Below are 72,089 nucleotides of genomic sequence, written 5' to 3'. Positions count from 1 at the left end.
AATGGAGACAGGCTGAACTGGAACTTTCCACACTGAATGTCACTGTGTTATACTGGGCATGTCCACACTGAATGTAACTGTGCTCAACTGGACATGCCAAACTGAAAGTAAATGTGCTGAGATGGATCTGCGAACAATGAATGTAACCGTGATGAAGTAGACCTGTCCACACTGTATGTCACCATGTTGAGCTGGATCTGACCACACTGAATATAGTTGAGCTTAACTGACCTGTCCGCACTGAATGCCACAGTGTTGAAGTGGACCTGATCACGCTGATTCCAAATGGACTGAAATGGACATGTTCACAATGAATGTCATCGTTTTCAACTAGACCAGTCCACAACGAATATATTCGTGCTGAACTGGGCCTCTCCACAGTGAATGTAGGCATGCTAAACTGGACCTGTCCACACTGAAAATAACTGTGTTGAACTGGACCTGTCCACTTTAATTTAACTTTGCTGAACTGGACCTTTCGAAACTGAATGTCACTGTGCTGAACTGGATCTGTCCACACTGAATGTGGCCATGCTAAACTTGACCTTTCCACACTGAATGTAACCGTGCTGAATTGGACCTATCCACACTGAATGAAACTCTGCTGAACTCGACCTGCCCTCACTGAATGGAACTGTGTTGAAATGGAACTGTCCACACTGAATGTAACTTCGCTGAACTGGACCTTGCTACACTGAATGTAACCATGCTGGACTGGACCTAGCCACACTGAATGCAACTGTGTTGAACTGGACCTGTCCTCACTGAATGTAACTGGGCTGAACTGGACCTGTCCATACTGACTGCAACTGTGTTGAACTGCACCTGTCCACTCTGAATGTAACTTTGCTGAACTGGGCCTGTCCAAAACTGAATGTAGCCGTGCTAAACTAGACCTATTCACACTGAATTTTACTTCGCTGAACTGAACCTACACTCACTGAATGTAACTCTGCTGAACTGCACCTGTAAACACTGAATGTAACTGTGCTGAACTGGACCTTTACACACTGAATGTAACTGTGCTGAACTGGACGTGTCCACACTGTATATCATGTGTGGAACTGGACCTGGCCACACTGAATACAACTGTACTGAGCTGGACCTGTCCACACTGAATGTAGCTGTGCTGAACGGGACCTGTCCACACTGATTGTAACTGTACTGATAGGGACCTGTCCACTCTGAATTTAACTGTGCTGAACTTGAACTGTCCTCACTGAATGTAACTTTGTTGAACTGGACCTGTCCACACTGAAAGTATCTCTGCTGAGCTGGACCTCTCCACACTGATTGTAACCATGCTGAACTGGACATATCCACACTGAATGCAACTGTACTAAACTGGACCTGTCCTCACTGAATGTAAGTGTGCTGAGCTGGACCTGTCCACACTGAAGGCAACTGTGTTGAACTGGACCTGTCCACACTGAATGTCACAGTGTTGAACTGGACCTGATCACAGTGAATGTAAATGTGCTGAACTGGACATGTTCACACTAAATGTCACCGTTTTGAACTAGACCTTTCCACATTGAATGTAACTGTGCTGAACTGGACCTGTCCACATTTAATGTCATGGCGTTGAACTGGACCTGTCCACACTGAATGTAACTTTGCTGAACTCAAACAGTCAACACTGAATGTAACTTTGCTGAACTTGACCTGTTCATACTGAATGTAGACAGGCTGAACTGGAACTTTCCACACTAAATGTCACTGTTATACTGGGCATGTCCACACTGAATGTAACGGTGCTCTACTGGACATGTTCACACTGAAAGTAACTGTGCTGAGCTGGATCTGCGATCACTAAATGTAACCGTGATGAAGTGGACCTGTCCACACTGAATGTCATAGGGTTGAAATGGACCTGTCCACACTGAATATAACTGTGCTGAGCTGGACCTGTCCAACACTGAACATAACTGTGCTGAACTGGACCTGTCCACACTGAATGTTACAGTTTTAAAATGGACGTGATCACACTGAATGGAAATGTGCTGAACTGGACATGTTCACACTGAATGTCATCGTCTTGAACTAGACCTGACCACATAGAATATAACTATGCTGAACTGGACCTGTCCATCCTGAATGTCATGGCGTTGAACTGGGCCTGTCCACACTGAATGTAACTGTGCTGAACTGGAACAGTCAACACTGAATGTAACTGTGCTGTAGTGGATCTGTCCAAAGTGAATGTAACTCTGCTGAACTACACCTGTCCATCCTGAAAGTCACTGTGTTGATCTGGACCTTTCCACACTGAATTTAACTGTGCTGAACTGGAACAGTCATCACTGAATGTAACTATGCTGTAGTGGATCTGCCCAAAGTGAATGTAACTGTGCTAAATTGGACCTGTCCACTCTGAATGTAAATGTGTTGATATGGACCTGTCCACTCTGAATTTAACTGTGCTGAAACTGGACTAACCTCATTGAATGTAACTGTGCTGAACTGGACCTGTCCACACTGAAAGTATCGCTGCTGAGCTGGACCTCTCCACACTGAATGTAGCCATGCTAATCTTGACCTTTCCACACTGAATGTAACCGTGCTGGACTGGACCTATCCACACTGAATGTAACTGTACTGAATTGGACCTGTCCTCACTGAATGTAAGTGTGCTGAGCTGGACCTGTCCTCACTGAAGGCAACTGTGTTGAACTGGTCCTGTCCACACTGAATGTCACAGCGTTGAACTGGACCTGATCACACTGAATGTAAATGTGCTGAACTGGACATGTCCAAACTGAATGTCACCTTTTCGAACTAGACCTGTCCACATTGAATTTAACTGTGCTGAACTGGACCTGTCCACACCGAAAGTAACTTTGCTGAACTGGAACAGACAACACTGAATGTAACTGTGCTAAATTTGACCTGTGCATACAGAATGTAGACATGCTGAACTGGACTTGTCCACACTGTATGTCTCTGTGTTGAACTGGACCTGTCCACAATGAATATAACTGTGCTCAGCTGGAACTGTCCACACTGAATATAACTGTGCTGAACTGGTCCTGCCCACACTGAATGTCACAGTGTTTAAATGGACATGATCACACTGAATGTAATTGTGCTGAACTGGACCTGCCCATCCTGAATGTCATCGAGTTGAACTGGACCTGTCCACACTGAATGTAATTGTGCTGAACTGGAACAGTCAACACTGAATGCAACTGTGCTGTAGTGGATCTGTCCAAAGTGAATGTAACAGTGCCGAACAACAATTGTCCATTATGAATGTCACCGCGCTGAACAGGACCTGTCCACACTGAATGTAACTGTGCTGAACTGGACCTGTCCACACTGATTATGACTGTGCTGTAGTGGATCTGTCCAAAGGGAATGTAACTGCGCTAAACTACACCTGTCAACATTGAATTTAACTGTGCTGAGCGGGACCTGTCCACACTGAATACAACTGTGCTGAACTGGGCCAGTCCACTCTGAGTTTAAATTTGCTGAAGTGGACCAGTTCACACTGAGTATAGACTTACTGTAATGGGCCTCTCCACACTGAATGTAGTCATACTAAACTGGACCACTCTCCACTGAAAGTAACTGTGCTGAACTGGACCTGTCGACACTGAATGCAACTGTGTCAAACTGGACCGGTCCACTCTGAATTTAACTTTGCTGAACTGGACCTGTCGGAATTGAATGTAACCTTGCTGAACTGGACCTATCCACACTGAATGTAACCATGCTAAACTTGACCTTTCCACACTGAATGTAACCGTGCTGAACTGGACCTATGCACACTGAATGTAACTGTGCTGAACTGGATCTGTCCTCACTGAATGTAACTGTGTTGAACTGGACCTGTCCACAGTGAATGAAAGTGTGCTGAACTGGACCTGTCCACTCTGAATGTAACCGTGCTGAAATTGACCTTTCCACACTGAATGTAATTGTGCTAAACTGCACCTGCCCTCAATGAAAGTAACAGTGCTGAACTGGACCTGTCCACACTGAATGCAACTGTGTTAAACTGGACCGGTCCACTCTGAATTTAACTTTGCTGAACTGGACCTGTCAGAATTGATGGTAACCTTGCTGAAATGGACCTGTCCACACTGAATGTAGCCATGCTAAACTTGACCTTTCCGCACTGAATGTAATTGTGCTATACTGGACCACTCTCCACTGAAAGTAACAGTGCTGAACGGGACCTGTCCACACTGAATGCAACTGTTTTAAACTGGACCGGTCCACTCTGAATTTAACTTTGCTGAACTGGACCTGTCGGAATTGAATGTAACCTTGCTGAACTGGACCTGTCCACACTGAATGTAACCGTGCTGAACTTGACCTATGCACACAGAATGTAACTGTGCTGAACTAGACCTGTCCCCACTGAATACAACTGTGTTGAACTGAACCTGTCCACAGTGAATGTAAGTGTGCTGAACTGGACCTGTCCACTCTGAATGTAACCGTGCTGAACTGGACCTGCCCACACTGAAGGAAACTGTGCAGAACTGCACCTGTAAACACTGAATGTACCTGTGCTGAACTGGAACTGTGCACACTGAATGTAACTGTGCTGAGCTGGACCTTTCCACACTGAATGTAGCCGTGCTGAATTTATCCTGTCCACACTGAATGTAACTGTGCTGAATTGGACCTGTCAACGCTGAATACACAGACCGTTGGTTAAATGGCTGTACACTCTCAGAGGATTTTGGATACAGCTGCTCGTGACCCGTGCTTACCTGGACTGGAGCTGCATACTGCGCAGCAGTGAGATCTTGGCCACGTTTTTCGGCTTCAGGACCAGAGTTTCGCTGGTCATTTATAGATTCTGCTGAGATCTGTTCACACAGCACTTATAGGTTTAATCCGTGAATTCCTCCTGTACAATGTTCACTTTCACCTTGGCAAATACATTTTTAGCATTTAGTTGGCCCAGTAATTCGGGCCCCAACACGTGAGTAAGCAACGTGTACTCACGCGTGGGCCCGATGGAAGCGCCGGTTTTCAGCATGCACAGCGCATGCACGGAAAACCGGCATTTCCTGTCCTCTGAACCAAGGGGTTCAGAGGTGGAACGTGTGTGCACAGGAGTCTGCGCATGCGCGCTGAAATTCTTTTTTTTTTACAGGGTTGCCCATGCGATAAGGGCTCCAGTTTTTACGTGAGAAAAAAGCAGACGTAAGTACTTACTTTTAAAAGGTAAGTGGTCTATCAATTAAAGTTAGAATTTTTTTCCCACAGGTTTATTATTTTTAAAGACTTTGCAGTAAGGTAAGTGTATTTTTAGACCCGATTTGTTAAAAAAACTATTTTTTTCAAAAATTTGAATAATTGTTTAAATTTATTTTTTTACAGTTATTAATAGTTCATTTAATTAGTGGGATGTTTTTCTAATTTTTATTTGAAGTGTAAGTACTGTTTTGGGCACCCGGAGTTTTCATGAGTTTGACAGTTCTTACTATCAAACTCACGAATGAACTTTTGCAATCTCCGATAGGTTGCCCAGTGCTCATGTGATCCCAGCCGGCTCATCTAATTAACTACGCCGCTGGATCATGCAAGCACAGCGCGCCGGGAGCTGAACTGGGCCACTGACAGGAAATCCACGCAGGGCCAGGCTTCAACTGTCGGCACGCGATGTAAGTGTAGGTTGGGGGCTTGCACCCGCGAGAAGCCCCTGACACTAATTTCTGGGCCATTATATTTTATGAAGAAATCTAATCGGTTCATACTGTAAATCTGAGTATTTCACTTCAGAGCCGGGCCAGAGTTATTTAAAGACATTCCATTCCATCAAAACATAAACACCATCCTGGCAGCGGCTGCACTAATCTGCTTGTTTCAATTAGTATGATTAATATAAAAGATCAAGCCATCTGATTATCTCCCTGGGGCCTGTCATCAGGTATAAATGTGACAATCTGTGAGTGTAGAGCAGAGCTTATGAAAGAAATGCACGGGATACCAAAAGGTCTGGCGTTTGCCATTTACTATCCCGTCATTGCAGCTATCGGGGTTCCAGGCAAAGTATTGGAGTTAGTTACTAGTTATGGGAATCATTGTTTAACTGTATCACTGTTCCTATTTACCGGGAACGCTTCTCCCCTTTAACTGTGTCATTTCCGCCGTTTTACAGTATATTTTATCCCCTTTAATGGAATCATTTCTCCTCGTTGATGGTATAATTCCTCCCCATTTACCGCGAGCATTTCTCCCCTTTAACGGAATCACTATCCATTTTGAGGACCTGGTTCTCCATTATTTGGTTTAGTGTTTTTTCCACAGAGCCGCCGTTTCAGCGTAACCTGTCTATTTGCTCCCAGTGATGTTTTATTGAAATTAAATAGTAGATGTCGCTGCACTGTGAGTGAAATTATCACAATATTTTAACTGTGTGCATATATTTCTTATTGTGTTATTGGTATTTCACTCAGTGGTATTATCACACAATTATAACTGTTTACATATATTTCCTATTGTGCTACTGGTATTTAAACGTGAGTGGTATTATCAAACTATTATACCTGTGTTCATAAATTTCCTATTGTGTTTTTGGAATTTCACAATGAGTGGTATTATCACACTACTATAACTGTGTGCATATATTTCCTATTATGTTATTGGTATTTCATTGTGAGTTTTATTATCACACTATTATAACTGTTGTACATATATATCCTATTGTGTCATTGGTATTTCAAGTGAGTGGTATTGCACTATTATAACTGTGCACATATATTTCATATTTTTATACTGGTATTTCACTGTGAGTGGTGTTATCACTCTATTGTAACTGTGTACATATATTTCCTATTGTGTTATTAGTATTTCACTGTGAGTTGTATTATCACACTATTATAACTGTGCACATATATTTCCTCCTGTGTTATTGGTATTTCACTGTGAGTGGCATCGCACTATTATAACTGTGTACATATATTTCATATTGCTATACTGGTATTTCACTGTGAGTGGTGTTATCACTCTATTATAACCATGTACATATATTTCCTATTGTGTTATTGGTTTTGCACTGTGAGTTGTATTATCGCACTATTATAACTGTGTACATATATCTCCAATTCGATTAGGCACTTTACAGCCTTCCAGACTAAATATTGAGTTCAAAAATTTCAGATCATAACCGTTGCTCCCATTTATTCAGGCAGCAGGTGTTGGTCATGACTCTGTTGTTGCCATTTACACCTCTTCTCGCATCATCTTGGTATTCTTTATTTGTCCCATTACCACCCCCTTTTGCCTTGCCCATCATCCCTTTTTTCATTTAATCAGTCCTTCCTTCCACCCATTCACAGAACTTCTCTTTTGATATTACCTCCCCTCCCACTTTCCCAGCACCTATACTTGCTTGAAAACAGTTAAATCTCTAACGTTATCCAGTTCTGATGAAAAGTCCATCGACCTGAATCGTTAACTCTGTTTCTCTCTCCACTGATGCTGCCTGACCTGCTGAGTATTTCCAGAATTTTCACATTTTATTTCAGATTTTCAGCACTTGCCCTATTTTGTTTTCGCGCAAATATTTCCTATTGTGCTATTGACATTTCACTGTTAGTGGTATTTTCACACTATTTTAACTGTGTTTATATATTTCCTGTTGAGTTACTGGTATTTCACTGTGAGTGGTATTATCACACTATTCTAACTGTGCACATATATTTCCTATTGTGCTGTTGGTATTTCACTGTGAGTGGTATTATCACACTATTATAACTGTTTCCATATATTTCCTATTGTGTTATTGGTATTTCACTGTGAGTGGTATTATCACACTATTATAACTGTGTTCATGTATTTCCTATTGTGTTACTGGTATTTCACTGTGAGTGGTATCACACTATTATAACTGTGTACATAAATTTCTTATTGTGCTGTTGGTATTTCACTGTGAGTGGTATTATCACACTATTATATCTGTTTCCATATATTTCCTATTGTGCTGTTGGTATTTCACTGTGAGTGGTATTATCACACTATTCTAACTGTGTTCATATATTTCCTATTGTATTACTGGTATTTCACTGTGAGTGGTATTATCACACTATTATAACTGTATACATGTATTTCCTATTGTGCTGTTGGTATTTCACTGTGAGTGCTATAATCACACTATTATAACTGTTTCCATATAATTCCTATTGTGTTTTTGGTATATCAGTTTGAGTGGTATTATCACACAATAACTATGCACAAATATTTCTTATTGTGTTAATGTGTGCTGTACTTTGAGTGGTATTACCACACTATTATAACTGTGTGCACATATTTCCTTTTGTGTTATTGGTGCTCTACTGTGAGTGCTATTATCATACTATTATGTCGGGATACATATATTATCGATTCTTTTATTGGTATTGCACTGAGTCGTTTTTTCACACTATTAGAACTTTGTACATATACTTCCTCTGGTATTACTGGTGCTGTGCTGTGAGCCGTATTTTCAACAACAACAACGTTCATTTGTATAGCGCCTTTAAATTAGTAATGTCTTTACAGGAACGTTATCAAACAAACTTTCACACCGAGCCACAAACGGAGATATTACCACAGCAATATCTTGGTTAAGTAGGTAGGTTTTAAGGAGCATCTTAAAGGTTGAGATAGAGTCAAAGCCCTCGCAATGATGTAGGGTTGGGAAACGGGGGGAGCGAAGCTATGTAGGGATGTGAAATGAAGGATGATAATTTTTAAATGGAGACTTTGCTTAGCTGGGAGCCAATGTAGTTCAGCGAGCACAGGGGTGCTGGGCGAACGGGACTCGGTGCGAGGTAGGATGTGGGAGGCAGAGTTTTGGATGAGCTCAAGTTAATGGAGGGTGGAAGGTGGGAGGGCAGCCAGGAGAGCAATGGAATAGTCAAGTTTGGAGGAAACAAGGGCATGGTAAGGGTTTCAACAGCTGATGAGCTGAGGCAGGGGCAGAGACGGGCGATGTTACGGAGGTGGAATTCAGCGGTTTGCTGGTGGAGCCAATATATGGTTGGAAGCTCATTTTAGCGTCAAATAGGAGGCCTACTTTGCGAACTGTCTGGTTCAGCCTCAGAGAGTTGCCAGACAGAGGGCTGGAGGCACTGACTAGGGAATAGAATTTGTGGTGGGGACCGAAGTCAATAACTTCAGTCTAAACAATATTTAGTAGGAGCAAAGTTCTGCTTATCTGGCACTCGATGTCGGACAAGCAGCGTGAACAATCGGAGACAGTGCAGTCGAGAGAGGTCAAGGTGAGGTAGAGATGACTGTCGTCAGCATAGATGTGGAACCTAATGCTGTGTTTTCGGATGCTGTTGTCGAGGGGCAGCATGCAGATGAGAAATAGGAGGGGGGTAAAGATAGATCCATCAGGGATTCCAGAGATAACGGTGTGCAGCGGGAAGAGAAGGAAATGCTGGTGATTCTCTGGCTATGTGGGCAGTCCCACTGAGCTGGACGACGGAGGAGAGGCGTTGGAGGAGGATGGAGTGGTCAACCGTGTCAAAGGCTGCAGACATTTCGAGAAGGACGAGTAAGAATAGTTTACCACAGTCACAATATCATAAGGTGTCATTTGTGAAATTGTTAAGAGCTGTTTCAGCGCCATTATATTTGTGTGCATATATTTTCTTTTGTATTATTGTTATTTTACTGTGGGTGAATTATCACACTGTTATCACTGTGTACTTGGTGTTCCATTGTGTTATTACACTGTCACTGTGGGTGAATTATCACACTGTTATCACTGTGTACATAGTGTTTATTGTGTTACTGACACTGTCACTGTGGGGGAATTATCACACTGTTATCACTGTGTACATGGGGTTCTATTGTGTTACTGACACTGTCACTGAGTGAATTATCACACTGTTATCACTGTGTAAATAGGGTTCTATGCTGTTACTGACAATGTCACTGTGGGTAAATTATCACTTTGTTATCACAGTGTATATGGAGTTCTATTGTTTTACTGACACTGCCACTGTGGGTGAATTATCACACTGTTATCACAGTGTACATGGAGTTCTATTGTTTTACTGACACTGTCACTGTGGGTGAATTATCACACTGTTATCACTGTGTACATGGAGTTCTATTCTGTTATTTACACTGTCACGTTGGGTGAATTATCACACCGTTATCACTGTGTACATGGAGTTCTATTGTGTTATTGACACTGTCATTTTGGGTGAATTATCACGCTCTTATCACTGTGTGCAGGTAGTTTTATTGTGTTATTGACACTGTCACTTTGGGTGAATTATCATGCTCTTATCACTGTGTGCAGGTAGTTTTATTGGCCTGTATCATCTGCTGCCAATGGGTGCTTATGAGTTGTTTACATCACCGTAGGCACATCAGGAATGCCGGTGTCAGTCATGCGAAGCGCATGCGCTAAAAACCGGCATTGCCGACCTGTCAAGAATACTCTTGACAGATCGGACGCCTGCCCTGGAGAAGGGCCTCAGTGGGTGGAGAGTTTTGCTTACTGCAGAACCTCCGCCCACTGTAACTCTCTAGAAATCATACACCTGGTAAAAGCAGGCTTAAAGCCTGTTTTTATGAGCATAAGGTTTTCAAATAGTAATTTTTAAAAACTAATTTATAACTTAAAAGTACCTTTAAAGCAGGTAAGTTTATTTTTAGCCCCGTTAAAAACCTAAATTATATTTTTCAAAAAAATTAATTGTTGTTAAATTATTTAATTTAATGTAATTTTAGCTCCTTTTAAAATCGTGATGGTTTTTTTAAATGTATTTAATGTTTTAGTGTATTTTTTCAGTGATCCCCATTCATACTTTTGACAGGTCTATCTGTCAAATTTATGAATGGGGATTCTTTTCTTTCATTGTCTCACCTGGCCCACGCAGGAAGCCTCCCACCGGAAATTACGGGCCATTGTGTTACTAACAGTGACTGACTAAGTTCCACAAATGATTTGTTGATTGAGATTATTCGCCGATTAAATAATTCCCGCCTGAATTTAATGAATTAATTTAGTGTAATGACATTATTAGGCAGTGAGTTGTCAGAGATACTAGCAAGGTAATAAGTGGCCGTTTTATGAATGAATCTGTATTTTCCCCAAACTCACAAAGCTCAGTGTTTCTGTTTTCAGACTCTGACTCCCCATGGTTCAGCCCGGCTCCCTCTTCCACATTCGCTGTGGCTGACAGTTCTACAGTGACCGCCGCTGAGCCTGGGGTTTCCTTCAGCTCCTGACACCAGGTTTATATTCCAGACTGTCCCCATCTTCACTCTTTTCTCCACGTTGAGTGAGGCTGCATAACTGGTGGCATGTCACGTATCTGAGTCACAAAGTTTTAAATTCATACCTACTCTAACACTAGGCCGATCATTTATCCGGGCAGCGTTGTGCAGTACTGAGCAAGTGCTGCATTGTAAGAGGTGCCTTTCGCCGACTGAGACCGCATCCTCTGCCAGTTCCGGTGGTACCGATGGACACTGAAGATCCCAGGTGATTATCAGAAGAAGAGCTCGGAGTTTTCACTGTGTCCTCGCAACATCCCCTCCGCAAAGACAGAAACGCCAATTTTCCATCCGCCTCTCACTTTTTGCGAATCTTTTGGCACAAGTTCGCTGCAGAATTCTCCAAAAGTGAATAATTTTACACAAATTCATTAGATGAGGGCGTTTTTGGTCCTCCGCAGGAACTAATCTGTTTTAAATGCATTTTTCCTATTGTTTTGCTACTTTCCCCTTCCATTGTCAGGTTTATTATTTACCCTCTCAAATATCTTCTCTACTGCGTTACTGATATGTTTTTCTGTCTGTGTGATGCTCCCACATTGGTTGGAGGTATTTCCGATGTTGTCTTGTTCTCACTGAGAATTCATTACAGTATTTTACATTCCGATGTCATTGGCCTGTCATATTTTTAATCTCGATGATTATTTTAAACAGAGAAGCAGGTGCCCACAGCGTAAGCGATCTGTTTTCAACTTAGGATCACTTGTCAAAGCTATAGAATTCACACTGACTCCTGTCAAACGGATGCATTTGCTGGGAGTTGGACCAGTAATCTTCCTGATCTCGCTCTCACACAAATTCACTCTCTCTCGCTATCTCTCACACTCATTCACTCTCTCTCACACACATTCATTGTCTCTCCCTCTCTCTCACACACATTAACACTCTCGCACACATTCACTCTCTCTCCCTCTTTCTCACACACATTCAATCTCTCTCACACACTTTCACTGTCTCTCCCTCTTTCTCACACACATTAAATCTCTCTCACACACTTTCACTGTCTCTCCCTCTCTCTCACACATTCGCTCTCTCTCACACACATTCACTGTCTCTCCCTCTCTCTCACACATTCGCACTCTCTCACACACATTCACTGTCTCTCCCTCTCTCACACTCATACACTCTCACACAAATTCATTCTCTCTCTCCCTCTCTCTCACACACAATCACTCTCTTTCCCTCCATCTCACACACATTCACTCTTTCTCCCTCCCTCTCACACACATTCACTCTCTTTGCCTCGCTCACACACATTCACTTTCTCTCCCTCTCAGTCTCTCTCTCTCTCTCGCTCTGTTACAGCTAACTTGGCAGTGATTGTGATCCTGTCCCGAGGAAGGTGCGGTCTCTCCAGAGGTGTCACTTGGTACCTGGTGTCCGTGGCAGTGGCGGATCTCCTGGTCATTATCACCGCTGTGATATTAAACCGGATTGCCGTTATTTATTTCCCGTTCAGTTTCCTGTCCATCACAACGGTCTGTAGTCTCAAACTTACGCTACTTTATGGAGTTATGGACAGTTCTGTCTGGTTAACAGTCGCTTTCACCTTTGATCGATTTGTGGCCATTTGTTGCCAGAAGCTGAAAACAAAATATTGCACCGAAAAAATGGTGGCAATGGTTATAGGAACGGTCTGTGCCGTGAGCTGTTTAAAAAGTATCTTATTGTATTTTGTATATGAACCTTTGTACACAATTAACAACATACCCTGGTTCTGCAGAGTAAAATTAATATTTTATACCTCACATGCATGGGCCGCATTTGACTGGGTTGGTCGCATTTTAACCCCGTGTCTCCCATTCATTCTGATTTTGCTGCTCAATGCTGTGACCGTTAGACACATTCTTGCGGCCAGCAGAGCCCGCAGGAGACTCCGGGCCCACAGCAATGGAGAGAATCAGAGTGACGCAGAGATGTAGAAGCGGAGAAATTCCATCGTTTTTCTATTCACCATCTCGGGAGGTTTTATCCTGTTATATTTGTTGTATCTTTTAACTTTCCTCTATGTCCGGATTGCGAGTGTTACTTACTTCTCAGGTTCAAATTATACGAAATCAATTTTATTCTGGAGGAAAGCGGATTTATGCTTCAGCTTTTGAGTTCCTGCATCAGCCCGTTTATATATGCAGGGACCAAGAGAAAATTCGGAGAGGAGTTAAAGAATGGGGTGATATATCCTCTGAGTCTAATAGCTAAATTATTTTAACGATGGAAATAGTAAAGTATAGCATGAATTGTACCTTATATTCCATGCTGTGATCTTTTTGTTCTTGTCAGACAAGGTCTCCCCTTCCAGATACACAGTCACTCACTCTAAGGTTCTTACCCAATGTGAATTTAAGAATGTGTGAGGAAAACTGCATCAGCGCACAATTCAATGTTGTAACCCGTTCTTAGTTAGTTTCCAGCTCTCTTGTCGGCGCTGACTCAGGCCTGGTACATTCCCACCAGCCCCAAGAGCCCTGGATTATCTCTACATTCATGTGGAGCCCGGCCTCTGATCGGTGATTGGATATCAAGTTTAACTGTTCAAATATCCCTCCTGGGAATGGTTTAGATCTTGAGGGTCGGATACGCTCTAAAATGGGAGCAGGCACTGTCCCCACGCATTGTTCTCTGCTCACTGGGCACCGGCCCACATCCGCACTCCTGTGTCCATAAACAGAGGAACAGAGGATCTGCTGGAGGATAAAGACAGACGACCATCCAGATCACTTTGTACTCTTTCCACTGGCCAATTGGGACGATACCCCCAGTGTCATTAAACAAACTAAAATTAACTGTGTTTGAAATGGGGCACACATAATAATCATCAAAATCATACAAATTGGAAAGTTATCAAATTAAGTGAGAATATTAACTTCACTATTCTTTATGCACTCCAGTCTAGTTCGCTTTTTACTATCCTGGTAGTCGGCCGATACAATGATACTGGAATTGTTGCCTAGCCTTAAAAATCCATCTCTATCGATTAGTCTACAACAGACCCAAGCATTAGGTAAGGGAAACCCCAGTGGTGGAGAGTCTTAGGAAACATAGGACCAAATTCACCTGTTCCTCCCAAGCACACTGCACTTACCACGTCATGTCTCAAATTACTCACATTCTATGTCCCAATATGTTATTCTAGGAATTAAATATCTCTAGTTTGCACTTGAATGAATCGGCACGAACTGCTTCTACCGTCTCCCTAGGCAGCCTGTCCATAGATTGACCACTCACTCACTGAAATACCGTTTCAGCAGATTGGTTTTGAATTGACCCCCTTCAAGCGCAGGCCGTGTCCTCTGGTTCTACTGACTGGACAAGGTGAAATAACTTGTCCTGCTCTACATTATCTGGTCCCTTTAGAATCCTACAAATAGCACACTGCGAGTCAGGAATGTATAGGGACCCAGGATGTAGTGATGGAGAAGCCTCAGCCCTGGAACTTGTCCAACAGGTACGAGGTAATTTCTACCTGTATGGATGAGGAAAGGCACTGCAAGGAGGATGGGCAAATGGACCACGGCACTGTGGTAGAAGGGGCCATCCAAGAGGGGGGTGAAGGAAAGAACGTGGTAGTAGTAGGGTACAGTATAGTCAAGACGATACATTCTGTTCTCTGCAGCCGCGAAAGAGAGTCCCGAAGGCTGTGTTGCCTGCCCGGTGGCAGAGTTAAGGATATCTCCTCATGGCTGGAGAATAACTTGGAATGGGAGGGGGAGGATCCATATGTCGTGGTTCATGTAGCAACAAACTGTTCAGCACCATTCGAGACTCGTCAGATACTGACGCAGTCCGTGTCCACATGCAGCAAGACCTGGACAACATTCAGACTTGGGCTGACAAGTGGCAAGTAACATTCGCACCACACAAGTGCCAGGCCATGACCATCGACAACGAGCGAGACTCTAACCATCTCCCCTTGCTATTCAATGGCATTACCATCGCTGAGTCCCCCTATATCAGCATCCTGGGGGTTACCATTGATCAGAAACTGAACTGGACCAGCCATATAAATACTGTGGCTACAAGAGCAGGCCAGAGGCTGGGAATTCTGCGGTGAGTGTCTCACCGCCTGACTCCACAAATCCTTTCCACCATCTACAAGGCACAAGTCAGGAGTGTGATGGAATACTCTCCAATTGCCTGGATGAATGCAGCTCCAACAACACTCAAGGAGCTCGACACCATTCAGGATAAAGCATAAGAACATAAGAACATAAGAAATAGGAGCAGGAGTAGGCCAATCGGCTCCTCGAGCCTGCTCTGCCATTCAATAAGATCATGGCTGACCTGATCCTAACCGCCAATCCACTATCACAGAACCATCTCCTGAATCTAAAAGAATTAGACACACAAAATAGGAGCAGGATCAGGCTACACAGCCCCTGGGCCCACTCCGCTACCCACAGGGCCATGACCGATCCGAACCTAGACTCATGTCCAAATTCCTGCCCGCTCCCCGTAACCCTTAATCAGCCCGCTTGATTGGCAATCCATCCACCTTCAACATTCACTCCCTCCACCACCAGCACACTGTGGCTGCAGTGTGCACCATCTACAAGATGCACTGTAGCAACTCGCCAAAACTCCTTCAACAGCACCTTCCAAACCCGTGACCTCTACCACTCAGGAGGACAAGGGCAGCAGACGCATGGGAACTTCAACACCTACAAGTTCCCCTCCAAGCCACACACCATCCTGACTTGGACGTGTATCGCCGTTCCTTCGCTGTCGCTGGGCCAAAATCCTGGAACTACCTTCTTAGCAGCATTGTGGGTGTACCTACACCATATTGACTGCAGCGGTTGAAGAAGGCGGCTCACCACCATCTTCTCAAGGGCAATTAGGGATGGGCACTAATTGCAGGCCTAGCCAGCCAGCGACGCCCACATCCCATCAATGAATAAAAAAAAAACGACATAGGTAGAACTTAGAATGAGGTTCTGCTGAGTGAGTATAAGGAGCTAGGGTAAAATTAATAAGCAGAAGCACAAGGGTAATAATCTCTGGAGTACTACCTGAGCCACGCACACATTGGCATAGGGTCAAGCAGATCAGAGAGTTAAATGTGTGGCTCATAGCGTGGCGTGGGAAACACGGGTTTCAATTCATGGGCACTGGCACTAGTACTGGGGAAAGAGGGTGTCAGGGTTGGGGAGCCACGGGGCCGTGTAGATACGGGGCCGTGCTCTCCGGGCAAGGTAGGTTCTGGGCCCAAGTGCAGAAACCAGGCTAGAGACAGGTATACAATCTTAAGGAACAGTACTTTATTCATTACTTAACTAGATTCACACATAACTAGATTCATACAAGGAACACAACAGCATACGTAAGAACTCGAGACAGGAACACCACATCATACATAGAACTCGAGAGAAGAACAATATACATAGAACTCGAGACAAGTGACAAAACGGCTAGTCAAGAATAGGAACTCTGGACAGCTTCCATGAATTGGGTAAGATTGATTGGGTGGTGTTTCTGGGGGGATTGCCAGTGGATAGACAATGGCAAGCATTCAAAGATAGAATGGAAGAATTCCAGAACATGTTTATACCGGTTTGGCATAAAAATAAACCTAAAAAGGTGACTCAACCGTGGATAACGAGGGAAATTAGGGACAGCATAAAATCAAAAAAAAGGGCATATCAACTGGCAAAAAAAAGCACCAGACCGGAAGATTGGGGGCAGTACAGGATACAGCAAAAGAGGACAAAGGGATTAATCAGGAAGGGGAAAATAGAATACGAAAGTAAACTTGCAGCAAACATAAAGAAAGACTGCAAAAGCTTTTATCGGTATATCAGGAGGAAAAGACTGGTAAAATCCCAAGTCGGTCCCTTGCAGTCCGATTCGGGAGAATATATAATGGAGAATAAGGAAATGGCAGACCAATTAAACTCATACTTTGGTTCTGTATTCACAAAGGAGGACACAAATAACCTCCCAGGAATATCGACAAACATAGGGACTAATGAGAGGGAGGAGCTGACAGAAATTAGTATCTCTAGGGATATGGTGTTGGGTAAGTTGAGGGGACTGAAGGCCGACAAATCCCCGGGGCCTGATAAACTACATCCTAGGGTACTTAAGGAGGTGGCCCTGGAGATAGCAGATGCTCTAAGGATCATCTTCCGGAACTCCATTAACTCGGGAACAGTACCCGTGGATTGGAGGGTAGCTAATGTTACCCCAATATTTAAAAAGGGGGGTAGAGAGAAAGCAGGGAATTATAGACCAGTAAGCCTTACATCGGTTGTGGGCAAAATGCTAGAGTCCATTATTAAGGATAAAATAGCGGAGCACTTGACAAATGGGGAAAGGATCGGACAGAGTCAACATGGATTTGCAAAGGGTAAATCGTGTTTGACTAATCTGCTGGAATTTTTTGAGGAAGTAACTGGTAAAATAGATGGGGGAGAGCCAGTGGATGTGGTGTACCTTGACTTCCAGAAAGCCTTCGATAAGGTTCCACACAAAAGATTATCATGCAAAATTAAGGCTCATGGGATTGGGGGCAAAGTATTAACGTGGATAGAGAACTGGCTGGCGGATAGAAAACAGAGAGTTGGAATAAACGGCTCGTTTTCGGAGTGGCAGGCAGTGACCAGCGGGGTGCCGCAAGGATCTGTCCTGGGACCCCAGCTGTTCACAATATATATAAATGATCTGGATCAGGGAATTGGATGCAATATTTCCAAATTCGCTGACGACACTAAACTAGGAGGAGGGTTGGGCTCTGCTGAGGATGTCAGGAGGCTACAATGCGATTTGGACAGGTTGGGGGAATGGGCGGATACGTGGCAGATGCACTATAATGTGGATAAATGCGAGGTCATCCACTTTGGGGGTAAAAACAGGAGGGTGGATTATTATCTAAATGGCAATAGATTGGGAGATGGGGAAGTGCAGAGGGACCTGGGTGTTCTTGTGCACCAGTCACTGAAGGAGAGCATGCAGGTGCAACAGGCGATTAAGAAGGCAAATGGTATGTTGGCCTTCATATCAAGGGGGTTCGAGTATAGGAATAGGGATACCTTACTACAGCTGTACAAGGTGCTGGTGAGACCGCATCTGGAGTATTGTGTACAGTTTTGGTCGCCCCATCTGCGGAAGGATGTTCTTGCCATGGAAAGAGTGCAGCGGCGATTCACCAGGCTGATACCTGGAATGGCGGGAATGACCTACGAGGAGAGATTGAATAGTTTGGGCTTGTACTCACTGGAGTTTAGAAGATTGAGAGGGGATCTCATCGAAACATATAAAATTATGGCAGGCCTGGACAGGCTGAATTCAGAGAGAATGTTTCCAATGGCAGGGGAGCACAGAACCAGGGGCCACAGTCTAAAAATAGCGGGCAAATCATTTAAAACAGAGATGAGGAAGAATTTCTTCACTCAAAGAGTGGTGAGCCTATGGAATTCCCTGCCACAGAGGGCTGTGAAGGCTAATTCAATAAATATTTTCAAGAGAGAATTGGATATATTTCTGAAGGCTAAGGGGATTAAGGGTTACGGAGAAAAGGCGGGGACGGGGTACTGAACTGGTAAGATCAGCTATGATCTCAGACGAAGATCAGCCATGATCTCATTGAATGGCGGAGCAGGCTCGAAGGGCCGAATGGCCTACTCCTGTTCCTATCTCTATGTTTCTATGTTTCTATGAGGCAACATACTTGTCCCTACTGAGCTGGGATAAGCTTACCACAAGCGCAGCCAGCTTGCCGAGACGAAACTCGAGACAAGCTATCACGAGGGGCTGCCGCAGGGGTAACAGGCTTCTCAAGAGCTCAAGACAAGCGCCAGCATGGCAACACGCCAGTCCAGACCTTATCAAGACTAAGAACAACAAAAACACAGAGTTAGTTACATCTTAAATACAGAACTCGAGAGAACCATGGCACCCAGCTAGTTAAAGCCAGGAGCCACAGAGCGAAGGCTAGTCCCCCCGGTTACCCGGTTAGGACTGAGCAAGGAATGAAGCAACCACAGAACTTATATACCAAGAAAGCCAAGTGCAACCCATGAACAGCTAACAGGCCGCTAAGCATTAACACAGGAGGCGAGGAACAATTAACAAAAAACTAGAAAACAAACAAGTGAAGGTGCCATCTAGAGGTTACAGAAGGAACTGATTGGCAGCCTCACAGGACCCCCCCCCTAGGAACGGCTCCTGATGTTCCCAACAGGAGGGCTCGAGAGACACGGGGGGGTCGAGAGACACAGGGGGGCTCGAGAGACACAGGGGGGCTCTAGAGACACAGGGGGGCTCGAAAATACACAGGGCTCGAAAAGACACAGGGCTCGAAAATACACTGGGCTCGAAATACACTGGGCTCGAAAATACACTGGGCTCGAAAATACACTGGGCTCGAAAATACACTGGGCTCGAAAATACACTGGGCTCGAAAATACACTGGGCTCGAAAATACACTGGGCTCGAAAATACACTGGGCTCGAAAATACACTGGGCTCGAAAATACACTGGGCTCGAAAATACACTGGGCTCGAAAATACACTGGGCTCGAAAATACACAGGCTCGAAAATACACTGGGCTCGAAACACACTGGGCTCGAAACACACTGGGCTCGAAACACACTGGGCTCGAAACACACTGGGCTCGATACACACTGGGCTCGAAACACACTGGGCTCGAAATACACTGGGCTCGAAATACACTGGGCGCTAATACACAGGGCGCTAATACACAGGGCGCTAATACACAGGGTGCTAATACACAGGGCGTTCTTCTTAGCTTTTCAAGCGATGATATTCCCCATTCCAACTGTTCACAAACTGCAGATGTTCTGAAATCTCAAGACAGAATCATCCTCTTCATCCACTAGCGGCAGAGACATGTCGTGGCGATCATCTGACCAAAATCTTGGTAAGCAACGGAGCCATTGTATCTCCAGAGTTAGCACGCTCAATGGACTATATTCCGAAGGGATGCAAGAAGGGCGAAGACTCGAGAATTTAACTTGTCCAGGAGTGCTTGAGAATTTAATTGTCCAGGAGAACTCAAGAATGTCTTATCCAGTAGAGCTCGAAAGTTTCATTTCTCCAGAAAACTCGAAAGTATGTTATCCAGGAGAACTCGAAAGTTTAACTTGTCCAGGAGAATAGCAAAACACAGCGGGGTTCTTTTTCCTAGGGAACTCGAGAATTAAACACAGAAACACAGGGGGGAGTCATTTGCCCCAGATAACTTGAAAACTTGATTTGCCCAAGAGAACTTGAAAACCTAACTTTTCTAGGAGAACTTGAAATCTTAATTTGCCCAGGAGAACTTGAAACTTAATTTGCCCAAGAGAACTTGAAAACCTAACTCTTCTAGGAGAACTTGAAAGCTTAATTTGCCCAGGAGACTTGAGAATTTACTTGGGGGTCTAACAGTAGAGGCCCAAGAAGCTTGAGAGTTTGACTTGAAAATATAACACAACAAAGGCCCAGGAAAGTTGAAAGTTCACTCGAAAATTTAACACTATGAAGGCCCAGGAGACTCGAAAGTTTAACTTGAAATTTTAACAAAAGAGACTTAAAAATTCACTTAAACATTTGACACTGAAGGCTTGAAAATTCACTCGAAAATTTAACACAAGACTTGAAAGTACACTCGAAAACTTAACACAGTGGGGGTCTCCTTCCTAGGAGAACCGAATATTTGCCCAAGAGAACTCGAAAATTAACTCGAGAGTTTCAAACCTTAGCCGGTTGGTTTCTACTGGGTCCATGTATGGCTCAGTCCTACTCTCAGGGTTGGGGAGCCACGGGGCCGTGTAGATACGGGGCCGTGCTCTCCGGGCAAGGTAGGTCCTGGGCCCAAGTGCAGAAACCAGGCTAGAGGCAGGTATACAATCTTAAGGAACAGTACTTTATTCATTACTTAACTAGATTCACACATAACTAGATTCATACAAGGAACACAACAGCATACGTAAGAACTCGAGACAGGAACACCACATTATACATAGACCTCGAGAGAAGAACAATATACATAGAACTCGAGACAAGTGACAAAACGGCTAGTCAAGAATAGGAACTCAGGACAGCTTCCATGAGGCAACATACTTGTCCCTACTGAGCTGGGATAAGCTTACCACAAGCGCAACCAGCTTGCTGAGACGAAACTCGAGACAAGCTGTCACGAGGGGCTGCCACAGGGGTAACAGGCTTCTCAATACAAAGCTCAAGACAAGCGCCAGCATGGCAACACGCCAGTCCAGACCTTATCAAGACTAAGAACAACAAAAACACAGAGTTAGTTACATCTTAAATACAGAACTCGAGAGAACCATGGCACCCAGCTAGTTAAAGCCAGGAGCCACAGAGCGAAGGCTAGTCCCCCCGGTTACCCGATTAGGACTGAGCAAGGACTGAAGCAACCACAGAACTTATATACCAAGAAAACCAGGTGCAACCCATGAACAGCTAACAGGCCGTTAAGCATTAACACAGGAGGCTAGGAACAATTAACAAAGGACTAGAAAACAAACAAGTGAAGGTGCCATCTAGAGGTTACAGAAGGAACTGACTGGCACCCTCACAGGAGTTCATTTGAGAACTTGCTTTCAGAGGAGCAGGTTGTGCTGCTGAGCTGCTGTTCCTGCTGCTGCTGTGAGCAACCCACAACCAGGTGCTGCTGAGCTGCTGTTCCTGCTGCTGCTGTGAGCAACCAACATTCAACCATCTACAGAGGTGCCTGGAGAGGGAGGAGTAGAGGACAGAGGAGGAGGCCAGCTTTACAACCACAAGAGGCCTTCCATCATTGCCTCCGAATTTGGCCTCCAGCCCAGGAGAGAGAGAGAGGGGAGAGAATACCACTCCACTACAACTTGGAAGGAGGGGAGGAGCTGCTGCATCTTCAACATCTGCAGGTGGGTGTCTTTGTGCATTCCCCCTAAAGACTTTGCATTCTAGGTGGGGGGAGGAAAGAAGACTTACCGGAAAGCCTGGCCTGGGTTGGCTGGAGCCTGCCCAGGTGAAGCTTGTTTCCTTCACATCGAGAAGACCTGGTGTGGGCTGAGCCTGGGCTTTTTTCCAGCCTACTCAGGCGAAGACATCTTCTCCCCCTGCCCGAAGAACATCTTAAGACTTTGTTTTCCATCGGGGGAGTGCACCCTGCCGACACCCACCCACCGAATAACAGCTTGAGTGGGGACCCTGCCATTGCGGCCCCCCCTCCTTCCCACCCCCCCTCTCTCTCTCTCCTTGTCCTCTCTCTGCCTCTCCAAAAGGCACCTCCTTTTTATTTACTAATTACCCATTGAGCAGAGGGAAGAAGGGGCCCCCTCCCAATTAATACCATCAAGGGGAGAGGCGGGCCAGTTAATTTACACTCCCTCTGCTCAGGGGAAGGCACCTACACCAAGGCCATTAACACTTTCAGGCCTGTGACTTTGGGGTGTGTGTAGCTCTTGTAAGATCCACCCCACTATGGCGTCCACATCTGCGGCGGTGGCGGGGCCAGCGAGAACGTATGCGGCAGTGGCGACTAAAGCCACGGCTGCTCCCGCTTCTGGTGCTGCCCCGTCGCCGTTCCGCCTGATCACAAAGAAGCTTGGGGTGAAGAGCTACACCCACCCCAACATGACCATCAAGGCGTGCGTTAAGGCTATGGCTGGGGTTGTCGGCCCTTCGGCCATAGTCGCCGCCTCGAAAATGTATGGGAAGGCTGTGTTCTTCCTGGAGTCCGAGCGGGCGGTGGCCCTGGCCATCGCCCAGGGGTTCACCATGGGCAGGACCTTCCTGCCGGTGGATCCTCTTGAGGCCACCGCGCAGAGGGTTGTACTATCAAACGTCCCGCCCTTAATCTCCGGTGAGCTCCTCCTCCCCCACTTGCTCCAACTTGGGGAGGTGAGGTCGGGGATTTTGCCGATCCCGCTCGTGTTCCGGGAGGCCAGCCTTCGCCATGTCTTCTCCTTCCAGCGCCAGGCTTTTGTCCAGCTGGCATAGGAGGGGGAGACGGACGGGGCCTTTACAGTCCTCCACGAGGGGACCCCATACCGCGTCTTCTGGATGACGGACGGCGTGAGGTGCCACGCCTGTAAGGAGGTGGGGCACGTACGGATAAACTGCCCCGCCTCCAAGGCCGCCAGGGCGACTGGCGTGGCCGAGGCTGGCGCCGCCGCCGCTCCTCCCCCCGGGTCTAGCCGTGCCCCCCCCAAACAAATGCTACCGGGGTACGGTCGTCGTCGGAGGTCAACGCCATCCAGGCCTCCGGCGGGGGGGAGGAGGGGCGTCCGGTCGGGAAGAAGGCGCGGTTGAAAACCAAAAACCGTAGGGCAGGTCCCCCCGTGGAGGGCGTGCCCCATAATATGGAGCCCCTGACGCCCGAGAGCGTCGCTGCATTAATCGCGGAGTGCGGCGGCAGGGGGGACCTCATGCCTGAGCCTGTGGCCGTGACCGCCGAGGCGGTAGCACCAGAACCTGCGGCCGGGCTTGGGCCCGAGGGACCCGAAGAACCCGCTCCACCGGAGGGAGCGGGGGAGGCCTCTGCAGAAATGGAGGTCTCCCTCTACCCCTCTGCACTTAAAAGAAGGCACGACCCTCTGGATGAGGAGGAGGACTGGGAGGAGGAAGGTCCCTGCAGTCGGGGGGAGTCGTCGCCCGCCGCGGGTACTGCGCCCCACCCCACCGCTAACACCATCACGGGCGAACGGCAGGGGTCGCCTGTCCCTAGGGAGGCTGAGGCAGAGGTGTCTGCCCAGCTCGTGCCTCCCGGGAATGGGGACGAGACCCTGCCCGTGGGGGGGGTCGCGGAACAAACCGCGGCGGAGATAGATCCTTTATCGGTGCCGTTACCCCTCGACGGGTCGGGCGGCCAGGGGACCGGGTCGGGCGGATCGTCTGAAGATGAGCTCGCCCAAAGCGACCCGGTCGTTTCCCAGGTGCTGCTCGACCTTGTCGAGGGTTTAAGTGAAATTACCCCATCTGCTGGGTCGGAGGCCGGTGGCGCGGAAGAGGGGGGCCCTCTGTCTGCGTCGCCGGCGCCGGGTGACTTGGAGGAGTACGTTTTTACGTTCTCTCCGATCTCTCCGGTCGTTCCGGCACCTGGGGCGGAGGGGGTCTCCGAACCGCCGCCGTCTTCTGGCCCGGCCCCCCTAGAGGAGCCCGGGGGGAATCCTCCGCTACCGATCCTGGGGGTGGGATCCGGGCGGAGGCGGGGCCGGCCGTCGCGGCTGAGCCGCTCGCTGCGCATTGCGTGGCGGATGGGTCGGCCGCCGGTGCCGACCCCCCGGAGGAGGACGGGGACTCGGTGGTGGGGGCGGAGGAGGACCTGGATTCCATCGCCGATGAGGCGATGGATGACCTCGCGCCCCTCGCCGGGACCCCCCTCATTCTCATTCCCAGTAGGGAACTCCGGGACTTTGTGGCCACGTGCCAGGCTCGCCACAGCACCCGGCGGGCCCTCGACAGATGGTCGGGGCTGGCGCTGCTCATCGGGTCGGCCCGCGTCGCCTTCAAAACCATGGGCGTGGACGCGGGCGTGAGCCCGCCCGAGCTGCGTCAGTTCCCTCTATTCCTCACTGGGCTGCTAAGGGAGTGGCGGTCGACTAGCGGCCGCCCTCCCTTCCCCCGTTAGTCATAAGTAGGGGTTGGTTTATGCTTCTGAAATGAAGATAACCATAGCCAGCCTCAACATCAACGGCAGCAGGGAAGCTAGCCGGAGTTTTAATAACTTTTCGGTCCTTCGGGACGGGAAGTATGCGGTGTGCTTCCTGCAAGAAACCCACACCGTTCCGGGAGACGAGGCCACGTGGCTCCTGGAGTGGCAAGGAGGGGTCAGCATGAGTCACCTCTCCAGTGTTTCCAGTGGGGTGGCTATCTTGCTGGCCCCGCATTTTCAGCCGGAGAACTTGGGGGTCAAGGAGCTCGTGCCGGGCCGCTTGCTCCAGGTCACTGTTCGCCTAGGGGGCGTGCCGCTCCATCTAGTGAACGTGTACGCCGCTGGGGCTGGTGCGCAGCAGGCGCACTTCTTTGAAGAAGTGTCCACTCTTTTGGGCTCCATCGACGCGGGCGAGTGCGTTATCCTCAGGGGGATTTTAATTTTACCCTCGAGGCGAGGGACCGTATGGGCCCCCTGCCATGCCCGGCGGCGACGGGGAAGTTGAGGGACCTGGTCAGGTCCCTCGACTTGGTGGACGTCTGGCGAAAGCTCCATCCCGACTCCAGCGCCTTCACTTGTGTGAGGTCTGGGGGAGGAGCGTCCAGGATCGACTGCCTCTACATTTCCCGGGCATACGTCTCCTGCGTTCCGGCGGCTTCTATGCGGCCGGTGCCGTGCACGGACCACCACCTGGTGTGGGCGGAGCTCGTTCTGCTGCGCACACGGGGGGGTTCCACGTATTGGCACTTTAACAAACTGCTGCTGGAGGACGCACGGTTCCGGGATTCGTTCAGTTGGTTCTGGGCCGGCTGGAGAAGGAAGCGGGGGGGCTTCCCCTCCTTGAGGCTATGGTGGGATGTGGGCAAGGCTCACATTCGTCTCTTCTGTCAGGAGTACGCGAAGGGGTCGACCAAGAGGCGGGAGGCCCGGGTCGAGCAGTTGCAGAAGGAGGTGCTCGACCTGGAGTCCCGTCTCAGTCAAGTCGGCGAGGACCCGGCCCTGCGGCTGGTGTACGAAGAGAAGAAGGGCACGCTGAAGGACCTGCAGCTCGTCGGGTCCCGAGGCACGTACGTGAGGTCGCGGATCCAGTTCCTGCGGGACCTGGACCGCGGCTCCCCCTTCTTCTACTCGCTGGAAAAAAGACGGGGGGTCCGTAAGCAGCTCTTGGAGCTGCTGGCCGACGACGGATCTCTGGTCTCAGATCCGGAGGGAATCCGCGCGGAGACCCGTGCCTATTACAGGGCTCTGTTCTCTCTGGATCCATCCAGCGAGGCTGCGCGCAGAGTTTTGTGGGAGGACCTGCCAAAGTTCGGCCTGGAGGGCGCCGAAAAATTGGACGCTCCTCTGAGTTTGGAGGAGCTGTCCGGCGCCCTCCGCCAGCTCTCTAGGTGGAAGTCCCCGGGGCTGGACGGGCTGACCGTGGAGTTCCACATGGCGTTCTGGGGCGTCCTGGTGGGCGACTACGTGCGGGTCCTGGGGGAATGTTTGGCGACCGGGGAGATGCCCCTCTCTTGGCGCAGGGCGGTGATTGTCCTGCTGCCTAAGAGGGGTGATCTCCGCCTCCTTAAGAACTGGCACCCGGTCTCCCTCCTCAGCACGGATTACAAAATCTTTGCCAGGGCCATGTCTGTTCGCCTTGGCACCGTGCTGGCCCACATGATCCACCCCGACCAGTCCTACACGGTCCCGGGCCGGACCATCCATGATAACATCCATCTGGTCCGGGACCTGGTTCACCATTCCCAGAGGGCTGGTCTGTCGGTCGCCTTCCTTTCGCTGGATCAGGAGAAGGCGTTCGACAGGGTGGATCACGAGTATCTTTTAGGGACTCTGCGTGCATTCGGGTTCAGGACGCATTTTGTCGCCCAGATCCGACTTCTGTACGCTGCCGCAGAGTGTCTGATTAGAGTTAACGGGTCCTTGACGGCGCCCCTTCGCTTCGGGAGGGGGGTGCGTCAGGGATGCCCCATGTCCGGCCAGTTATATGCCATTTGCGTAGAGCCTTTCCTGCGCCTCTTGCGGAAGAGGCTGGCGGGACTGGCTCTGCAAGGGCCGGGCGTGGAGGTTGTCCTCTTGGCTTACGCCGATGACGTGCTCCTCATGGTCACGGATCCCGTTGACTTGCGGAGGATGCGGGAATGTCAGCAGATTTACTCGGACGCATCCTCCGCCAGGATCAACTGGGAGAAATGTTCCGGCATCCTGGTGGGTCAGTGGTGGGTGGGCTCCCTGCCGGAGGAGTTCAGGCCCTTTGCCTGGAGCACTACGCACCTCCTCTACTTGGGAGTCTACCTCTGCCCTGCCGAGGACGCCTGGCCGGCGAACTGGCAAGAGTTGGAGGCCAAAGTCACCGCACGCTTAGGATGCTGGACAGGATTGCTCCGAGTGTTGTCCTACAGGGGTCGAGCGATGGTCATAAACCAGCTGGTGGCCGTCATGTTGTGGTACCGGTTCGTCACTTTGATCCCTCCCCCTGCGTTTGTCGCCAAGATACAGAAGAAGCTCGTCGACTTCTTCTGGGACAAAAGGAAGCACTGGGTCTCTGCCGCGGTTCTGAGTCTCCCGCTTAGGGAGTGCGGTCAGGCGCTGGTGTGCCTCCGCACCCAGGCTGTGACTTTCCATCTTCAGACGCTGCAGAGATACCTGTACGTCGAGAATCCTCCGAGATGGTGTGCGCTGGCGACGTATTTTTTCCGCCAGCTGCACGGCCTCAATTACGACATGCAGCTCCTGTTTTTGGAAGTGAGCGGCAGGCGTGAGAGCCTGCGAGAGCTGCCTGTCTTCTACCAGGAACTACTATGGGTTTGGAACTACGTCGCCTCCAGGTGGAGCTCTCCCCCATCAGGAATGGCGTCTGTCCTCCGGGAGCCGCTGTTCAGGAATCCGCACCTCCACGTCCGCGAGTTCAGGTGGCTGGCGGAACGCAGGGCTGTGCCTGGCAGGGTGACTAGAGTCGGGGACCTACTCGATGGCGGAAGAGCGGGCTGGATGGCGCCAGAGGAGTTGGCGCGACGCATGTCCTGGGACAATGTCCAGCTCACGGTCGATGTCATCGGGGCGGTGAAAGCGATGCTGCCCCCCGGCGCCACGAGGTGTATCGAGGTGGCTCGGGCGCGTGGGGCGATCCCGTCCGAGCTTACCCCCGTCCAGACGGAATTCCTTATCGGCGCCCTGCCCCGAAACTCCCCTCGGGGATCGGCGCCTCACAACTTGAGCCGTCTCGAGGAAATACCCTCCATGCCATTTCATTCCGCACGGAGGGGTTTCCTGTACGGGCTGCTCCTGCACACCTTCCACTTTGCCATCTTCGCCTGCCGTCCGGACACGCCGTGGCATGCCGTTTTACCTTCCGACGGAGGCGGAGGTCCCCAATGGGGGGCTCTCTATGCGGGAGTCCTCCCTTGTTCTTTTGGGGACTTGGCCTGGAGGGTGTTGCACAGGGCAGTCCCGTGTAATAGATTCTTAAATAGGTTTACGGACTCCCAGACTGCCTGTTTGTTTTGTGGTCTGGAGGAGTCCGTATATCATGTATATGTTGAGTGTGAGAGGTTGCAGCCCCTCTTCCATTATTTGAAGGGGCTGCTCCTCAAGTTTTGGTTGCACTTCAGTCCCACGCTCCTGATCTACGGTCACCCGGTGCGGAGGGGAGCGGGCAGGTTGGAGGACCTCCTCGTGGGTCTGCTCCTGGGCCTGGCAAAAAAAACCATTAATTGGTCCAGGCAGCGGGCGATCGACGGGGTCGTCCAGCCAGATTGCCTCCCTCGCTTCCGCGGCCATGTTCGCGCCCGGGTGGCCCTGGAGATGGAGCACGCGGTGTCCGCCAGCACGCTCGAGCAATTTCGTGACCGGTGGGTGCCGTGGGGACTGGGGTGCATAATCGGTTTAAATGACCAAATTTTAATTTGATTGTTGAATTTTTATTTAAAACTTTTCTAGACTTTTGGATACAGTTTTCTTGTTTCACTTGTTTTTTGGTCTTACTAAAAGAGAAAACAAACAAGTGAAGGTGCCATCTAGAGGTTACAGAAGGAACTGACTGGCACCCTCACAGAGGGAGCTGTTCCGTCGGGACGGGTTCCACTTAAACAGGGCTGGGACCCTTCCCCTGGCTAATCGAATAACCAGGGGTGTAGATAGGGCTTTACACGAGAAAAGTGTGGGGGGTGTTGTTAGGTGAGTGGAATTTAGAAATCTAAAGAGAAAGGTCAAGGCAATAGAGCAGTGTAGTGATTTGGGTAAAAATAAGCAGAGTGTGACCAGAAGGGCAGGGAGTGCAGCAGAGAAAAAGGTCAAAGTAGGGAATGATGGTAAAAGAAGTAAATTAAAGACTCTTTATCTGAAAGCACGAAGCATTCCTAACAAGATAGTCAAACTAATGGCACAAATAGAGATAAATGGGTCTGATTTATTAGCAATTACACAGACATGGTTGCAAGGTGGCCAAGGTTGGAAACTAAATGTTCCAGGGTACTTTACGTTTTTAAAAGACAGGGAGAATGGTAAAGTAGGTGGTGTAGGACTGAAAATAAAGGAGGACATAAGGGCAGTAGTAAGAAAGGATCTCGGCTCGGGAGATCAGGACGTAGAATCAGTATGGGTGGAGATATCAATAACAAGGGGCAGAAAATACTGGCAGGAGTAGTATATAGGCCCCCTAACATTAGCTATACCGTTGGACAGAATATTACTCAAGAAGTAGTAGGAACTTGCAAAAAAGGTAATGTAATAATCTTGGGGGACTTTAATCTTCATATAGACTGGACAAATCAATTTGGCAAAGGTAATCTGGAGGACGAGTCCCTGGAATGCATGCGGGACAGTTTTCTAGAACAATGTCATGAAACCAACCAGGGAACATGCGATTTTAGATCTTGTATTGTGTAATGAGACATGGTTTATTAACAAGCTCATAGTAAAGGATCCTCTGGGGTAGAGTGATCATGATATGATAGAATTTCACGTTAGGCTTGAGAGTGACTTGCCTAAGTCCGAAACTAGAGTATTAAACTTAAATAAAGCCAATTATATATGTATGAGGGGCGAATTGGCTAAGGCAGATTTGAAAAATAGATTAAATGGTATGGCAGTGGATAAGCAGTGGCTAGCATTTAAATAAATATTTAATAATATTCAGCAAAAATACATTCCATTAAAAAACAATACCTCCACGGGAAAAGTGATCCAGCCGTGGCTAACTAAAGAAGTTAAGGATAACATTAGATTGAAAGAAGAAGCTTATAATGTTGCAAAGAATAATAGTACGCCTGAGGAATGGGAGAGTTGCAGAAACCAGCAAAGGTTGTCCAAAAAATTTGGTAGAAATGGAAAAAATAGAATATGATAGAAAACTAGCATGAAATATAAAAGCAGACTGTAAGAATTTCTACAAGAATGTAAAAAGGAAAAGAGCAGCAAAAGTAAACGTTGGTCCCTTAGAGGCGGAGACAGGAGAAATTATTATGGGAAATAAGGAAATGGCAGAAACGTTAAACAAATATTTTGTATCTGTCTTCACAGTAGAAGAAACAAAAAGCACACCAAATAAGATGAGGATCCAAGGGACTAATGAGGGTGAGGATCTTAAAGTAATTTATATAAGTATGGAGAAAGTACTAGAGAAACTAATGGGTCTAAAAGCCAAAAAATCCCCTGGACCTGACGGCTTACATTCTATGGTTCTAAAAGAGGCGGCTCAAGAGATAGTGGATACATTGGTTTTGATCTTCCAAAATTCGCTAGATTCTAGTATGGTCCCAGTGGATTGGAAGGTCGCAACTGTAACACCAGCAGTCAAGAAAGGAGGGAGAGAAACAACAGGGAGCTTCAGGCCAGTTAACCTGACACCAGTCGTCGGGAAAATGCTGGAATCCATTGTTAAGGAAGTGGTATCAAGTCACTTAAAAAATCACAACATGATTAGGCAGAGTGCACATGGTTTAATGAAAGGGAAATCGTGTGTGACAAATTTATTGGAGTTTTGTGAGGATGTAACTAGCAGGGCAAATAAAGGGGAATCAGTGGAAGTAGTATATTTGTATTTCCAAAAGGCATTCGAGAGGTACCACATAAAAGGTTATTGCAAAAGATTAGGGGTCATGGGATGGGGTAATATATTAGCATAAATAGGGAATAGGTTAATGGGCAGAAAAAGGAGAGCAGCGATAAACGAATCTGTTTCAAGTTGGCAGGCTGTAACTAGTGGGGTGCTGCAAGGATCAATGTTGGGGCCTAAGCTGTTTACAATCTATATTAATGAACTAGATAAAGGGACCGAGCATAATGTTTGTTGATGATACAAACTAGGTGGGACTGTAATGTGTGAGGAGAACACAAAGCGTCTGCAAAGGGATAGAGATAGACTAAGTGCGTGAACAGTAAGGTGGCACATGGAGTATAATGTAGGGAAATGTGAGGTTATTCACTTTGGTAGAAAGAATAAAAAACAGAATATTTTTGTTAAATGGTGAGAAACTTTCAAATATTGGTGTTCAGAGAGATTTATGTGCCCTCACGCAAGAAACACAGAAAGCTAGCATGCAGGTACAGCAAGCAATAAGGAAGTCAAATGGCATGTTGGCCTTTATTGCAAGGTGATTGGAGTATAAGAGTAAGGAAGTCCTGCTACAATTGTACAGGGCCTTGGTGAGACCACACCTGGAGAACTGCGCACAGTTTTGGTCTCTTTTTCTAAGGAAGTATGTACTTGCCTTGGAGGTGGTGCAACAAAGGTTCACTAGATTGATTCCTGGGATGATAGGGCTGTCCTATGATGAGAGATTGTTTAGACAAATGAGAGGTGATCTCATTGAAACATACAAGATTCTGAAGGGAATTGACAGGGTAGACGCTGAGAGGTTGTCTCCGCTGGCTGGAGCATAGTGAACTAGGGGGCACAGTCTCAGGATAAGGGGTGGGCCACTTAAGACTGAAATGAGGAGGAATTTCTTCACTCAGGGGTTTGTGAATCTTTGGAATTCTCTGCCCCAGATGATTGTGAATGCTGTGTCTTTGAGGCTGAGATAGATAGATGTTGAACTCAAGGGGAAACAAGGGATATGAAGATCGGGCAGGAAAGTGGAGTTGAGGTCGATGATTAGCCATTATCTTACTGAATGGCGGAGCAGGCTCGAGGAGCCTACTGCTGCTCTTATTTCTTATGTTCTTATGTTGTTACATCTGGTACACTCTCTAGTTACCGTTTCCAGTTCAAATAAATTATCTGACCCGTCTTTTGTAAACATTGAGGCAAACAATGTATTTAGCCCTTTGCAGTCTGTGTAGAATCAGTTATCATGTGAATGTAGTATCAGTTATTAGGGCCTCACCAGATCACACTTCTGCTGCCTCCACTTCGTCCATCGTTTAATTTTCTCTCTTAAATGAAATAAAAAACAAACAAATAATTGACCTTCCCTTTTGTTGCTACATTCAACTCGAATTTTTTCTTTGCCATCTTTATGCACGTTTCACATTCCAGGCATGCATTTAGTATTGAATCCATCTACACTTCTTACTGTACCATCTAACAATGTCGTCAGTGATCTTGGATATACGGTTCTCTAGTCCTTCATCTCCAGGGATGCCTTTTGTTACTGAATCCACCTTAATTCTGTGCTATTTTTTCATGACTTTAAATGCTTTATTTCTTTCGTTGTACTCATGGCTGCATAGCTTTCAGTGTCAGGTTAGCACGCAATCCCTGCCAGCACATCAAGGTACAGTCACTAGGGAGGTGTGTATATTTGTTGGTGGAAACACAAATTCATTAATAACACAGGACAATTATGTAATTGAATTAAATGAGTTGTCAACCACTCATTGACTTATTCTTATATTAAATGCTTATATTACATTCAGACAGTATGTGATTGGTTTGAATCTGTCTTCACGAAAGAGGAGAAATCTGCCAATATCATGGTAAAGGAAGAGGGTGGAGCAATTGGATAGGATTAAAATAGGTGAATAGGATGGCGGCGATCAAAGTAGAAAAGTCACCTGGTCCGGATAGGATGCATCCCAGCTTGTTGAGGGTAGTAAGCGTGAAGATAGTGTAGGCCCTGACCGTAATTTTTCATCCTTCCTTGGATACAGGATAGTTGCCAGAAGGCTGGCGGGTTCCAAATGTTACACTCTGTTCAAAACAGGGGAGAGGGATAAATTCGGTATCAACAGGCCAGTCAGCCTAACATCGGTGGCAGGAAAAGTTCTAGTGAGCAAAATGTGGGACATGAATTGTCACTTGGAAGATCATGGGTTAATAAATGACAGCCAACGTGGATTTGTAAAAGGCAAATCGTATCTGACAAACTTGATTGACTACTTCGATTAAATAACAGAGGGTTGATGGAGGTAGTGAGGTTAATGTGTATATGGACTTTCAAAAGGTGTTTAATAAAGTGCCATGTAATAGACTTGTGAGCAAAATGGAAGTCCATGGGATTAATGAGGCAGTGCCAGCTTGAATACAACATCTGTAAGGGACAGAAAGCAGAGAGTAGTGATGAACGGGTTTGTTCAGATTAGAGGAAAGTATTCAATGGTGTCCCGCAGGGGTCCACTGCTCTTTTGGATATATATTAATGACCTGTACCTAGGAGCCATAATTTCAAAATGTGCAGATGAAACAAAACTTCGAAATGTCGTAAAAAATGTGTAGGATTGTACGGAGTTCCAGATTTTCACTACCATTTGTGTAAAGAAGTGGATTCTGGCATCAACCCTGAACAACCAAATTCTAATTCTAATTTAAGCCCAGTTGCCATGGAATCCACAACCAGATGAAATACTTTCTCGCTATCGACCCTATCAAATTCTTCAATCGTCTGTGATGGGGCTCAGTTCCACGCTCAATGGTTCCCCTCCCTCTCCTCCCCTGAAGGTGCTGACTCTGGCTGGGTTCAGTTCTACGCTCAATGGTTCCCCTCCCTCGCCTCCCCTGAAGGTGCTGACTCTGGCTGGGTTCAGTTCTACGCTCAATCGTTCCCCTCCCTCTCCACCCCTGAAGGTGCTGACACCGGCTGTGTTCAGTTCTACACTCACTTGTACCGCTCTCTCTCCTCCCCTGAAGGTGCTGACTCTGGCTGGGTTCTGTTCTACACTCACGCATTCCCCTCTCTCTCCTCCTGTAAAGCTGCTTACTCTGGCTGGGTTCAGTTCTACACTCACTGGTTCCCCTCCATCTCCTCCCCTGAAGTTGCTGATTCTGGCTGGGTTCAGTTCTACACTCATTGATTCCCCTCCCTCTCCTGCCCCGATGGTGCTGACTCTGGCAGTGTTCAGTTCTACACTCACTGTTTCCCCTCCCTCTCCTCCACTGAAGGTGCTGACTCTGGCTGGGTTCCGTTCTACACTCACTTGTTCCCCTCCCTCTGCTCCCCTGAAGGTGCTGACTCTGTCTGGGTTCAGTTCTACACTCACTGGTTCCCCTCCATCTCCTCGCCTGAAGGTGTTGACTCTAGCTGGGTTCAGTTCTACACTCATTGGTTCCCTTCTCTCTCCTCCCCTGAAGGTGCTGACTCTGGCTGGGTTCAGTTCTACACTCACTGGTTCCCCTTCCTCTCCTCGCCTGAAGGTGCTGACTCTGGCTGGGTTCAGTTCTACACTCGGCAGTTTCTCTGCACTTTGTGCCCCATGTGCCCAAGCTACACGTGTGACCCTCGACAGTGTAAGATTTGAATCACAGGTCACGCAATGATTGCCTATAGCATCTTAGGAGTTGTAAAGTTTTTTATTTGTGAGCTAAGTTTAAGCCTAATGATATACTATATGCGATTGAAATAGATATAGTAGACCTACAACCCATGACAGATGAGATCCCCGCAATGGAACAGAGTGAATGAAACTATCGGACGGATGGACGGACGTCGGATGGACGGCGGACAGATGGACGTTGATGAATGTTGATGGATGTCTTTATCTGCAACAACGGTCATATCTGTTGGATCTCTTCTCGTGCTGTTGGAGGTGTTAGGCTGTCAGCCAGCATGGCACCACCTCAGAGGTCGAGCCTGATCATAGTGTTAAGCCGAAGCTAGCATTCACCCCCTCCGAGGAACCCCTGCCCCTAACAGCTAGCTTCTCTCTCTTCTGTTGCCAATTTTTATATCTTATTTCTGTGAGCTGGGATCACAGGTGTCCATCATTTTTAATCCACCTCATGACATTTTTTCCCAGGGCAAAGGTACCCCCTGACCATCTTGTACCCTCAGCTGGAGCTCAGTTACTTCTTATCTTTCTGTTAAATGTTTTATTATGGTTAAGAATGATTTGCTCAATCGGCTGGCTGGTTCCCTGCTGTCTCCCTTATCAGTCTCGCTATGTCTGTTTGGGAGGCCTGCTTGTACCTGTGTTGACCTCATCTGATGTGATTGGAATTCTTTCTGGCTGATCAGTCAGCCTTACTTGCTAGGTTAGCAGATCTATTTCCTATGGGATCATTAATCACCTTATAACTTGCAACTTTTTTTGGGATTGAATGTTTCTCACAACAGAGAAATTCTGAGCACTATTCCACTTTCCTCACCTGAGGCTTCACATGTGCCCTTTCCAGCCGGGTCACTGGACCCTTCTCCCAATGGCTCAGTGGCTAGTGGCACCGCTACTGAGTCATAGGAACAGGAGGAGGTCATTCAGCTCCTCCAGTCGATTCCATCTTTCAATTAGATGAGGGTCGATCTGTAGCTCAAGTCCAATTAGTAAACTTTGCTCAATATCCCTAGATAACCTTACCGAATCACATGTCAGCTGTGGCTCAGTGGGTAGCACACTCGCCTCTGAGTGAGAAGGTTAGGGGTTGAAGTCACACTCCAGAGACTTAAGCACATAAGCCTAGGCTGACACTCCAGTGCAGGACTGAGGGATTGCTGCACTGTCGGAGGTGCGGTCTCTCAGATGAGAGGCCCCATCTGCTCTCTTCTGTTGATGGAAAAGATCCCATGGCACTATTTTGAAGAGTAGCAGGGGAATTATCCCTGGTACGATTGCAAAATACTGCAGATGTTGGAAATCCGAAATAACAACAGAAAATGCTGGAAAAACTCAGCAAGTCAGGCAACATCCGTGGAGAGAAATTTGAGTTGACGTTTCGGGTTTGACCCTTCTTCAAAATTCTTCAGAATTATCCCTGGTGTTCTGGCCAATATTTTTACCTCAATCAACCTCACTAAGAAAAGATTATCTGGCCATTATCAAATTGCTGTGTGTGCGATCTTGCTCTGCGCAAATTGCCTGCCGCGTTACCTACATTTCAACAGTCACTACTCTTCAAAAGTACTTCATTGTCTTAAAGTGCTTTGAGACATCCTGATGTTCTGACGTCCTACTGACGTCCTGATGTCCTGAGGTCCTGATGTCCTGATGTCCTGACGTTCTGACGTCCTGACGTCCTGACGTTCTGACGTCCTGACGTCCTGACGTCCTGATGTTCTGATGTTCTGATGTACTGATGTCCTGAGGTCTGGATGTCCTGATGTTCTGATGTCCTGATGTCCTGATGTCCTGATGTCCTGATGTACTGATGTACTGATGTCCTGAGGTCCTGATGTCCTGATGTCCTGATGTTCTGATGTCCTGATGTTCTGATGTCCTGATGTTCTGATGTTCTGACGTCCTGACGTACTGACGTCCTGACGTCCTGACGTTCTGACGTCCTGACGTCCTGACGTTCTGACGTCCTGACGTCCTGACGTTCTGACGTTCTGATGTACTGATGTCCTGATGTCCGGATGTCCTGATGTTCTGATGTCCTGATGTCCTGATGTTCTGATGTCCTGATGTCCTGATGTCCTGTTGTCCTGATGTTCTGATGTACTGATGTCCTGATGTCCTGATGTCCTGATGTTCTGATGTACTGATGTACTGATGTACTGATGTCCTGAGGTCCTGATGTCCTGATGTTCTGATGTCCTGATGTCCTGATGTCCTGATGTTCTGATGTCCTGATGTCCTGATGTTCTGATGTTCTGACGTCCTGACGTACTGACGTCCTGACGTCCTGACGTTCTGACGTCCTGATGTTCTGATGTCCTGACACCCTGATGTTCTGACGTCCTGACGTCCTGACGTCCTGACGTCCTGATGTCCTGATGTTCTGATGTCCTGATGTCCTGAGGTCCTGATGTCCTGACGTCCTGATGTTCTGATGTCCTGACGTCCTGACGTTCTGACGTCCTGACGTCCTGACGTTCTGATGCCCTGACGTCCTGACGTTCTGACGTCCTGACGTCCTGACGTTCTGATGTCCTGATGTCCTGATGTCCTGCTGTCCTGATGTCCTGATGTTCTGATGTTCTGATGTCCTGATGTCCTGATGTCCTGATGTCCTGATGTTCTGATGTACTGATGTACTGATGTACTGAGGTCCTGATGTCCTGATGTCCTGATGTCCTGATGTCTTGATGTTCTGATGTCCTGATGTCCTGATGTCCTGCTGTCCTGATGTTCTGATGTCCTGATGACCTGATGTCCTGATGATCTGATGCTCTGATGCTCTGATGTTCTGATGTCCTGATGTTCTGATGTCCTGATGTCCCGATGTCCCGATGTCCTGATGTCCTGATGTCCTGATGTCCTGATGTTCTGATGTCCTGATGTCCTGATGATCTGATGCTCTGATGCTCTGATGTTCTGATGTCCTGATGTCCAGATGTCCTGATGTCCTGATGTTCTGATGTCCTGATGTTCTGATGTTCTGATGTCCTGATGACCTGATGTCCTGATGTTCTGATGGTCTGATGGTCTGATGTCCTGATGTCCTGATGTCCTGATGTCCTGACGTTCTGACGTCCTGACGTCCTTACGTTCTGACGTCCTGACGTCCTGACGTTCTGATGTTCTGATGTACTGATGTCCTGAGGTCTGGATGTCCTGATGTTCTGATGTCCTGATGTCCTGATGTCCTGATGTTCTGATGTCCTGATGTCCTGATGTCCTGATGTTCTGATGTACTGATGTCCTGAGGTCCTGATGTCCTGATGTTCTGATGTCCTGATGTCCTGATGTCCTGATGTTCTGATGTCCTGATGTCCTGATGTTCTGATGTTCTGACGTCCTGACGTACTGACGTCCTGACGTCCTGACGTTCTGACGTCCTGACGTCCTGACGTTCTGACGTCCTGACGTCCTGACGTTCTGACGTTCTGATGTACTGATGTCCTGATGTCCGGATGTCCTGATGTTCTGATGTCCTGATGTCCTGATGTTCTGATGTCCTGATGTCCTGTTGTCCTGATGTTCTGATGTACTGATGTCCTGATGTCCTGATGTCCTGATGTTCTGATGTACTGATGTACTGATGTACTGATGTCCTGAGGTCCTGATGTCCTGATGTTCTGATGTCCTGATGTCCTGATGTCCTGATGTTCTGATGTCCTGATGTCCTGATGTTCTGATGTTCTGACGTCCTGACGTACTGACGTCCTGACGTCCTGACGTTCTGACGTCCTGATGTTCTGATGTCCTGACACCCTGATGTTCTGACGTCCTGACGTCCTGACGTCCTGATGTCCTGATGTCCTGAGGTCCTGATGTCCTGACGTCCTGATGTTCTGATGTCCTGACGTCCTGACGTTCTGACGTCCTGACGTCCTGACGTTCTGATGCCCTGACGTCCTGACGTTCTGACGTCCTGACGTCCTGACGTTCTGATGTCCTGATGTCCTGATGTCCTGCTGTCCTGATGTTCTGATGTTCTGATGTCCTGATGTCCTGATGTCCTGATGTCCTGATGTTCTGATGTACTGATGTACTGATGTACTGAGGTCCTGATGTCCTGATGTCCTGATGTCCTGATGTCTTGATGTTCTGATGTCCTGATGTCCTGATGTCCTGCTGTCCTGATGTTCTGATGTCCTGATGACCTGATGTCCTGATGATCTGATGCTCTGATGCTCTGATGTTCTGATGTCCTGATGTTCTGATGTCCTGATGTCCCGATGTCCCGATGTCCTGATGTCCTGATGTCCTGATGTCCTGATGTTCTGATGTCCTGATGACCTGATGTCCTGATGATCTGATGCTCTGATGCTCTGATGTTCTGATGTCCTGATGTCCAGATGTCCTGATGTCCTGATGTTCTGATGTCCTGATGTTCTGATGTTCTGATGTCCTGATGACCTGATGTCCTGATGTTCTGATGGTCTGATGGTCTGATGTCCTGATGTCCTGATGTCCTGATGTCCTGACGTTCTGACGTCCTGACGTCCTTACGTTCTGACGTCCTGACGTCCTGACGTTCTGATGTTCTGATGTACTGATGTCCTGAGGTCTGGATGTCCTGATGTTCTGATGTCCTGATGTCCTGATGTCCTGATGTTCTGATGTCCTGATGTCCTGATGTCCTGATGTTCTGATGTACTGATGTCCTGAGGTCCTGATGTCCTGATGTTCTGATGTCCTGATGTCCTGATGTCCTGATGTTCTGATGTCCTGATGTCCTGATGTTCTGATGTTCTGACGTCCTGACGTACTGACGTCCTGACGTCCTGACGTTCTGACGTCCTGACGTCCTGATGTTCTGATGTCCTGACATCCTGAAGTTCTGACGTCCTGACGTTCTGACGTCCTGACGTCCTGACGTCCTGATGTTCTGATGTTCTGATGTACTGATGTACTGATGTCCTGATGTCCGGATGTCCTGATGTTCTGATGTCCTGATGTCCTGATGTTCTGATGTACTGATGTCCTGATGTCCTGATGTCCTGATGTCCTGATGTCCTGATGTTCTGATGTACTGATGTACTGATGTACTGATGTCCTGAGGTCCTGATGTCCTGATGTCCTGATGTTCTGATGTCCTGATGTCCTGATGTCCTGATGTCCTGATGTTCTGATGTCCTGATGTTCTGATGTTCTGACGTCCTGACGTACTGACGTCCTGACGCCCTGACGTCCTGATGTTCTGACGTCCTGACGTCCTGATGTTCTGATGTCCTGACACCCTGATGTTCTGACGTCCTGACGTCCTGATGTCCTGATGTTCTGATGTCCTGATGTACTGATGTACTGATGTCCTGACGTTCTGACGTCCTGACGTTCTGATGTCCTGACGTCCTGACGTTCTGACGTCCTGACGTCCTGACGTTCTGATGTCCTGATGTCCTGCTGTCCTGATGTCCTGATGTTCTGATGTTCTGATGTCCTGATGTCCTGATGTCCTGATGTCCTGATGTTCTGATGTACTGATGTACTGATGTACTGAGGTCCTGATGTCCTGATGTCCTGATGTCCTGATGTCCTGATGTACTGATGTCTTGATGTTCTGATGTCCTGATGTCCTGATGTCCTGCTGTCCTGATGTTCTGATGTCCTTATGACCTGATGTCCTGATGATCTGATGCTCTGATGCTCTGATGTTCTGATGTCCTGATGTCCTGATGTCCTGATGTTCTGATGTCCTGATGTCCTGATGTCCTGATGTCCTGATGTTCTGATGTCCTGATGTCCTGATGTTCTGATGTCCTGATGACCTGATGTCCTGATGATCTGATGCTCTGATGCTCTGATGTTCTGATGTCCTGATGTCCAGATGTCCTGATGTCCTGATGTCCTGATGTTCTGATGTCCTGATGTTCTGATGTTCTGATGTCCTGATGACCTGATGTCCTGGTGTTCTGATATTCTGATGTCCTGATGTCCTGATGTCCTGATGTTCTGATGGTCTGATGGTCTGATGTCCTGATGTCCTGATGTCCTGATGATCTGATGTTCTGATGTTCTGGTGTCCTGATGTCCTGATCTCCTGATCTCCTGATCTCCTGATCTCCAGATCTCCTGATGTTCTGATGTCCTGATGTCCTGATGTCCTGATGTTCTGATGTCCTGATGTCCTGATGTTCTGATGTCCTGATGTCCTGAGATCCTGATGTCCTGATGTCCTGATGTCCTGATGTTCTGATGTCCTGATGTCTTAATGTTCTGATGACCTGATGTCCTGATGTCCTGATGTTCTGATGTTCTGATGTCCTGATGTCCTGATGTCCTGATCTCCTGATCTCCTGATCTCCTGATCTCCAGATCTCCTGATGTTCTGATGTCCTGATGTCCTGATGTCCTGATGTTCTGATGTCCTGATGTCCTGATGTTCTGATGTCCTGATGTCCTGAGATCCTGATGTCCTGATGTCCTGATGTCCTGATGTTCTGATGTCCTGATGTCTTAATGTTCTGATGACCTGATGTCCTGATGTCCTGATGTTCTGATGTTCTGATGTTCTGGTGTCCTGATGTCCTGATCTCCTGATCTCCTGATCTCCTGATCTCCAGATCTCCTGATGTTCTGATGTCCTGATGTCCTGATGTCCTGATGTTCTGATGTCCTGATGTCCTGATGTTCTGATGTCCTGATGTCCTGAGATCCTGATGTCCTGATGTCCTGATGTCCTGATGTTCTGATGTCCTGATGTCTTAATGTTCTGATGACCTGATGTCCTGATGTCCTGATGTTCTGATGTTCTGATGTCCTGATGTCCTGATGTCCTGATGTCCTGATGTCCTGATGTTCTGATGTCCTGATGTCCTGATGTCCTGATGTTCTGATGTCCTGATGTCCTGATGTCCTGATGTTCTGATGTCCTGATGATCTGATGTCCTGATGTTCTGATGTCCTGATGACCTGATGTCCTGAAGTTCTGATGTTCTGATGCCCTGATGTCCTGATGTCCTGATGTTCTAATCTCCTGATATCCTGATGTCCTGATGTCCTGATGTTCTGATGTCCTGATGTCCCGATGTCCTGATGTCCTGATGATCTGATGTTCTGATGTTCTGATGTCCTGATCTCCTGATCTCCAGATCTCCTGATGTTCTGATGTCCTGATGTCCTGATGTTCTGATGTCCTGATGTCCTGATGTCCTGATGTCCTGATGTTCTGATGTTCTGATGTCCTGATGACCTGATGTCCTGAATTTCTGATGTTCTGATGTCCTGATGTCCTGATGTTCTAATCTCCTGATATCCTGATGTCCTGATGTCCTGATGTTCTGATGTCCTGATATCCTGATGTTCTGATGTCCTGATGTCCCGATGTCCCGATGAACTGATGTTCTGATGTTCTGATGTCCTGATCTCCTGATCTCCTGATCTCCAGATCTCCTGATGTTCTGATGTCCTGATGTCCTGATCTCCTGATGGTCTGATGTTCTGATGTCCTGATGTCCTGAAGTTCTGATGTCCTGATATCCTGGTGTCCTGATGTCCTGATGTTCTGATGCCCTGATGTTCTGATGTCCTGATTTTCTGATATCCTGATGTCCTGATGTCCTGATGTTCTGATGCCCTGATGTTCTGATGTCCTGATTTTCTGATGTCCTCATGTCCTGATTTTCTGATGTCCTGATGTCCTGATGTCCTGATCTCCTGATGTTCTGATGTCCTGATGTTCTGATGTCCTGATGTCTTGACTTCCTGATGTCCTGATGTTCTGAAAGGCTCCTTAGAAATGCCAGTCTTTCTCTCTTTAATAAAACAGTGTCGCGCTCAGTTCTGAAAGTTTCAATTCTCTCCCAGCATCCACAGCGTTTTGGGGCTGTAAGTTCCAGATTTCCAATACGCTTTGTGTGAAAAGTGTTTCCTGATTTCACTCCTGACCGGCCTAGATCTTATTTTAATACTTTGTCTCCTTGTTATGGATTCCTCCATCAGATGAAGTAGTTTCTCCGCATCTATCCTATCAAATTCCTTTATTAATGTAAACATTGGTTAAATGCTCACTGATTTATATTCAGTCCTGGAGTCGCACTCGGTGTTTATAAAACCTGTGAACCTTGTGGTTTATTAACCCGCTCGCTCCAGACCTCCATTGGTGTAGAGAGGGAGAAATCTGCTGCCCCATATATTCTGGGCATGGTAAGACGCTATTGGAGCTCCGACCATAGAATCAGAGAATGATTCAGCCCAGGGTGAGACCATTCTTAAATGATGCTTTTATATATCAGCAGCCTGTAATGGAGACAATATCATAGGTCAAAGGTGAATGGAACGGCAGAAGCACTGAGAGGCGCATTTGGACCAGGAAGTGAGTGGAGGAGATAATATTAAAAATGACGAGGTTGTTGACACGCCGCCCTTCTGTGCTCATGATGATGTCACGGTCAATATTGAGACAGTAGCAGGTTAGTGATTAATTTATAGTTTACGGTTAGGGTTTAGTTTAGGTTAACGGTTGCGGGTAGGTTGTTATGGTTAGAATGTTACAGTTCGGGTGGGGTTATGGGGTTAGGGTTACAGGTTGGGTGTTAGCGGTTGGGGTTAGGGTGTTATGGTTAGGATGGTAGATTTAGGAGTGGGGTTACAGTGTCAGGGTTACGGTTTGGGGATCAAGGATTGGGGTTAGGGTGTTATGGTTCGGATGTTACCGTTAGGGATTGGGTTATGGGGTTAGGGTTACAGTTTAGGGTTTGGGTTTGGGATTAACATGTTCGATTTAGAGGTTGTGTTTTGGGATACAAAGTTTAGTAGAGGCACTCTGGAACGTATGGGGAGCTTAGACCCATAGTATTATTTCCATTACACGCTGTAGATAAATTAACAACAGCCAATCAACTCTTCAGAAACTCAATGGTGCTTATACTTACAATGAATGCTCTGCGTTATAGAATACACCCTATCTAAAATAGTGCACCGACGCAATAGTTACTCATTCCTGGACAGTTTCTGTCCTGAGGATGTGCAGTGCCGGCCGCCAGCTGCTCTCTGGAGGAAGACAGCAGGAGTGACAGAGCAAGGTGGAGGGGGACAGGTAGGACAGGACAGGGTGCATTGGGGTAATAAAAATCCGAGGCAGATTTTATAAACAGGGTTTGTGGCCTCAGGACAGAATAAAAGTCCCCGGAGCAGTGATATCCAGTGGGGCCGCAGCTACGGGGCTATTTCTCCGGTGACAGACCCGGGTTATCGAGGTGCCAAATGCTCAACTCAGGGTCAAATTGAACGCCGAGTTTGTGAAATTACTGGTTCGGCCTCAGACAGTGGCCAGTGTGGGAGTCGATGTTCAGGTTAGGCAGCTTTACTCTGAATCTAACCCGTGCTGTACCTGCCCTGGGAGTGTTTGATGGGACAGTGTAGATGTAGCTTTACTCTGTATCTAACCCGTGCTGCAGCTGCCCTGGTAGTGTTTGAAGGGACAGTGTAGATGGTGCTTTAGTCTGTTTCTAACCCGTGCTGTACCTGCCCTGGGAGTGTTTGATGGGACAGTGTAGAGAGAGCTTTACTCTGTATCTAACACGTGCTGTACCTGCCCTGGGAGTGTTCGATGGGAGAGTGTAGAGGGAGCTTTACTCTGTATCTAACCTGTGCTGTACTTGCCCTGGGAGTGTTTGATGGGACAGTGTAGAAGGAGCTTTACTCTGTATGTAACCCGTGCTGTACTTGCCCTGGGAGTGTTTGATGGGACAGTGTGGAGGGAGCTTTACTCTATATGTAACCCATGCTGCACCTGCCCTGGGAATCTTTGTTGGGCAGTGTAGAGGGAGCTTTACTCGGTGTCTATCTTGTGCTGTACCTGGCTGGAGAATGCATCAAGCAGACAAAAAGTGCACAGAATGCCCCATTTATTTACTGCACGAAAACACTTTATGATTTGATTACCTCTATTATGTTTCCCCTTAACATGCTGTGCTGTAAGGAGTGCAACCCTAGCTTTTCTTTGTCTCTCTAAGTATCTAAAGTCACTCATCCCTGGTTCGAAAATTTACTTTGTACCGTCTCCAAGTCCTTGACATCCTTACTAAAGTCTGGTGCCCAGAACGGAACACAATGCCCCAGAAATTCGGGTCGGGGGCTTCCCGTGGGTGTAAGCCCCCGACCTGCACTTACCTTGCGCGCCGGCAGTTGATCTGTGCTTGCGTGTCCCAGGGACATAGTTAATGCGATGCATCCCCTGGGATCACGTGAGCCCTGGGCAGCCAATCGGAGGAGGGAAAAGCCCATTCAAAAGATTGACAGGAAGTCCTGTCAAAACTTATAAATACTACGGGCCCCAAGGTAGCAGTAAACGTTCCAATATTTTTTTTAAATATCACACTTTTTAAATAAACTATAAATTACATTAAATAACTATTTTAAACAGTAATTTAAATTTTTGAAAAAAATAATTTTATATTCTAACGGGGCTAAAAATAAACTTACCTTGCTTTAATATATTTAGAAATAATAAACCTGTGGAAAAAATGTTTTAATTTTAATTAATTGACCAATTACCTTGCAAAAAGCAGGCCTTAATCCTGCTTTTTAAATGTGTAAATCCAGCAGGCTTACCCTCCCGGGAAGACGTGTAAATAAAACAAAGTTCAAAGCACATGTGCAGCCACCCCTGCGGGTGCGTTCGGCCTCTGAACCCCTTCGTTCAGAGGATCGGAAGTGCCGGTTTCCTGCGCCTGCACAGTGCATGCAGGAAACCGACACTTCCATTTGGCCAACGGGTGAGTACCCTATGCATACTCACCCGTGGAGACCCGAATTTCTGAGCCAATACTGCAGCTGAGGCCTAACCAGTGATTTATAAACTTTTAGGATAATTTCTTTGCTTCCATCCACTATGTCTCTACTTATAAAGCCAAAGATCCCATCTGCTTTAGTAACAGAATTCTCAACTTGTCCTCCCACTTTTAAAGGTTTATGTATCTGAACCCCTTGTAGGTTTTAGAGATATTAACATCATGGCTAAAATATATTGGGCCGGAAATTCGTGACCAAATGCGTGAGCACGGTCTGGGTACTCACGCATCTGGCCGTTGGAAATGCCGGCGTTCAGCATGCACAGCGCATGCGGGGAACGCCGGCATTTCCAGTCCTCAGAACGAAGGGGTTCATAGGAACAGCACGTGCGACTGCACAGGCAGTGCTTGCGCAGTGAACTTCGTCGATTTCATTCATGGATTCAGTGAGGGTAAGTCCTTACAAGTTACACTTGAAAAATGCATGTGTAAAGTTGTTCCAAGGCTGCGGAGGAAGATATATTTTATCGTGGAGCTTCTGAAAGGCAATATTTTTGTTTGGTAAAGGGAGGGAAGTTATTTTAAGAAATTTTAAGTAAGTTTTAAAGTTTAACTTTTTTTTTTTAAACGGGTTTTCAGAACGGTAGGTACAAGGAACAATTGTGGCTGTGTGAATTGAATGTGAAAATGAGTGTTCTAAAATGAGTAATGTAACATTTCCAGCACTTTTAAGAAAGAAACATTTAATCAGTAATAAGTAATTATGTATGTATGTCCGCATATATTCCTTTACGTATATGTATGTTTTATATTCCTTTACTTATGTGTATGAATGTATGTTTTTAATTATGATTTTCCAATAAGTTACTTTCTCTGAAAGTCATAATTAAATAATACATTCATACACATAAGTAAAGGAATATATACATAACACGTAAAGGAATATATACAGACATACATACTTTCAGAAGCTCCACGATAAGAAATATCTTCCTCCGCAGCCTCTGGAGCAAATGTACCCATGCTTTTTTCATGTGTAAGTTGTAAGGACTTGACCTCACTGAAAGCATGAATGAAAGCGGCGAATTTTACTGCGCACGCGTTCTGCCTCTGAACCCCTTTGTTCAGAGGACAGGAAATGCCGGTTTCCCCCGCATGCGCTGTGCATGCTGAAAACCAGCATTTCCTCCGGCCAGATGCGTAAGTACCCCGACCGTACTCCCGCATTTGGAAGGGAATTACTGGGCCAACATTTTACATGTCAATAAAATGAAAAATTTAACAATTGCACGATTTGCCCCCTCGCATCTGCGACTGAGGGTCCAAGAAGGTGCATTGCGCAAGAGGTCATCGTCATACGTATCCCACACTGTTCCCTTTTGGGAACTGTATGAAGTGGTGGAAGGATTTATGGCCGTGATTAACGCTCATTCCGTGACCATAACCATCTTTGAACCAGCCATTAGGGTGGTTAGTCCTATGGCGTGAGGGTTTTACGGGCTCCCACAACCCATCTGAGGGGGGGGGCCACCCGCACCCACAGACGCAAGTATCCTGCTGGATGTCCACCCAGAATTTATAGTTGGAGCTCCGACTCCACATGCCGGGACTGTCTGGAGTGGGGTTCGAAACCCTACTCCTTCTGGCCCAGCGACGGGGATGCTTACTGCTACGCAAAAGGCCCACTCTGCACAAAAGGTGACACCCATACATTTCCTGCGCCTTTTCCCTCCCCGTGACTGGAGCCCTATGCTGCCACTTGAAAGACCAAGCTATCATCTGCCCTTTTTGCGGCGCCTTTGACTTCTCATTACCAATGATGAGCAGGCGCTGCGCCTCCACCTCCTTGAGGAGATTGCTGAGCTCATCATCAGTTCAATTGTGAGTTCTTTTAATGCCGTGAATTATGCTCATTCCAGCCATTTCACGTTGCTAATCGGATTGGGCCTTTGTCATAGCGGTAGGATCCCTGCCACTGGGCCAGATCACGGTAGGGTTTCGAACTCCTGCCCCAGACAGTCCCGGCAAGTGGAGTCGGAGCTCCGGCTCTAAATGCTGGGTTGACGTCCAGTGGGATATTTACGTCCGTGGGTGTGGGTGGCCCCCCCTCCTTGTATAGCTTGTGGGAGCCCGTAAAACCCTCCCGCCATAGGATCTAACCGCCCTAATGGCTGGTTCAAAGCTGGTTACGGTCACGGAATGAGCGTTAATCACGGCCATAAATCCTTCCACCACTTCATACAGTTCCCCAAAGGGAACAGTGTGAAGACACGTATGACGACGACATTGCTAAATAAATAAATGGAATTAAAAAAATTCTTTTAGGGCTTTTAAAAGTCTTTAAATTGCTTTAATTCTGTTTAAAACTACTTCAGATTCGTCAAAATAATGTAAACGTTTTTAAAAATTTATAAAAGTTACCAAAAGCTTCAAAAAACTTCCAAAACCCTATTTAAACTGCTGCTTTGCATGTAAAAATGCTTAGCAGCTTGGCAGAAACATTGGAGGCGTGTCCTGTTAAACTGAGACCTCAAGGGGCGTGTCTCAGTTTGCACAGCGCGCTACAGGCTTCGCGCTGGCTGCACTCCTGGGCAGCGTGACGTCAGACGCTGCCCGGGAGTCAACATTTTAAAACAGCAATTCCAGGCGTCCCTGAAGCTCAACGGCCGGCGCGTCGGGTAAGTGCAGATCGGGGGCTTACACGCGCGGCAAGCCCCCGACTCGAATTTCTGGGCCATTGAATTAAATGTCTCACAGAATGTGTATTATGGCAAAGAGAAGTTTCGTCTGAGTTAGAAACTCAAATAGGCACTTCGCTGCAGACGGATCGCCATCGCAACATTCCAATGAATCCACGGTTTGGAAACTCTAATGAGATAGGAGGAAAGATCAGCGTGTGTCTGTTATTAACCACAACATAAGCTTAATCCAGAATGTGTAATAGAATAGATTAGATTATAATGGCCCAGTAATTCCGTTCCAAGCGCCTGAGTACGGTCGGGGTACTCACGCGTCTGGCTGGAGGAAATGCCGGTTTTCAGCATGCACAGCGCATGCGGGGAAAACCGGCATTTCCTGTCCTCTGAACGAAGGGGTTCAGAGGCACAGCGCGTGTGACTGCACAGGCAGCGCGTGCGCAGTGAACTTCGTCGATTTCATTCATGGATTCAGTGAGGTTACGTCCTTACAACTTACACGTGAAAAAAGCATGTGAAAAGTTGCTCCAGAGGCTGCGGAGGAAGATATAATTTATCGTGAAGCTTCTGAAAGGCAATATTTTTGTTTGGGAAAGGGAGGAAAGTTATTTTAAGAAATGATGTGTGAATTGAATTTGCTGTGTTTATTAAATGTGAAAATGACTGTTCTAAAATGAGTAATGTAACATTTCCAACATTTTTAAGAAAGAAACTTTTCATCAGTAATAGATTCTTTTAAGTAATTATGTATGTATGTCCATATATATTCCTTTACATATATGTATATATTCCGTTACTTAAGTGTATGAATGTATGTATTTAATTATGATTTTCCAATAAGTTACTTTCTCTGAAAGTCATAATTAAATACATACATTCATACACATAAGTAAAGGAATATATACATACATATACGCAAAGGAATAAATACAGACATACATACATAATTACTTAAAAGAATATATTACTGAGGAAAAGCTTCTTTCTTAAAAATGTTGGAGTCATTTTCACATTTAATAAACACAGCAAATTCAATTCACATAGTCACAATTGCTCCGTCTACCTACAGTACTGAAAACCCGTTTTAAAAAACAAAAATAAACTTTAAAACTTACCTCAGCATTTCTTAAAATAACTTTCCTCCCTTTCCCAAACAAAGATATTGCCTTTCAGAAGCTCCACGATAAAATATATCTTCCTCCGCAGCCTCTGGAGTAACTGTATGCATGCTTTTTTCATGTGTAAGTTGTAAGGACTTAACCTCACTGAAAGCATGAATGAAACCGGCGAATTTTACTGTGCACGCACTGCCTGTGCAGTCGCACGTGCTCTTCCTCTGAACCCCTTCGTTCAGAGGACAGGAAACGCCGGTTTTCCCCGCATGCGCTGTGCATGCTGAAAACTGGCATTTCCTCTGGTCAGAAGCGTGAGTACTCCGACCGTACTCACGCGTTTGGAACGGAATTACTGGGCCAAAATTTTACATATCAATAAAATGAAAAATTTAACAATTGCACGATTTGCCCCCTCGCATCTGCGGCTGAGGGTCCAAGGAGGTGCATTGCACAAGAGGTCATCGTCGTACGTATCCTCACACTGTTCCCTTTTGGTAACTGTATGAAGTGGTGGAAGGATTTCTAGCCACGTTAACGCTCCTTCCATGACCATAACCATCTTCATACCAGCCATTAGGGTGGTTAGTCCTATGGCTTGAGGGTTTTACGGGCTCCCACAACCCATCTGAGGGGGGGGCACCTTTGGCGTATGTGCCTTTAAGAGCCCCAGGTGTGCGTAATGCCTGTAATTGCCACTTGGGCTATATAAGCCTGTGTATTGTGTATATCCATTAGAAACCCCCCCCCAGACTTTGCTTAGTAAATACCTATGAACCAACTCCTGTCTTCAGTGTCTTTATCAACACACGGACACTTCAGTGGCGACAAAGTGCAAACGGACTTACCTGCAATTCGGCAGCACCTCAAGGACATCGATTCCTCCAGCGTCCAGAAGAATCAAGGAAGTGAGAAAAGCTGTGGTTCACCAGCTGGCCAAGCTGGTGGCAGGCACTGTGTTAATCCTTCCTGGGCGTCAGGCTGGGGCTTCAGCGGCGGGCTCTACAGCTGAGACAGGCAGCGAAATCGGAGGCAAGCAATAACGGACTGGGAGGGAGTACTCGGGAGACGGCCGGTGCGGCAAGCAGGTCAGTGTTCAGACCTCCGGCGGGAACAAGTCTCCAGCAGTAAATTAAAAAAAAAGAATAAAGAAAAAAAAAGCAGCATGGTGGCATAGTGGTTAGCACTGTTGCCTCACAGCGCCAGGGACCCGGGTTCAAATCCGGCCTCGGGCAACTGTCTGTGTGGAGTTTGCACATTCTCCCCGTGTTTGCGTGGGTTTACTCCGGGTGCTCCGGTTTCCTCCCACAGTCCAAAGATGTGCAGGTTAGGTTGATTGGCTATGATAAATTGACCCTTAGTGTTAGGGGGATTAAATACGTGGGGTTACGGGGATAGGGTGGGATATGTGTTGGTGTGGGGGTTACGGGGATTGGGTGGGATATGTGTCAGTGCAGGCTCGATGGGCCGACATGGCCTCTATCTGCACTGTGGGGTTTCTGTGATTTCTGTGAGAACGGAAACCGCAGTAAACAAAGTTGTTATCGGCAGCAGCGGCGGGAAAGCACGGGAAGCGCCATATCTTTGCGACAGAAAAGAAAAAGAAGCGCGGGAAGCACCATATCTTTTCTGAAATGCCTAAGTCTGGCAATATTGATGCTTTTGATAGCGAAAGAGAGCCTAATTTTGGCAATATTGATGTTTTTGATAACGAGATAGAGGATTGGACCACATGTGGAAAGAATGGAGGTAGATTGCACCGCAAATGGAATAGAAGATGAAAAAAAAGCTTCAGTGCTTCTGGATCTAATGGGCGCAAAGACATACAAGCTGTTACGAAACTTAATCACTCCAGCCAAACCGATCGACAAGAATTTTGAGGAGATTGTTGATACCCTACACTGCCAATTCGAGGCAGGACTGGCAGATTCTCTGCGAGACAAATTCATCTGCGATCCCCTAAGTGTAGAAATACAAAAAAAGGTATCTTCTGAGAAAGATTTAACACTGGACAAGGCTTTCAGTGCAATAGGAGCTGCAAAGATACAGCAAAGGCCACAGGACTTCGGCACCCATGAAATGACACGGGGTTTTGAGAGATGTTATCGCTGCGGCAGATCCACCCATGACCAGAGGGACTGCTGGTTCAAGGAAAAAGCATGCAGGCGATGCGGAAAGATGGGACACATTCCACGTGTGTGCCGATCTGGAAATAAAAATCCACTAACGGGAAAAGAATCAATAAGGAATAGCACAGAAAGGTACAAATGATGATGGACAGTAGCTCCGAAGACCAGAAGAGCGATAGCGACTCCGGGAACAGAAGACTAAGCTCTCTCAAATTACATAATGTAATTGCCAAAGAAGATTACCAGACCATTTGGTTACCCTCACAATAGCAGGGTCCCCAGTTAAAATGGAGCTAGATACAGGATCAGCTCTGACCATCATAAATCGACGGGATTACGAGCGGCTATTTCCGCATATACCTTTAAAAGACACATCCATTATCCTGAAAACATATAAGGGGCAGAAAGTATACCCCAAAGGAAAAATAAGGGTGCCCGTTGTATACAACGGCAAGGAAATACAGAAGTTGTATTTATACGTTCTACAATATGGTGGTCCACCGCTTTTGGGACGTAAATGGATCAGAAAAATACGTTTAGACTGGCACTCCACTCAGGCACTGACGGTGACCAGAAAGGAAAAAAATGATGATGACGTCATACGTGAACGATTAAAAGGCATCTTGGCCAACGCCTAGGAAGTGTTTCAAGAGAAACTAGGAACCTTGAAAGGCATCACCGCCTCAATAAAAGTGGAAGATGCAGCAATTCCCAAGTTTTTTAAGGCAAGACCAGTGCCATACGCAATTCGCCCAGCAGTCGAAGCAGAGCTGGAGAATTTGGAAAAGGCAGGCGTATTATCTAAAATAGATTGGAGCGAGTGGGCAACACCCATCATCCCAGTCATGAAGAAAGCATTGAAGGGTGATGGATCTGAAGAACAGAAAAAAATTAGCATCTGTGGAGACTTCAAGGTGACTGTAAACCCGGTCCTTCACACGGTACAGTATCCTCTTCCAAGGATAGAAGATATTTTCGCCTCACTATCCGGAGGGAAACGTTTCACCAAAATTGACTTGGCACAGGCATACCTACAGATGGAGGTTGAAGAGGCCTCTAAAAAATATCTCACGATAAATACACATGAAGGTCTGTACCAGTACAATCGACTGGCTTTCGGAGTAGCATCCGCTCCAGCTATCTGGCAACGAGCTATGGAGCAAGTCCTCCACGGGATTCCGGGGACTCAATGCTACCTAGACGACATCCTTGTAACAGGAGAAAGCGACAACGAGCACCTTGCCTATTTAGAGAAGGTGCTCACTAGACTGAGAGAACGGGGCCTACGAGCAAATCTCCCCAAGTGCGAATTTTTCCGAAATCAAATATCATATTGTGGCCACATAATAAATAAGGAAGGGTTGCATAAGTCACCTGAAAAAATTGAGGCGGTCATAAAAGCCCCAGCACCTGAAAATGTTTTGCAATTAAGGTCGTTCCTGGGATTAATAAATTACTATCATAAATTTTTACCGAACTTATCAACTCTTCTACACACACTTAATGAACTGCTACAAACAGGAGTAATTTGGAAATGGAACGAAGACTGCAAAAATGCCTTCCATAAATGCAAAGACTTAATCACATCCAAAGAAGTTTTGGCTCATTACAACCCATCACGGCATAGGAGCAGTATTCTCGCATAAATTCCCTGATGGCTCGGAACGGCCGATAGCTTTTGCGTCACGCTCATTGAACTCAGCTGAGCGTAACTATGCCCGAATCGACAGGGAAGCACTCAGCCTGGTATGGGGAGTAAAGAAATTCAACCATTACCTACACGGACAAAAATTTACCTTGTTGACTGACCATCAACCCCTCATCTCCATATTCAACCCTAAAAAGGGTGTTCCCATTATGACAGCACAAAGGCAACAGCGGTGGTCCCTTTTTCTAGGGGCACACCACTACAACATAGAATACAAAGGATCAAAACAGCATGGGAATGCTGACGGTTTATCGCGCCTACCGTTGCCAACGGTAGAAGAGGCACCTACAGTAGACCCAATGGAGATGTTCCACTCTACCATAGTGGAATGTCTACCAGTAACAAATTCTGCCATCGAAAGGGAAACGAGAAATGACCCGACTCTTTCACGGGTCTACGATATAACAGTGAAGGGATGGCCAGCACATGGCAAACCACTGTTGCCAGCATTCTCGCAAAGAAGATAACAGCTGTCAGTGTGCTGAGGAAGCTTGATGTGTGGATCCAGAGTGGTGATTCCACCCAAGCTCGAGGATAAAGTGCTAAAGGAGCTTCATGAGGGGCGTCTGGGTGGAGTGAAAATGAAGAACCTAGCCAGGGCGTTTGTATGGTGGCCAGGTATCGATGGAGACATCGAGAAATGACCAAGAGCTGCCTAGGATGCCAGAAGGTCCAAAACGCTCCACCACAAGCCCCTCTACATCCATGGGAGTGGCCCTCATCTCCCTGGCAAAGGGTACACATCGACTTTGCTGGTCCATTCATGGACTCAATGTTCTTAATCGCGGTTGATGCACACTCCAAGTGGCCAGAGGTAATAAAGATGTCCTCCACCACCACGGAAAAAACCATCACAGTATTAAGGACCATATTTGCCAGGAATGGGCTACCAGAACAGATCTGTTCTGATAATGGACCGCAATTTGTGTCCAAAGAATTCAGAAAGTTCTTAAAGAACAATGGGGTTAAGCACTACACGTCCGCCCCATACCATCCCGCCACCAATGGATTGGCTGAAAGGTTTGTCCAGACCTTCAAGAAGGCCATAAATGTCATGGGTAATGAAGACATAAAACTTCAGCACAAGGTGGATAACTTCTTATTCGCATACAGGAATGCAACACATATGGCTACCAACCAAACTCCCGCCATGATGTTCTTCAATAGAAACCTAAGATGCCGGCTGGATTTGGTCAAGCCCAACATCAGAAGGGACGTGGAGAACCGGCAGTTTCAAGGCATGAATGAAAGGCCCACTAGAACCTTCCAGATAGGTCAACAAGTTTTGGCCCGGGACTACCGTACCGAGAAATGGCAGCCTGGAACTATCTGCACAGGACTAGGACCACTGATGTATACCGTGGACATCGGAGAAAGCATAATAAGGCGCCATGCTGACCAAATCATAAAGTCATCCGAAAAGGGACAACCTACACCACCACTCTATACATCTAACGATGAAGTAGAGATACCCATATCTACCTCCGATCCGGTGATACTGGATCACGATGAGCCCGACACTGGCATTCAAGCCGAATCAGCCTTGCCCGAAGAACCTACTGCACCACAGGAAACTACTACACCCCCGAGGCTTTATCCGGACCGAGTCAGGAAGCCTCCTGAGAGACTAACTTATAATTAATTAATTACAGCAATGTATATTATTTTGCATATAACATGTAATTAATAATTACTTAAAATATGATGTACTAGTTAGCTTAAAAGGGAGGAATTGTGGTGTATGTGCCTTCAAGAGCCCCAGGTGTGCGTAATGCCTGTAATTGCCACTTGGGCTATATAAGCCTGTGTATTGTGTATATCCTTTAGAACCCCCCCCCAGACTTTGCTTAGTAAATGCCTATGAACCAACTCCTGTCTTCAGTGTCTTTATCAACACACGGACACTACACCACCCGCGGACGCAAGTATCCCGCTGGATGTCCACCCAGAATTTATATCTGGAGCTCTGACTCCACTTGCCGGGACTGTCTGGAGCGGGGTTCGAAACCCTACTCCTTCTGGCCCAGCGGCGGGGATGCTTACCGCTATGCAAAAGGCCCACTCCGCGCAAAAGGTGACACCCATACATTTCCTGCACCCTTTCCCTCCCCGTGACTGGAGCCCTATGCTGCCACTTGAAAGACCAAGCTATCATCTGTCCTTTTTGCGGCACCTTTGACTTCTCATTACCAATGATGAGCAGGCGCTGCGCCTCCACCTCCTTGAGGAGATTGCTGAGGTCATCATCAGTTCAATTGTGAGTTCTTTTAATGCCGTGAATTGTGCTCATTCCAGCCATTTCACATTGTTAATCAGATTGGGCCTTTGGCGTAGCGGTAGGATCCCCGCCACTGGCCCAAATGGGGTAGAGTTTCAAACCCCGCTTCAGACAGTCCTGGCAAGTGGAGTCGGAGCTCCGGCTCTAAATTCTGGGTTGACATCCAGTGGGATATTTGCATGTGTGGGTGCCCCTCCCCCTCCTCGTATAGCTTGTGGGAGCCCGTAAAACCCTCCCGCCTTAGAACTAACCACCCTAATGGCTAGTTCAAAGATGGTTACGGTCACGGAATGAGCATTAATCACGGCCATAAATCCTTCCACCACTTCATACAGTTCCCCAAAGGGAGCAGTGTGAAGACACGTATGATGACGACGTTGTATAAATAAAAAAATGGAGTGAAAAAAATTCTTTCAGGGCTTCAAAAATCTTTAAATTGCTTTAATTCTGTTTAAAACTACTTCAGATTCTTCAAAATAATGTAAAAGTTTATAAAAGTTACCAAAAGCTTCATAAAAATACCAAAAACCTATTTAAAATGCTGCTCTGCATGTAAAATTGCTTTTCAGCTTGTGAGAAACATTGGGGGCGTGTCCTATTAAACTGAGACCTCAAGGGGCGTGTCTCAATTTCACTGCGCGCTCCAGGCTTCGCGCTGGCTGCACTCCTGGGCGGCGTGACGTCAGACGCTGCCCGGGATTCTTCTGTTTCAAAAAGGAATTCCAGGCGTCTCTGGAGGTGAACGGCAGGCGCGTCGGGTAAGTGCAGATCGGGGGCTTGCACGCGCGGCAAGCCCCCGACCCGAATTTCTGCCCCAATATGTCATCTTTACACCTATAATATTTAAACTATAAGAATGACATAATAAATTGTAGGCAGGGTAGTATCGGGATAATGAGAACATTACTGAAGAATATTGACTGCCAGGAACCAGGGAAAGTGTCCTTGTAAATCACAGATTAGAGAAGTTCCAAGCTGTCTTTCACTCGCTTCCTGCCAAAACCCAGCAGAGAAGACAAAGAAGAGTCAGGTGCCAGAGATGGATCACTACAGGGTTTAACAGGGGATCCTGATGTAAGGGGGCAGTCGGGACTGGAGACACCGGAGATCAAGCTCAGGGCACCCGAGGTTACATCCAGTGGGCTGACCTCGTGTAAGTTACTGTGGACACGCGGGCCTTTCAAGTTTACTCTGATTGATGGATCAATGTGAGGTACGGTAGAGGGCAGTGAATCTGCTGATCTCAGATTTCAAAATATAATATTAAAGTTGCTGACACTGGGCTCTCGATCCTGCCAATTAATAAGACAAGGCATCAGTTAGGGTCTTATACATCTAAGTCTTTTTGCTCCTCTACTCCTTTTAAAGGTTTAGCATTTAGTGTACATTATATCCACCTTTGCTTCATCCCAAAAGATATCTCCTCACATTTCTCCTCGATAAATTTTCATCTATCATCTACCCACCCCAATAACCAACCTGTGGATTCAATCTGAAGTCATTTACAGTCAGCTTCAGAATTCCCACGCTCCCTATTTTGGTCTCATCTGGAGATTTTGATCTTGTGCCCCACATACCCGAGCCCATTTCTCCATATTTCCTCTGCAGGGCTGGCTGGGGATTGTTGTAACATCCACAGTCCCACTGTAACTAGACTGCAGATTCTCCTGTCAGATCACATAATGTTATATTCTTGCCATGTATTTACACACTGAATTACCAGAGTTTTCTACGGATAAGGTGGATCGAAGAAGAATTAGTAACTGGTCCAGTACTTGATAAATTCCACAATGTACATATGTCCCAGTGTTTTATTTTATTCAGGGCTTTACCCAACTGTCTCTCTCATGGAGGGCTGAGTGTTCGTGATGGTGTTTAATGATGCCAAGCGCTGGAGTTTCAGGCAATGTTATTATCCTGGCTCCAAACGCATTCTACCTGCTTGTAATTTATTTTCTGTTCGAAGTTTCTCACTGTTATCACTCTGTACATGGAGTTCAACATTGTGAGTGTAGAACTGAACCCAGCCAGAGTCAGCACCTTCAGGGGAGGAGAGGGAGGGGAACCAGTGAGTGTAGAACTGAACCCAGCCAGAGTCAGCACCTTCAGGGGTGGGAAGCGAGAGGGGAACCAGTGAGTGTAGAACTGAACCCAGCCAGAGTCAGCACCTTCAGGGGAGGAGAGGGAGGGGAACCAGTGAGTGTAGAACTGAACCCAGCCAGAGTCAGCACCTTCAGGGGTGGGAAGCGAGAGGGGAACCAGTGAGTTTAGAACTGAACGCAGCCAGAGTCAGCACTTTCAGGGGAGGAGAACCAGTGATCATCCTCACATTTTACTCTATTTCCAAGTTCTTTCATCTGCAAACTTTGAAATTATGGCTCCTACACCTAAGTACAGGTTATTAATATATATATCAGAAAGAACAGTAACCCTAATACAGACCACTGGGGGACACCGCCATATACTTTCCTCCAATCTGAAAAATAACCGTTCACCACCACTCTCTGCTTTCTGTCTCTGAGCCAAGCCTGTCTCCATTCTGCCGCTGCCTCTTTAATCCCATGGGCTTGCATTTTGCTAAAAATGCTATTACCTGGCATTTTCAAACACCTTTTGTAAGTCCATTTCCACATCAACAGCACTTCCTTCATCAACTCTCTCGGTTTATCATAAAACTACTCAAGCAAGTGTGCTTGACACGATATGCCATTAACAAATCTACGTATAACCCATGGTCTTCCAAGTGACAATTAATGTTGTCCCGGATTTTGCTCACTAGAACTTTTCCTGCCACCGATATTAGGCTGACTGGCCTGCAGTTAACGGATGAATCCAATCCCCTGTTTTGAGCAGCGGTGCAACATTTGCAAACCTCCCATTTTCTGGCACCACTCCTGTAACCAAGCAAGGTTGAAAAATTGTGGCCAGGGCCTCTGCTATTTCCAACCTTCCGCCCCTCAACAACCTAGGATGCATTCCATCCGGACCGAATGACTTTTCTACTTCAGTCACTGCCAAACTATTAACCTATTTTTATCCTGTAAAATTGCTCCACCCTCCTCCTTTACAGTGACATTGGCAGATTTCTCCTCTTTTGTGAAGACAGATTCAAATCAATTACATATTGTCTTAATTGAATTTAATGGGCCAGAAATTCGTGAACGGGGCTTGCCGCGCGTGCAAGGTCCCGATTTGCACTTACCCGACGCGCCTGCCGATCACCTCCAGGGACGCCTGGAATTCCATTTTGAATCTGAAGAATCCCGGGCAGCGTTTGACGTCACGCCGCCCAGGAGTGCAGCCAGCGCGAAGCCTGGAGCGCGCTGTGCAACTGAGACACGCCCCTTGAGGTCTCAGTTTAACAGGACACGCCCCCAATGTTTCTGCCAAGCTGCTAAGCATTTTTACATGCAAAGCAGCAGTTTAAATAGGTTTTTGGAAGTTTTTTGAAGCTTTTGGTAACTTTTATAAGCGTTTACATTATTTTGAAGAATCTGAAGTAGTTTTAAACAGAATTAAAGCAATTTAAAGACTTTTAAAGCCCTAAAAGATTTTTTTTAATTCCATTTATGTATTTAGCAATGTCGTCGTCATACGTGTCTTCACACTGTTCCCTTTGGGGAACTGTCTGAAGTGGTGGAAGGATTTATGGCCATGATTAACGCTCATTCAGTGACCGTAACCAGCTTTGAACCAGCCATTAGTCCTATGGCAGGAGGGTTTTACAGGCTCCCACAAGCTATACAAGGAGGGGGGCCACCCACACCCACGGACGCAAATATCCCACTGGATGTCAACCCAGAATTTAGCGCCGGAGCTCCGACTCCACTTGCCAGGACTGTCTGGAGGGGGGTCCGAAACTCTCCCCTCATCTAAGCCCAGCAGCGGGTATCCTACCGCTATGCCAAAGGCCCAATCCGATTAGCAACGTGAAATGGCTGGAATGAGCACAATTCACGGCATTAAAAAACTCACAATTGAACTGATGATGACCTCAGCAATCTCCTCAAGGAGGTGGAGGTGCAGCGCCTGCTCATCATTGGTAATGAGAAGTCAAAGGCGCCGCAAAAAGGGCAGATGATAGCTTGGTCTTTCAAGTGGCAGCATAGGGCTCCAGTCACGGGGAGGGAAAAGGCGCAGGAAACGTATGGGTGTCACCTTTTGTGCGGAGTGGGCCTTTTGCATAGCAGTAAGCATCCCCGCCGCTGGGCCAGAAGGAGTAGGGTTTCGAACCCCACTCCAGACAGTCCCAGCAAGTGGAGTCGGAGCTCCAATTATAAATTCTGGGTGGACATCCAGCGGGATACTTGCGTCCGTGGGTGTGGGTGCCCCCCCCCCTCAGATGGGTTGTGGGAGCCCATAAAACCCTCACGCCATAGGACTAACCACCCTAATGGCTGGTTCAAAGATGGTTATGGTCACGGAATGAGCGTTAATCACGGCCATAAATCCTTCCACCACTTCATACAGTTCCCGAAAGGGAACAGTGTGAGGATACGTACGACGATGACCTCTTGCGCAATGCACCTCCTTGGACCCTCAGTCGCAGATGCGAGGGGGCAAATTGTGCAATTGTTAAATTTTTCATTTTATTGACATGTAAAATGTTGGCCCAGTAATTCCCTTCCAAATGCGCGAGTACGGTCGGGGTACTTACGTGTCTGTCCGGAGGAAATGCCGGTTTTCAGCATGCACAGTGCATGTGGGGAAACCCGGCATTTCCTGTCCTCTGAACGAAGGGGTTCAGAGGCAGAACACGTGCAACTGCACAGGCAGCGCGTGCGCAGTAAAATTCGCTGCTTTCATTCATGCTTTCAGTGAGGTCAAGTCCTTACAACTTACACATGAAAAAAGCATGGGTACAGTTGCTCCAGAGGCTGCGGAGGAAGATATTTCTTATCGTGCAGCTTCTGAAAGTATGTATGTCTGTATATATTCCTTTGCGTGTTATGTATATATTCCTTTACTTATGTGTATGAATGTATTATTTAATTATGACTTTCAGAGAAAGTAACTTATTGGAAAATCATAATTAAAAACATACATTCATACACATAAGTAAAGGAATATAAAACATACATACATATACGTAAAGGAATATATGCGGACATACATACATAATGACTTATTTCTGATGAAAAGTTTCTTTCTTAAAAGTGCTGGAAATGTTACATTACTCATTTTAGAACACTCATTTTCACATTCAATTCACACAGCCACAATTGCTCCTTCTACCTACCGTTCTGAAAACCCGTTTAAAAAAAAAAATTAAAACTTACTTAAAATTTCTTAAAATAACTTCCCTCCCTTTCCCAAACAAAAATATTGCCTTTCAGAAGCTCCACGATAAAGTACATCTTCCTCCGCAGCCTTGGAACAACTTTACACAGGCTTTTTTCAAGTGTAACTTGTAAGGACTTACCCTCACTGAATCCATCAATGAAATTGACGAAGTTCACTGCGCAAGCACTGCCTGTGCAGTCGCATGTGCTGTGCCTATGAACCCTTTCGTTCTGAGGTCTGGAAATGCCGGCGTTCCCCGCATGCGCTGTGTATGCTGAACGCCGGCATTTCCAACGGCCAGATGCATGAGTACCCAGACCGTACTCACGCATTTGGTCACGAATTTCTGGCCCAATGAATTTACATTATAAGTCAATGAGTTGTTGACAAAAGATTATAATCAATTATATAATTGTCCTGTATTATTAATGAATTTGTGTTTCCACCAACAAATATATATGGTTCCCTCGAGACTGCACCTTGATGTGCTGGGAGGGCTTGCCTGCTACCCTGGAAGCCATGAGTACAATGAAATGAATAAAACATTTAAAGTCATGAAGGAAAATAGCACAGAATTCAATATCAAAAGGCATCCCTGGAGATGAAAGAATAGAGAGTCATATATCCAAAATTACTGACAGCAATGTTAGGTGGCACAGTAAGCAGTGTAGATGGATTCAATACCAAACGCATGCCTGGAATGTTAAAAGGGCATAAAGGTGGCACTGAAAATTTTCGAGTTGAATATGGCAACAGAAGGGAAGGTGAATGATTTGATTTTTTTATTTGCATTAAGGGAAAAAGTGAAACGATGAATGAAGTGGGGCCAGTGGAAGTGTTATCGGGTGAGGGCCTGATAACTGATGCTACATACACATGATAACTGATAGAAACATAGAAATATAGAGGATAGGAGCAGGAGTAGGCCATTCGGCCCCTCGAGCCTGCTCCGCCATTCATTGAGATCATGGCTGATCATCCAAATTCAGTACTCTGTTCCTGCCTTCTCTCCATATCCCTTGATCCCTCTAGCCTTAAGAAATATATCCAACTCCTTCTTGAATAGGTTTAATGAATTGGCCTCTACTGCCTTCTTTGGCAGAGAATTCCACAGGTTCACCACTCTCTGGGTGAAGAAATTCCTCCTCATCTCTGTCCTAAATGGCTTACCCATTATCCTTAGACTGTGACCCCTGGTCCTGGACTCCCTGACCATCGGGAGCATCCTTCCAGCATCTAGTCTGTCTAGTCCTGTTAGAATTTTATAAGTTTCGATGAGCTCCCCTCTCATTCTGCTAAACTCCAGCGAGTACAAGCCCAATCGACCTAATCTCTCCTCAAACGCCAATCCTGCCATCCCAGGTATCATCCTGGTGAATCTTCGCTGCACTCCTTCCATGGCAAGAACATCCTTCCTCAGATAAGGCGACCAAACTGCACACAATACTCAAGATGTGGCCTCACCAAGGCCCTGTACAACTGCAGCAAGACATCCTTGTTCCTGTACTCAAACGCTCTCGCTACGAAGGCCAGCATACCATCTGCCTTCTTAACCGCCTGCTGCACCTGCATGCTTACTTTCAGCGACTGGTGCACAATGACGCCCAGGTCTCCTTGCACTTCCCCTTCTCCCAATCTATTGCCATTTAGATAATAATCTGCCTTCCTGTTTTTGACACAAAAGTGGATAACCTCGCATTTATCCTCATTATATTGCATCTGCCATGCTTCTGCCCAATCACCCAACCTGTCCAAATCATCTTGGAGTTTCTCGGCATCCTCCTCACAGCACACACGCCCACCCAGTTTTGTGTCGTCTGCAGACTTGGAGATATTACATCTAGTTCCGTCGTCCAGATCATTAATGTATATTGTGAATAGCTGGAGTCCAAGGACCGATCCCTGCGGTACCCCACTAGTCACTGCCTGCCACTCGGAAAAAGAGCCGTTTATTCCAACTCTTTGCTTTCTGTCTGCCGACCAGTTCTCTATGCAAGTCAATACCTTGCCACCAATCCGATGCTACATATACATGATCACTGATGCTTCATACACATGGTAACTGATGCTACATATATATGATCACTGATGCTACATACACATGCTAACTGATGCTGCATACACATGATATCTGATGCAACATACACATGATAACTGATGCTACATAGACATGGTAACCGATGCTACATACACATAATAACTGATGCTACATACAATGATAACTGATGCTTCGTACACATGAGAACTGATGCTACGTACACATGATAGCTGATGCTACACACACATGATAACTGATTTTACAGATACATGATAACTGATGTTAACTACACATGATAACTGATGCTCCATACACATGATAACTGATGTAAATGCACAGGTTAACTGATGCTACATACACATGGTAACTGACGCGACACAGCTGCAAAAGGGCAAATAAGTGATTTGCCTTGGTTTCTACAAAAGACAGGTAAGTTAATTTATTTGAACTGGATATGGGAACCAGAAGGTTTTTTAGAGGTAAGTTGTGACACTATTCATATACCACCAGCATGGTTGACGAGCAGCTGTGCAATGTTAAGATGAATAACAAAGACCGTCTACTTCCACCTCCATAACCTCGCCCATCTCTGCCCTTGCCTCATTTCATCCAATGCTGAAATCCTCATCCAAGCCTTTGTTACCTCTAGACTTGACTATTCCAATGCACTCCTCCCTGGCCTCCCACATTCCATCCTATTTAATCTTGTGGTCATCCAAAACTCGCCTGCCCATAACTCGCACCAAGTCCTGTTCGCCCATCACCCCTGTGCCCACTGACCTACATTGGCTCCCGTTTCAGCAGCGCCTCAATTTCAAAATTCTCATCCTTATTTACAAATCCCTCCATGACCTCGCCCCTTCCTATCTCTGTAATCTCCACCAGCCCCACAACCCCCCGAGCTATTTGCGCTCCTCTAATTCTGCCCTCTTGAGAATTGCTGATTATAATCGCTCAAATTTTTGTGGCCAAGCCTTCTGTTGCCTAGGCCCTAAGCTCTGGATTTCCCTGCCTAAACCTGTCCACCTCGCTCCTTCTCTTTCCTCCTTTAAGACGCTCCTTAAAACCTACCTCTTTGAGCAAACTTTTGGTCACATGCCTTTATTGATCCTTATGTGGATCGGTGTCAAATATTTGTCTTAAAATACTCCTGTGCAATGCCTTGGGACGTTTTACTATGTTAAATGCGCTATATCAAAACAAGTTGTTGTTGAATTAATCTCAGGGTCCAGGGAAGATTCATCCGAGGATCCTTGTGGAGCTAAGGGAGAAAATTGCAGGAACTCTGGCCGAAATCTGGGAGAAACTTTGAGTGCTGGAGAAATGCTGTGGACCAGAGAAAGGCAGATGCTTTGTCCATTTTTTTAAATGAAAAGATGTAGCAAAGGTGAAAGGAAACTACAGAGCAGTGAGTTAATGGTCCATTGTTGGTAAAGTCATGGAAACCCTGATTAGCGATATGATTGTTGCAGATCTGTATAGAAATATCATCTTAAAATCAAACCAGTATCTGTTCATGAAGGGGAGGCCTTGCCAATCTAGATCACTAATTCTCTTTGAGAGTGTGACAAAGGAGCTGGACAGGGGTAAGGCAGTGGATAAGGTGTACTTGGCTTCAGTCAGGCCTTTTATACAATTCCTCTGGAAAGGATGGAACTGGAAAGAAAGATCGTGAGAATCAGTAGGAATATTTTACAAGGGATGTGTAATTAGTACACCAACAGAGCCCAGAGGGCGGCGATAGAGGGATTGTCTTCGGACTGGGAGAATGTTACCAGTGGGGTCCCACAGATATCTGGTCTGTACCTTTTTTTTCACTATCTTTATAAATGACTTGGAGCTAGGAGTCACAAGAAGAATGGCGACACTTTCAGATGAAGCAAAGCTGATTTAGGTGCAGACTGCAAAGCTGAAGCTACAGGAAGATTTAAAGACCTGGGAATTGGGCAGACAGGCGACAGATGTCATTCAATGAAGAGAAAGGCAAAGTGCGTCACATGGAGACAAAGAATCCCGAAAGGGACAATCACTTAAATGGAAATAAATTCATCTCTATGGAAAATGAAAGATGTCTGGGGGTCTTATTGACAATAAATTGAAGCGTAGGCAACAATGAGTAAAGCAAATCAGGCGATGGATTGTATTAAAGGGTCAACATTGAGCCGAGATAGCGAATCAATCCTGCCCCACTTTATAAATCATTGGTGCAACCGGGCTCAGATTACTGTGTACAGCTCTGGACACCACAGAGTATTGCAGCTGGTGAACAGACACGGAAAACCAGAATTACTGAAGGATGGAGGGATGGGATGAGGAGCAATTGTGTAAATTGAGCAAGTTCTCACTGGAAAATAGAATGTCGAGAGTTGATATGAATGCTGTTTTTAGGACTCTAAAGGGATCAGATAATGTCGAGCACGACAAGTTGTTTCAGCTTGTCCAGGCAGCAGAACCAGAGGACACGGCCTCACTTGAAGGGGTTCAATTCAAACCCAATCTGCTGAAACAGTATTTCAGTGAGTGAGTGGTCAATCTATGGACAGGCTGCCCAGGGAGACGGTGGAAGCAGTTGATGCTGATTCATTCAAATGCAAATTAGATAAACATCATTCCTAGAATAACACTTGGGACAGAATATGAATAATTAGAGACATGACATGCGGAAAGTGTAGCATGCTTGGGAAGAAGAGGTGACTTTGGCCCTATGGTGATCAAAGCTCTCCACCACTGCAGTTTTCACAGAATCATAGAATGGTTACAGCACAGAATGTGGCCAATTGGCCCATTGCGCCCCTGCCGGCTCTCTGAAAGAGCACTTCAACTAGTCCCACTCCCCCACCCTTCCCCTGTAGCCCTGCAATTTTTTTCCCTTATCCAATTCCCTTTTGAAAGCTACGGTTGAATCTGCCTCCACCACCCTTTCAGGCAGTGCATTCCAGATCCTAACTAATGTTTTTCCTCATGTCACCTTTGGTTCTTCTGCCAATCACCTTAAATCTGTTTCCTCTGGTTCTCGACACTTCTGCCAATGGGAACATTTTCTCCCTATCTACTCTGTGTAGACCCCACATGATTTTGATCACCACAATCAAATCTTCTCTCTACCTACTCTGTTGTAAGGAAAACAACCCCAGCTTGTCTAGTCTATCCAGTAACCGAATTCACTCATTCTTGGAACCATTCTTCTAAAGCTTTTCTGCACCCTCTCTAAGGCCTTCACATCTTTCCTAAAGTTCATTGCCCAGAATTGGACACACTGCTCCAGTTGAGACTGAACCAGTGTTTTAAAGAGTTTCATCATAGCTTCCTTACTTTCCTACTCAGCGCCTCTATTTATAAAGCCCAGGATGCAGTACGCTGATTTAACCACTTTCTTTACCTGCCCTGTCACCTTTAACGATTTGTGCACATAAATCCCCAGGTCTCTCTGTACATGCACACCCTTTAGGAATGTACCCTTTAGTTTATATTGTCTCTCCTCGTTCTTCCTACCAATATGCATCACTTCGCACTTTTCTGTGTTAAATTTCATCTGCCATGTGTCCGCCCATTCCACCAGCCTGTCTGTGTCCTCTTGAAGTCTATCGCTATTATCCTCACTGTCCACTATATTTCTAAGTATTGTGTCATCTGCAAATTTTTAATTCTGCCATTCACACCCAAGTCTATGCCATTAATATATATCAAGAAAAGCAGTGGTCCTAGTTCCGACCCCTGGGGATCACCACCTTGACACCACCTTCCTCCCATCCGAAAAAAAAACGTACACCACTACTCTCTGTTTCCTGTCACTTTGCCAATTTGGTATCCATGCTGCCACTATCCGCTTTATTCCAAGGGATGCAACTTTGCTGGAAAGCCGATTATGTGGCACTTTATTAAACGCCTTTTGGAAGTCCATGTACACCACATCAACAGCATTGCCCTCATCAACCCTTTCTGTTACCTCACCAAAAAGCCCGGCTCATCTCTGGGTCTGTTGTAGGCTAATTGATAGAGATTGATTGCTGTGTATAGTCAACAGCTCTTATCGTTATATCATAGGACTACCAGGATGATAGACATTGAACTAGGCTGGAGTGCATAGTCGATAGTGAAGATGATAATCTCATTTAATTTGATAAGTTTCCTATTTTTATCATTTTGGTGATTATTCGTTAGATTAATTTAATTTGTTTAATGACACTGGGGGTGTTTTCATAATTGGCCACTGAAAAGAGTAGAAAGTGAACTGGATGGTCCTTTGTCTTTCTCCTCCAGCAATTCCTCTGTTGCTCTGTTTATGGACACAGGAGTGCGGCTCTGGGGCTGTGCCCAGTGAGCAGGGAACAATGCGTGGGGACAGCGCGTGCTCCCATTTCAGAGCATAGCCGATCCTCAAGATCCAAACCATTCCCAGGAGGGATGTTGGGTCCCTTCATTAAGCAGTTGAGCTTGATATCCAATCACAGATCAGAGGGCAAACTCTGCATGAATGTAGAGAAACTCCAGGGCCCTCGGCCTGAGTCAGCACCGACAAGAGAACTGGAAACTAACTGAAAACGGGTTACAAAACTGAATTGTGCGATGATGCAGAGTTCCTTATAAATTCTTAAATTCTCATTGGGTAAGGGTCTTACAATGAGTGACTGTGTATCTGGGAGTGGAGGCCGTGCCTGACACAGAAAAGAAGAGCACAGCATGGAATATAAGGTAAAATCCATGCTATACTTTACTATTTTCATCATTTAAATAATTTAGCAATTAGACTCAGTGGATATTTCACCCCATTTTTTATCTCCTCTCTGAATTTACTCTGGGTCCCTGCATAAATTAACGGGTTGATGCAGGAACTCAAATGTCGAAGCATATATCCACTTTCCTCCAGAATAACATTTGATTCCTTGAAACTAGAACCTGAGAAATATGTAACGCTCGCAATCTTGACAAGGAAGAAAGTTAAAAGATACAACGACCATAACAGGATGAAACTGCCCGAGATACAGAAGAGTAAGACTGTGGACTTTCTCCGGCTCTCCATCTCTGGGTCTCTCTGATTCTCCCCATTGCTGTGAGCCCCGAGTCTCCTGCAAATTCTAATGGCCGCTCGAATGTGTCTGACGGTCAGAGCATTGAGCAGCAAAATCAGAATGAATGGGAGGCACGGGGTTAAAATGTGGTGAATCCAGTCAAATGTGGCCCATGCAGGTGAGGTATAAAATAATACTTTAAAACTGCAGAGGCAAGGTACATCGTTAATTATTAAAAGGCTGATACATAAAGTACCAGGGGATGATTCTAGCACAGCTCATTGTACAGACCGTTCCTAGAACACCTGCCGCCGTTTTCTCAGTGCAATATTTTGTTTTCAACTTCTGGCAACAAATGGCTACAAATCGATCAAAGGTGAAAGCAACCATTACCCAGACAGAACTGTCTATATTTCTATAAATTAGCGCAAGCTTGAGACTACAGACCGGATAGATGGACAGGAAACTGAATGGGAAATAAATACCTAAAATCCGGTTTAATATCACAGCCGTGATAATGACCAGGAGATCAGTCCCCGCCATTGACACCAGGTAGTAAGTAATACATCTGGAGAGACCGCATCGTCCTCGGGACAGGATCACAATCACTGCCAAATTAGCTCTAAAAGAGACAGACAGACAGTCAGTGAATAAGTGATTGAGAGAGAGAGAGAAAGAGAGAGAGCAGACAATGCTGGAAATACTCACAGCTCAGGCAGCGTCTGTGAAGAGAGAACAGAGTTAGAGTTTCTGGTCGGTGACCATCCGTTCCACCAGAGAAAGGCCCCTCCCATAATGCAGTGCTCCCTCAGCACTGCACTGCACTGTCAGAATAAACTATGGGCTTAGTCATAGACTGGACATTCAACTTACAACGTTGCGACTCTGATACGAGAGGTGACATCAGTTATGCGCCCTCACTCAATGTGGAGTAAAGAACGAGGACGAGAACAGTACGAGACATTGGCAGCTCTAAGGAGCAGTAATAAAGTATCTGCACTGATTTAACAGAGAGATGTTGTTCACAGTGCAACATGCGGTACACAATAGAACTACATGTACACCGTGATAAAAGTGTGATAATTCACCCACAGGGACAGTGTTAATAACACAATAGAACTACATGTACACAGTGATATCAGTGTGATAATTCACCCACAGTGACAGTGTCAGTAACACAATAAAACTACATGTACACTGGGATAACATTGTGATGACTCACCTACAGTGAGAGTGAAGGTAACACAATAGAACTACATGTACACAGTGATAACAGTGTGATAATTCACCCGCAGTGACAGTGTCAGTAACACAATAGCACTAAAAGTACACATTGATGAAAGTGTGATAATTCACCCACAGTGATAGTGTAATAACACAATAGAACTACATGTACAAAGTGATAAAATTGTGATAATTCACCTACAGAGAGTGGCAGTAATACAACAGAACTACATGTACACAGTGATAACAGTGTGATAATTCACGCACAGTGACAGTGTAAGTAACACAATATAACTACATGTACACAGTGATAAGAGTGTGATAATTCACCCACAGTGATAGTGTCAGTAACACAATATAACGACATGTATACAGTGATAACAATGTGATAATTCACCCACAGTGACAGTGTCAGTAACACTGTAGAACTCCTTGTACACAGTGATAATAGTGTGATAAGTCACCCACAGTAATATACCAATAATGCAATTGGAAATATTTGCACACCGTCATAATTTCACTGAAACAGCTCTTATCAATTTCACGAATGACATCCTATGTGTCTGTGACCGTGGTAAACTATCCTTCCTCATCCTTCTCGACCTGTCTGCAGCCTTTGACACGGGTGACCACAAATCCTCCTCCAACGCCTCTCCTCCGTCACCCAGCTGGGTGGAACTGCCCTCGTAGCCAGAGAGTCACCTGAAATGGCTTCTCTTCCCACACCCGCACCCTTACCTCTGGAATCCCTGATGGATCTATCCTTGATACCCTCCTATTTCTCATCTTCATGCTGCCCCTCGGCGATATCATCCAAAAACACAGCATCAAGTTCCATGTATACATTGACGACACCCAGTTCTACCTCAGCATGACCGCTCTTGACCCATCCACTGTCTCTGATTTGTCACACTGCTTGTCCGACATCCAGCAGTGGATCAGCAGAAATTTACTTCAACTAAATATTGGGTAGACCGAAGCCATTGTATTCGGTCCCGCCGCAAACTCTGTTCCCGAGCCACTGACTCCATCGCTCTCCCAGGCAGCATGGCAAATTGGAGTCAGTGGAGGGATCGAGAGAGGTGGTGCCGAGGTAGAGCTGGTTGTCGTCAGCATATACATGTAACCTGACGCTGTGTTTTTGGATGATATCTCCGAGTGGCAGCATGAGGCTGAACCAGACCGTTTGCAAAATGGTGTCCTATTTGCCCCTAAATTGAGCTTCCAACCACATATTCGCACCATCATCAAGGCAGCCTATTTCCTTTTCAGTAACATCACCTGTCTCCGTCCCGGCCTCAGCTCATCAGCTGTTGCAATCCTCATCCATGAATTTACAGCTTCTAGACGTGACTATTCCACTGCTGTCCAGGCCGGCACCTCAGCTTCCACCCTCCATAAACTTGAGCTCATCCAATTCTCCACTGCCCACAGCCTAACTTGCATCAAGTCTCGTCCACTCATCGCCGCTGTGCTCTCTGACTTCCATTAGCTCAGAGTCCAGCAGCGCCTCGATTTAAAATTCTCATCCTTGTTTGCAAACCGCTGCATAGCTTCGCTGCTCCCTATCTCTGTATCCTCCCCAACCCTACATTACTCCGAGAGTTTTCCCTCTATCTCCTTCTTTAAATCGCTCCTTAAAACTTCCCTCTTTGCCAAGCTTCTGTTGTTCGAATATCTCCTTATGCAGCTCGGTGTGAAATTTTGTTTGAAAACGTTCCTGTGAATTATTTTAATACGTTAAATTCGCTATATAAGTGCAGTTTGTTATTGTTGATAATACGGCTCCCAGTACAGCGGCAATAACACAATAGGAAATACATGCACAAAAGCAAAATGCTGCGGATGCTGGAAATCTGAAATAGAAACAAAAAATACTGGAAAGACTCAACATTTCAGGCAGCACCAGTGGAGAGAGAAACAGAGTTAACATTTCAGGACGATGAATTTTGTTATAAATTGATAAAGTTAGAGATTTAACTGTTTTTAAGCAAGTGTAGGGCAGGGAAAGGGGTGAGTGGAGGAAAGAACAAAAGGGAAGGTCTGTTATAGGTGGAAGGTAGGAGAGATTAAAAGACAAAAGGGATGATGATGCAAAGTAAAAAAGGGGTACTAACGGGACAAGTACAGAAACAAATGATGGATCTAGAGGAGGCGTAAGTGGCAACAGCAGAATCATTAACAGCAGATGCTGTCAGAAAAAAACGGGACCACTGGTTATGATCTGAAATTGTTGAACTCAGTGTTGAGGCCAAAAGTTTGTAAAGTGCCTAATCAAAAGATAAGGTGCTGTTCCTCGAGCTTCCGTTGAGCTTCATTTAAAAAGTTTTGGAGTACGAGGGCAGAGAGGTCTGATTGGGAGAGGGATGGAGAATTAAACTAACAAGCTCAAGGGCACAACTGACGATTGAACGCAGGAGTTCAGAAATGCAGTCACCCAATCTGCGTTTGGAATCCCCAATGTAGAGGAGACTGCATCGTGAGCAGCGAATACAGTACACTAAATTGCAAGAAGTACAAGTAGATATATCCACAAAGTTATAACAGTGTGATATACCACTCACAGTGAAACACCAATAACACAATAGGAAATATATGTACACAGTTGTAATAGTGTGCTAATACTACTCACATTGAAATACCAATAACAGAATAACAACATTGTCTAGGGCCTCAATCACTCCTTCCAGGTGAAACAGCGATTTACTTGTACTTCTTGCAATTTAGAAAACTGTATCTGCTGCTTAAATAGAAACATAGAGGGTAGGAGACAAAAAGATAGGAGCAGGAGTAGGCCATTCGGCCACTCGAACTTGCTCCACCATTCAATGCGATCATGGCTGATCATCCAAATTCAGTACCATGTCCCCGCTGTCTCCCCATATCCCTTGATCCCTTTAGCCTTAAGAAATATATCCAACTCCTTCTTGAATATATTTAATGAATTGGGCTCTACTGCCTTCTGTGGTAGAGAATTCCACAGGTTCACCACTCTCTGGGTGAAGAGATTCCTCCTCATTTCTGTCCTAAATGGCTTACTCCTTATTCTTAGACTGTGACCCCTGGTTCTGGACTCCCCGACCATCGGGAACACCCTTCCTGCATCTAGTCTGTGCAGTCCTGTCAGAATTTTATTAGTTTCAATGAGATCCCCTCTCATTCTTCTAAACTCCAGCGAGTATAAAGCCAATCGACCCAATCTCTCCTCATACGTCATTCCTGCCATCCCAGGTATCAGCCTGGTGAATCTTCGCTGAACTCCTTCCATGGCAAGAACCTAATTCCTCAGAGAAGGCGACCAGAACTGCACACAGTACTCAAGATGTGGCCTCACCA

Source organism: Somniosus microcephalus, chromosome 4, assembly GCF_052327205.1.
Source record: "Somniosus microcephalus isolate GS21.2 chromosome 4, FLI_Smic_1.0, whole genome shotgun sequence".
Lineage (NCBI taxonomy): Eukaryota > Metazoa > Chordata > Chondrichthyes > Squaliformes > Somniosidae > Somniosus > Somniosus microcephalus.
Note: the sequence above shows the minus strand (reverse complement) of the source record.